Genomic DNA, 61,245 nt, shown 5'->3' on the forward strand with positions numbered 1-61,245 from the left:
TTCTTCTTCTTCTTCTTCTTCTTCTTCTTCTTCTTCTTCTTCTGTGGTTTTTATGCAACCAACTTTAAGGTGCATTACCACTCAATAATATTGAAGGTAAATAGAGCACAAAATATGATGTTATGTTGTAGTTAAACTTCACACACAAAAATACAAAATAATTCCTTTAATAAAACCCTGAAATACTATTCACACACAACTGATAGAAATCATTGCTTTTCCTGCTAAGTAACAGTAGCTGGAGACATATCCTCAACAGTTCTAATTGCCCATACAAAATGTATAATATGCTGTGATTTGGAATGCATTTAGGCATAATGTTTGGGCATTTAGGCATAATGTTTGGGCATTTAGGCGTAATGTTTGGGCATTTAGGAATAGTGTTTAGGCATGAGAAACATTTGATGAAATCACAAATGGGCCTTAGAATTATTTAAAAACATTTGATAAAATCATATATGTATATTTTTTTAATGTTGTCAGATTGTTATTGAAACACTGACACGTACACATTGTATTTCCAATGACATATTCTATGACATCATACAGGAGCAAAAGGTGCCATGCTCAGCCCCTAGCCTGTCATCAGAGGTAATGTATCAGCTATGTCTACAGCCAGGTCCTTCAGCACCATGCTGTCGTCTGCTGTCCTCAGCATAGCTTTCAGACTGCTCCAGAACACCTGTCTCTTCCTCTCCTCTCCTCTCCAGACCCGGGCCCCGGGGCCACTCCAGGTAGGTCTGCTGCCTCAGCATTCTCCGCAGGTTCTGGAACTTCCTAGGCAGAGAGTCTGGAGGGATGGGCTCCAGGAGGAGGAAGACCAGGGAGTCCTGCTGTACGCTGATGCAAGAGAGAGAGAGAGAGAGAGAGAGAGAGAGAGGGAGAGAGAGAGAGAGAGAGAGACAGAGAGAGAGAGAGAGAGAGAGAGAGAGAGAGAGAGAGAGAGAGAGAGGGAGAGAGAGAGAGAGAGAGAGAGAGAGGGAGAGACAGAGAGAGAGAGAGAGAGAGAGAGAGAGAGAGGGAGAGACAGAGAGAGAGAGAGAGAGAGAGAGAGAGAGAGAGAGAGAGAGAGAGAGAGAGAGAGGGAGAGAGAGAGAGAGAGAGAGAGAGAGACAGAGAGAGAGAGAGAGAGAGAGAGAGAGAGAGAGAGAGAGAGAGGGAGAGAGAGAGAGAGAGAGAGAGAGAGAGAGAGAGAGAGAGAGAGAGAGAGACAGAGAGACAGAGAGAAAGAGAGAGAGAGAAAGAGAGAGAGAGAGAGAGAGAGAGAGAGAGAGAGAGAGAGAATGAGAGAGAGAGAGAGAGAGAGAGAGAGAGAGAGAGAGAGGAGAGAGAGAGAGAGAGAGAATGAGAGAGAGCGAATGAGAGAGAAAGAAGAGAGAGAGATACAGGAAGACAGACAAATACTTTATTAATCCGAGAGGAACATTTTGTTCGAGACAAAAACAGAATTCAGAAGCAGAGTTAGTAGCCATAAAAATGTCCCATAAAACAGTCCATACCTGATGGCCCCGTGCTGGACGAAGAAGAGCTCGTAGTTGCACCAGTTGCTGTGGACAAAGTTCTTGGAAAGCACGAAGATAGTCTCGTAGCTAGCCTCCACGCAGTTGATGATATTGTCCACGATCCACTCGCCGGGGACAAAGTCCCGCTCATGGATGCAGAGGGACAGACCGGTGCCCTCTAGTGACGGGACCAGCTGGCTGTCCACCCAGCTAGAGTCATGCTGGCTGTAGGAGATGAAGGCAGTGGTAGCGGGAAAGACGCGTCCCCGTAACATATCTGTCCTCGTCCTCCCTCTCCTCTTCACCCGTATCCACACCCACAGCATCTTGGTGTACCAGACACCGTCAGAGACATAGAAGGTGAGGCCCAAGGCAGCAGCGATGACCAAGGTTACTGCTAATGCTGTAGCTGCCTGAAGCCATGGTTCACAGGACAGTTTACCGGGCTTATACTGAGCCAATGACAAGCCAGCAAGGGATGGCGGCTCACTGCAGGCGTAGTCCAAGGGCCAATCAGGAATGCAGGGATTTATTCAGAGCCGTCACGAACCTATAAGAGTCACAGGAGCAGGTGAAAGGGTTGTTTCCTGCCTTGAGGGTCCGCAGACTAGGAAGACCCTCCAAGGTCGCCAGGGAGATGGAGGTGATGGCGTTCTGATCGAAAATAGAGAGAGAGAGCAGCATTGGAAGCGTGGAGATCCACAGGAATGACCTGTATACTGTTGGAGCTCAGGATGAGGTGTGTTAACCTAGGAAACTCTAATAGGACCTCCTGGGTTATGGCAGTAATCCCTGTCTTGGACAGGTCGATCCGTTCAAAGTGCGGAGAGAGGAAGTGGAAGACAGTGTTGCCCAGGTTGTTGTTACTGAGGCTGAGGTCAGTCAGGTTGTTCAGGCCAGGAGCACGGCTCACCGATACTGATGGAGTTAAAGCTCAGGTCCAGAGATCTGAGGGATTTCATCTGGTGGGTCTTGTCTGAGATGAAGGCCAGACTCAGGAAGCGATTGTGGCTCAGAAAGAGCTTGTCTCAGTGCGGGGAACACCGACGTGTAGGAGCAAGACGGCCACCAGAACCCAATGTCACTAAGGAGGTTGTCAGACAGATCCAGGGGTCTCCAGTGAAGGAAGAGCAGATATGAGGTCGCATGGTGAGATGTTCATGCCAGTCCCTGAGAACTTTAGATATGTCATCTGAGATAGAGAGTCAACGCTGATGTTTATCTTGGGGTGAAAAAACATGGGCTCCTTCAGCTACTTTGTCCACGATGACCGATCGGACGTTGACCGAGTGGTTCTGACTTAGGGAACTGAAAACCGTCCGGAGTGTCTTCGTTATAAAGTGATGTTGACAAACGCGAGTTCCTGAAGTGGTGATGACCATACATTCTTTATGAGCTTCACCAACACAGAACTGTTAATGTGAGCGTTTACGAGGGAGGGATTTTTTAACCTGACGCATTACTTTCAATGTCTCAAAAGGATCACCGGACACATTGCAGTTATTTTGGGAATAACCTGACCAACCTTAGTATTGCTGTCTGTGTTTCATTCAAGTCCAAGAGGAAGTCCTTGAAAATGTCAAAATTCTCACCGAAAGGTACGTCAAGGGGTCATTTCCTGAAGGGCCTTGAACACGGTGAGAGAACCAGATTCATATCTCTGCCACTCACTTCCTACACCCAAACCAAGGCGTTTTAAAGATATGTTTCTCAGGGGGGGGGGGGTCAAAGTCATTGTTGTTCACTGAAATAGCATTTGTGCTACAAGCACAAGGAATTCAAGATGAGTCGGGTTTTCAAAGGTACTTGGCAGTCAATAGCTGTCTATAAGGTTGCTTGATAAGTCCAGGATCTGGAGTTGAGGCAGCGAGAGATCCCAGGGATTGGTTGACAAGCAGTTGTGAGATACATTTAAGACCCTGATCCTCGTGGTGTGAACAAATGCATTATGAGATATGAATCTCAGACCGCAGTGAGTTGCCTTCAGGAGACAAAGGTGGGTTAGCCCAGTAAGGTCCTCATCATCCAGTCTATCGATGCTGTTGTGGGAAATGTCTAGGTGTTGGGTGTCGTCGGGCAGATTTGGTGGCACGCTGCTGAGGTTCTGATAGGATGAATTCTTTATTCTCTGTCTTGAAGTGACACACGGGTCCAATCCTCTCTCTCCTCCCTCTGGAACCATGCATTGGACTGTCAGGAGGGATGGGACGGCAACGGTCCAAAAGAGTAAAGACATACTGGAGAAATAAATGAGTCAAATGTAACAAACTTGTCAAATGAAAAGATTTGAATGTAGCTTTAACACATTAATATATACAGCTATCTGAAATTCACAAGTGGCTTGATTGAAAATGTCATGAAAATGTTTTAAAAAAACACCAAATAAATGTAATATTAAAACTCTAAATAAAGAGTATATCCATCAGAAATCAATGTGAAAATTGAAACATTTACCTTTGCCTGGCCACGGCTTCTTCTGCAAAGAGGTAACTAGACTGTTTCACGTAGTCCTTCGTCAGCTTGAAGTTTGCTGTTCGAACAGTTCTACCAGTTGAGTTTTGAGTCTGCAGCTATTTACCCGTCTGTAAAATTGGATATCCTCACCGTCAATCAGCTTTACTCCAGAGTTATATGTTTTGACTTTGTGTCTGTACTCTGATTGTACATTGTCTAATTCCAGCTAGGCTGGCCTATGTGCAAATGTACTTGTCAAATAAAGTGCTTCTGATACCAGTATTTATGTGTTCACTGATGGGGAAGAAGACTGGAGGTCATTGTTAGGTTCCTCTTTTTCCACATGGATTCTTAGATTTTACTTTGGTTGCCATTTCCTTCAAATTCCTTTTTTCATGTTACACTTCTTCATTCTTGGAAAGATACATTGTCTTACGTGACGTCAGATAGTGTGACGGCAATCTGCGCTGATCTGTCTATTCTGTCGAAATACGAACTAGAAATGTTGAGATATGCAAATCTGAAATTCTGAGTTACATAATTAAAATGTTGAGTTACATACAGTGGGGGAAAAAAGTATTTAGTCAGCCACCAATTGTGCAAGTTCTCCCACTTAAAAAGATGAGAGAGGCCTGTAATTTTCATCATAGGTACACGTCAACTATGACAGACAAAATGAGGAAAAAAAATCCAGAAAATCACATTGTAGGATTTTTAATGAATTTATTTGCAAATTATGGTGGAAAATAAGTATTTGGTCAATAACAAAAGTTTCTCAATACTTTGTTATATACCCTTTGTTGGCAATGACACAGGTCAAACATTTTCTGTAAGTCTTCACAAGGTTTTCACACACTGTTGCTGGTATTTTGGCCCATTCCTCCATGCAGATCTCCTCTAGAGCAGTGATGTTTTGGGGCTGTCGCTGGGCAACACGGACTTTCAACTCCCTCCAAAGATTTTCTATGGGGTTGAGATCTGGAGACTGGCTAGGCCACTCCAGGACCTTGAAATGCTTCTTACGAAGCCACTCCTTCGTTGCCCGGGCGGTGTGTTTGGGATCATTGTCATGCTGAAAGACCCAGCCACGTTTCATCTTCAATGCCCTTGCTGATGGAAGGAGGTTTTCACTCAAAATCTCACGATACATGGCCCCATTAATTATTTCCTTTACACGGATCAGTCGTCCTGGTCCCTTTGCAGAAAAACAGCCCCAAAGCATGATGTTTCCACCCCCATGCTTCACAGTAGGTATGGTGTTCTTTGGATGCAACTCAGCATTCTTTGTCCTCCAAACACGACGAGTTGAGTTTTTACCAAAAAGTTATATTTTGGTTTCATCTGACCATATGACATTCTCCCAATCCTCTTCTGGATCATCCAAATGCACTCTAGCAAACTTCAGACGGGCCTGGACATGTACTGGCTTAAGGGGGGGGACACGTCTGGCACTGCAGGATTTGAGTCCCTGGCGGCGTAGTGTGTTACTGATGGTAGGCTTTGTTACTTTGGTCCCAGCTCTCTGCAGGTCATTCACTAGGTCCCCCCGTGTGGTTCTGGGATTTTTGCTCACCGTTCTTGTGATCATTTTGACCCCACGGGGTGAGATCTTGCGTGGAGCCCCAGATCGAGGGAGATTATCAGTGGTCTTGTATGTCTTCCATTTCCTAATAATTGCTCCCACAGTTGATTTCTTCAAACCAAGCTGCTTACCTATTGCAGATTCAGTCTTCCCAGCCTGGTGCAGGTCTACAATTTTGTTTCTGGTGTCCTTTGACAGCTCTTTGGTCTTGGCCATAGTGGAGTTTGGAGTGTGACTGTTTGAGGTTGTGGACAGGTGTCTTTTATACTGATAACAAGTTCAAACAGGTGCCATTAATACAGGTAACGAGTGGAGAACAGAGGAGCCTCTTAAAGAAGAAGTTACAGGTCTGTGAGAGCCAGAAATCTTGCTTGTTTGTAGGTGACCAAATACTTATTTTCCACCATAATTTGCAAATAAATTCATTAAAAATCCTCCAATGTGATTTTCTGGATTTCTTTCCCTCAATTTGTCTGTCATAGTTGACGTGTACCTATGATGAAAATTACAGGCCTCTCTCATCTTTTTAAGTGGGAGAACTTGCACAATTGGTGGCTGACTAAATATTTTTTTCCCCCACTGTAAGTCTGAAATTTGACTTACATTTAGAGGCCCAGCACTTTTCAATTAGGTGGGGCACCACTTTAGATAAAAAACAACAACAATATTGATAAGTAAAAATTTGGATAACTTTTTAGATAGTAAATTGTATATGATATGTCTCTTGTAGCATTGAGGTGATTTCCATCCACAATGATCAGCACAGCAAGGCCACCAGGATACCTGTGGAGAGCTGCCATTTGCCCCAGCACTTTTCAATTAGGTGGAGCACCACTTTAGATTAAAAAATATATATATATTGACCGAAAAGCATTAAAAAGACGGGCAACCCACTGGGCAAAAACTGGTTGAATCAACGTATTGGTTTTACAGAAAGTCATCAAAGTAAGGGAATTTCATCTTTTTAAAAATTCAACTTTTAACCTAAATCCAATGACATGGTGACATTTTGATTGATTTCACGTTAAATTCAAGTTAGTTGACAACTCAACCAAATGTAAATCAAAACTAGACGTTGAGAAAGTACAGTGCCTTCAGAAAGTATTAATACCCCTTGACTTATTCCACATTGTGTCGTGATACAGCCTGAATTCACACAATACCCAATAATGGCAAAGTGAAAACATGTTTTTAGAATTTTTTTGCACATTTATTGAAAATGAAATACAGAAATATCTAATTTACATAAGCATTCAAACCCCTGAGTCAATACATGGTAGAATCACCTTTGGCAGCGATTACAGCTGTGAGTCTTTCTGGGTAAGTCTCTAAGAGCTTTGCCCACCTGGATTGTACAATATTTGCACATTATTCTTTAAAAAAATTCTTCAAGCTCTGTGAAGTTGGTTGTTGATCATTGCTAGACAGACATTTTCAAGTCTTACCATAGATTTTCAAGCCGATTTAAGTCAAAACTGTAACTAGGCCACTCAGGAACATTCAATGTCGTCTTGGTAAGCAACTCCAGTGTATATTTGGCCTTGTGTTTTAGGTTATTGTCCTGCTGAAAGGTGAATGTGTCTCCCAGTGTCTGTTGGAAAGCAGACTGAAGCAGGTTTTCCTCTAGGATTTTGCCTGGCTTAACTCTATTCCGTTTCTTTTAATCCTTTAAAAAAAAAACACAGCTGAAGGTAGCCTACAGTAGCCTACTGATAAGCATCTGCCTCTAACCCTAGGAAGCTCTTTGCCACATTCTCCTCCCTGCTGAATCCTCCTCCCCCCCCCCCCGCCCCCCTCCCTCTCTGTGGATGACTTCGTCAACCATTTTGAAAAGAAGGTTGATGACATCCGATCCTCGTTTGTTAAGCCAAATGACACTGCTGGTCCTGCTCACACTGCCCTACCCTATGCTTTGACTTCTTTCTCCCCTCTCTCTCCAGATAAAATCTTGCGACTTGTGACGGCAGGCCGCCCAACAACCTGCCCGCTTGACCCTATCCCCTCCTCTCTTCTCCAGACCATCTCCGGTGACCTTCTCCCTTACCTCACCTCGCTGATCAACTCATCCTTGACCGCTGGCTATGTCCCTTCCGTCTTCAAGAGAGCGAGAGTTGCACCCCTTCTCAAAAAACCAACACTCGATCCCTCTGATGTCAACAACTACAGACCAGTATCCCTTCTTTCTTTTCTCTCCAAAACTATTGAGCGTGCCGTCTTTAGCCAACTCTCTTGCTATCTCTCTCAGAATGACCTTCTTGATCCAAACCAGTCAGGTTTCAAGACTGGTCATTCAACAGAGACTGCTCTTCTCTGTGTCACGGAGGCTCTCCGCACTGCTAAAGCTAACTCTCTCTCCTCTGCTCTTGTCCTTCTAGACCTGTCTGCTGCCTTTGATAGTGTGAACCGTCAGATCCTCCTCTCCACCCTCTCCGAGCTGGGCATCTCCGGCGCGGCTCACTCTTGGATTGCGTCCTACCTGACCGGTCGCTCCTACCAAGTGGCGTGGCGAGAAGCTGTCTCCGCACCATGTGCTCTCACCACTGGTGTCCCCCAGGGCTCAGTTCTAGGACCTCTCCTATTCTCGCTATACACCAAGTCACTTGGCTCTGTCATATCCTCACATGGCCTCTCCTATCATTGCTACGCTGACGACACACAACTAATCTTCTCCTTTCCCCCTTCTGATAACCAGGTGGTGAATCGCATCTCTGCATGTCTGGCAGACATATCAGTATGGATGACGGATCACCACCTCAAGCTGAACCTTGGCAAGACGGAGCTGCTCTTCCTCCCGGGGAAGGACTGCCTGTTCCATGATCTCGCCATCACGGTTGACAACTCCGTTGTGTCCTCCTCCCAGAGTGCGAAGAGCCTTGGCGTGACCCTGGACAACACCCTGTCGTTCTCTGCTAACATCAAGGCGGTGACCCGATCCTGTAGGTTCATGCTCTACAACATTCGGAGAGTACGACCCTGCCTTACACAGGAAGCGGCACAGGTCCTAATCCAGGCACTTGTCATCTCCCGTCTGGATTACTGCAACTCGCTGTTGGCTGGGCTCCCTGCCTGTGCCATTAAACCCCTACAACTCATCCAGAATGCCGCAGCCCGTCTGGTGTTCAACCTTCCCAAGTTCTCTCACGTCACCCCGCTCCTCCGCACACTCCACAGGCTTCCAGTTGAAGCTCGCATCTGCTACAAGACCATGGTGCTTGCCTACGGAGCTGTGAGGGGAACGGCACCTCCGTACCTTCAGGCTCTGATCAGTCCCTACACCCAAACGAGGGCATTGCGTTCATCCACCTCTGGCCTGCTGGCTCCCCTACCTCTGCGGAAGCACAGTTCCCGCTCAGCCCAGTCAAAACTGTTCGCTGCTCTGGCACCCCAATGGTGGAACAAGCTCCCTCACGACGCCAGGACAGCGGAGTCACTCACCACCTTCCGGAGACATTTGAAACCCCACCTCTTTAAGGAATACCTGGGATAGGATAAAGTAATCCTTCTACCCCCCCCTTACCCCAACCCACCCCCCCCCCAAAAAAACATTTTTTGTAAGTCGAAATAAAAATAAAAAAAACATTGTAAAGTGGTTATCCCACTGGCTATAAGGTGAATGCACCTATTTGTAAGTCGCTCTGGATAAGAGCGTCTGCTAAATGACGTAAATGTAAATGTAATAACAACCACAGCTGAAGGTAGCCTACAGTAGCCTACTGATAACAACCACAGCTGAAGGTAGCCTACAGTAGCCTACTGATAACAACCACAGCTGAAGGTAGCCTACAGTAGCCTACTGATAACAACCACAGCTGAAGGTAGCCTACAGTAGCCTACTGATAACAACCACAGCTGAAGGTAGCCTACAGTAGCCTACTGATAACAACCACAGCTGAAGGTAGCCTACAGTAGCCTACTGATAACAACCACAGCTGAAGGTAGCCTACAGTAGCCTACTGATAACAACCACAGCTGAAGGTAGCCTACAGTAGCCTACTGATAACAACCACAGCTGCAGGTAGCCTACAGTAGCCTACTGATAACAACCACAGCTGAAGGTAGCCTACAGTAGCCTACTGATAACAACCACAGCTGAAGGTAGCCTACAGTAGCCTACTGATAACAACCACAGCTGCAGGTAGCCTACAGTAGCCTACTGATAACAACCACAGCTGAAGGTAGCCTACAGTAGCCTACTGATAACAACCACAGCTGAAGGTAGCCTACAGTAGCCTACTGATAACAACCACAGCTGAAGGTAGCCTACAGTAGCCTACTGATAACAACCACAGCTGCAGGTAGCCTACAGTAGCCTACTGATAACAACCACAGCTGAAGGTAGCCTACAGTAGCCTACTGATAACAACCACAGCTGCAGGTAGCCTACAGTAGCCTACTGATAACAACCACAGCTGAAGGTAGCCTACAGTAGCCAACTGATAACAACCACAGCTGCAGGTAACCTACAGTAGCCTACTGATAACAACCACAGCTGAAGGTAGCCTACAGTAGCCTACTGATAACAACCACAACCACAGCTGAAGGTAGCCTACAGTAGCCTACTGATAACAACCACAGCTGCAGGTAGCCTACAGTAGCCTACTGATAACAACCACAGCTGAAGGTAGCCTACAGTAGCCTACTGATAACAACCACAGCTGAAGGTAGTCTACAGTAGCCTACTGATAACAACCACAGCTGAAGGTAACCTACAGTAGCCTACTGATAACAACCACAGCTGAAGGTAGCCTACAGTAGCCTACTGATAACAACCACAGCTGAAAGTAGCCCACAGTAGCCTACTGATAACAACCACAGCTGAAGGTAGCCTACAGTAGCCTACTGATAACAACCACAGCTGAAAGTAGCCCACAGTAGCCTACTGATAACAACCACAGCTGAAGGTAGCCTACAGTAGCCTACTGATAACAACCACAGCTGAAGGTAGCCTACAGTAGCCTACTGATAACAACCACAGCTGCAGGTAGCCTACAGTAGCCTACTGATAACAACCACAGCTGAAGGTAGCCTACAGTAGCCTACTGATAACAACCACAGCTGAAGGTAGCCTACAGTAGCCTACTGATAACAACCACAGCTGAAGGTAGCCTACGGTAGCCTACTGATAACAACCACAGCTGCAGGTAGCCTACAGTAGCCTACTGATAACAACCACAGCTGAAGGTAGCCTACAGTAGCCTACTGATAACAACCACAGCTGAAGGTAGCCTACAGTAGCCTACTGATAACAACCACAGCTGAAGGTAGCCTACAGTAGCCCACTGATAACAACCACAGCTGAAGGTAGCCTACAGTAGCCTACTGATAACAACCACAGCTGAAGGTAGCCTACAGTAGCCTACTGATAACAACCACAGCTGCAGGTAACCTACAGTAGCCTACTGATAACAACCACAGCTGAAGGTAGCCTACAGTAGCCAACTGATAACAACCACAGCTGAAGGTAGCCTACGGTAGCCTACTGATAACAACCACAGCTGAAGGTAGCCTACGGTAGCCTACTGATAACAACCACAGCTGAAGGTAGCCTACAGTAGCCTACTGATAACAACCACAGCTGAAGGTAGCCTACGGTAGCCTACTGATAACAACCACAGCTGAAGGTAGCCTACAGTAGCCTACTGATAACAACCACAGCTGCAGGTAGCCTACAGTAGCCTACTGATAACAACCACAGCTGAAGGTAGCCTACAGTAGCCTACTGATAACAACCACAGCTGAAGGTAGCCTACAGTAGCCTACTGATAACAACCACAGCTGAAGGTAGCCTACAGTAGCCTACTGATAACAACCACAGCTGCAGGTAGCCTACAGTAGCCTACTGATAACAACCACAGCTGCAGGTAGCCTACAGTAGCCTACTGATAACAACCACAGCTGAAGGTAGCCTACAGTAGCCTACTGATAACAACCACAGCTGAAGGTAGCCTACAGTAGCCTACTGATAACAACCACAGCTGAAGGTAGCCTACAGTAGCCTACTGATAACAACCACAGCTGAAGGTAGCCTACAGTAGCCTACTGATAACAACCACAGCTGCAGGTAGCCTACAGTAGCCTACTGATAACAACCACAGCTGAAGGTAGCCTACAGTAGCCTACTGATAACAACCACAGCTGCAGGTAGCCTACAGTAGCCTACTGATAACAACCACAGCTGAAGGTAGCCTACAGTAGCCTACTGATAACAACCACAGCTGAAGGTAGCCTACAGTAGCCTACTGATAACAACCACAGCTGAAGGTAGCCTACAGTAGCCTACTGATAACAACCACAGCTGAAGGTAGCCTACAGTAGCCTACTGATAACAACCACAGCTGAAGGTAGCCTACAGTAGCCTACTGATAACAACCACAGCTGAAGGTAGCCTACAGTAGCCTACTGATAACAACCACAGCTGCAGGTAGCCTACAGTAGCCTACTGATAACAACCACAGCTGCAGGTAACCTACAGTAGCCTACTGATAACAACCACAGCTGAAGGTAGCCTACAGTAGCCTACTGATAACAACCACAGCTGAAGGTAGCCTACAGTAGCCTACTGATAACAACCACAGCTGCAGGTAGCCTACAGTAGCCTACTGATAACAACCACAGCTGCAGGTAACCTACAGTAGCCTACTGATAACAACCACAGCTGCAGGTAGCCTACAGTAGCCTACTGATAACAACCACAGCTGAAGGTAGCCTACAGTAGCCTACTGATAACAACCACAGCTGCAGGTAGCCTACAGTAGCCTACTGATAACAACCACAGCTGCAGGTAGCCTACAGTAGCCTACTGATAACAACCACAGCTGCAGGTAGCCTACAGTAGCCTACTGATAACAACCACAGCTGAAGGTAGCCTACAGTAGCCTACTGATAACAACCACAGCTGAAGGTAGCCTACAGTAGCCTACTGATAACAACCACAGCTGAAGGTAGCCTACAGTAGCCTACTGATAACAACCACAGCTGAAGGTAACCTACAGTAGCCTACTGATAACAACCACAGCTGCAGGTAGCCTACAGTAGCCTACTGATAACAACCACAGCTGAAGGTAGCCTACAGTAGCCTACTGATAACAACCACAGCTGAAGGTAGCCTACAGTAGCCTACTGATAACAACCACAGCTGAAGGTAGCCTACAGTAGCCTACTGATAACAACCACAGCTGCAGGTAGCCTACAGTAGCCTACTGATAACAACCACAGCTGAAGGTAGCCTACAGTAGCCTATGCACTCTGTTTTCCTCTGACCAGAGGAAACAAAGCAGTAACCAACTATGGAGAGGTTACAGCTGAACACCAAATGGAGCCGCTGGAGCGATGGAAAAGGCAGGGAGGTTTGTCAGAGGGTCTCCTGCTGGAACAGGACACCGTCCGTTGAGTTTGGTGTCCCTGATATATTTCTGAGTTTGGTGTCCCTGATATATTTCTGAGTTTGGTGTCCCTGATATATTTCTGATATATTTCTGAGTTTGGTGTCCCTGATATATTTCTGATATATTTCTGAGTTTGGTGTCCCTGATATATTTCTGATATATTTCTGAGTTTGGTGTCCCTGATATATTTCTGAGTTTGGTGTCCCTGATATATTTCTGAGTTTGGTGTCCCTGATATATTTCTGATATATTTCTGAGTTTGGTGTCCCTGATATATTTCTGATATATTTCTGAGTTTGGTGTCCCTGATATATTTCTGATATATTTCTGAGTTTGGTGTCCCTGATATATTTCTGAGTTTGGTGTCCCTGATATATTTCTGAGTTTGGTGTCCCTGATATATTTCTGAGTTTGGTGTCCCTGATATATTTCTGAGTTTGGTGTCCCTGATATATTTCTGATATATTTCTGCATGCTTTTAAGTGAATTATCTTTGCCATGTTGAGTTGACAGATAGGTTCTAAATGTTGTAATGTATTTAAACAATATACTAGAATAACAAAGTTGCGACAGTAAAACATCAATCAAGTATTGAAAGTAGAATCAAATTAATATTTGTATTTATAATTTTATTACGAAAGTATGAAAATGCAGATCTGCTGAGGAGACTCCTCTATGTTTTTCCCAAAGCAAGGAATATCTGAGTTATTTAGTAAAGAGATATTTAGCAGAGTTTCCGACCACTGAGCCCATAAGAAAGTGACAACCTAAGAGGACCTGACCCCTAAGGAGATGTATAACCAAATCACACATTATACAGTTTATACAATTATATAATTGTTATTTTCTACACATTTTCAAATCAGTAATATTTCATTCAAATAGCGCACAACATATGATGTTATGTTGTAGGTAAACTTTACACACAAAAATACAAAATAATTCCTTTAATGAAACCATGAAATACTATATGTAAAGGACGTCACGCTGCTTGCTCTTTGAGTACCACTTCGTTCCTCCTGATTCTGCTCACACCGGGGATCGAACCTATGCCTTGCTAGCACACGGGACCGCCCTCCTGAAACGTTTCACCAGTCCGCACCACTTGAACAACTAGCTAGCTATTCACTGGCGCAAGTGGAAACGCTTCAGGCTACCGCTGTGAAGCATGCAAGAATGACTAAGTACTTCCAGGTCAATGATTTTTGGAATCCCTCAAAATAAGAGTCCTGTCCTGTATACTTTGTAAATTAATAATTAGGGTGAAAATTATGGAAAATGTGCCCTATTCTCGATATATTTTATACTAGTTATCATACAAGTATCATACAAGAATGATTACAAGTATTTCTATGAGATAACGCCATATTTTTCAATCCTAAATGGTCAACAATGTTTTTTTGTGTGTGTGTAATGTTACTATAATTTATTGCACCGTACACAATTTTCTGTACGTCGTGTCGCAGTAAAATGCGGGTCCATTCTACCACAGAGTTTCCACCCAGAGGCAGTGGTGTAAAGTACTTAAGAAAAATACTTTAAAGTACTACTTAAGTAGTAAGACAATAATGTACTTTTTACTCCATACATTTTCCCTGACACCCAAAAGTACTCTTTACATTTTGAATGCTTAAGCACGACAGGAAAATGGTCCAATTCACGCACTTATCAAGAGAACATCCCTTGTCATCCCTACTGCCTCTGATCTGGAGGACTCACTAAACACAATTGCTTCATTTGTAAATGATGTCTGAGTGTTGGAGTGTGCCACTGGCTATCCGTAAATTTAAGAAACAAGAAAATCGTGCCGTCTGGTTTGCTTAATATAAGGAATTTTTAATGATTCATACATTTACTTGTACTTTTGATACTTAAGTTTATTTGAGCAATTACATTTACTTTTGATACTTAAGTATATTTAAAACCAAATACTTTTTTGACTTTTACTCAAGTGGTATTTTACTGGGTGACTTTCACTTTTACATGAGTCATTTTCTATTAAGGTATCTTTACTTTTACTCAAGTATGATCATTGGGTACTTTTTCCACCACTGAAACTAGGTAGTTTTTCCACCACTACCCAGTGGAGAATCGCAACGTATTTCGTGGACCATAGTACCCCTTTCCTGCAGTCAAATGACCTAGTGGCCTCATGGGTGGAATGTTCTTAATCTTTTGTATAATTTCATAATGAACAAACATTATTTAAAAAACCCACCAAAAATCAGGTGTTTCTATGTTAAACAGTTTTGTTATATTTCAGTATTCTGTGATGTACATAAAGTGTAATATTTGAATGCAAACTCAAAATGTCATACATTTCAACTCTATATCTGACATGGTACAGGTGTCTTCTTTTTTCTAAGCCCATAACCATGTGTGTGAGGTGTATACTTTTGTTTCAAAGTAGATTTGTTTAAGACTACCAAGAATCACTCTGTGTGACCCCTGATTTAGCCCACGGCAGTAAAAGGTTAAAGAGTGGCCAATCAGCATAAATCCAATGGTCACACAATCAATTGTTTTTCCTGTGCAGTGCTATATGTACAGTGGCCTGCGAAAGTATTCACCCCCCTTTGGCATTTTTCCTATTTTGTTGCCTTACAACCTGGAATTAAAATGATATTTTGGGGGGTTTGTATCATTTCATTTACACAACATGCCTACCACTTTGAAGATGCAAAATAATTGTTATTGTGAAACAAACAAGAAATAAGAATTTGAGCATGCAGCAGGGACTTTCCCAGTCCCTGCTGGGTGGATGAGAGGTGTTGGGTTTGCGCCAGACATATCATTTTCCTTGATGGCCAAAAAGCTCAATTTTAGTCTCATCTGACCAGAGTACCTTCTTCCATACGTTTGGGGGAGTCTCCCACATGGCTTTTGGCGAACCCCAAACGTGTTTGCTTATTTTTTTCTTTAAGCAATGGCTTTTTTCTGGCCACTCTTCCGTAAAGCCCAGCTCTGTGGAGTGTACAGCTTAAAGTTGTCCTATGGACAGATACTACAACCTCCGCTGTGGAGCTTTGCAGCTCCTTCAGGGTTATCTTTGGTCTCTTTGTTGCCTCTCTGATTAATGCCCTCCTTGCCTGGTCTGTGAGTTTTGGTGGGCGGCCCTCTCTTGGCAGGTTTGTTGTGGTGCCATATTCTTTCAATTTTTTTATAATGGATTTAATGGTGCTCCGTGGGATGTTCAAAGTTTCAGATATTTTCTATAACCCAACCCTGATATGTACTTCTCCACAACTTTGTCCCTGACCTGTTTGGAAAGCTCCTTAGTCTTCATGGTGCCGCTTGCTTGTTGGTGCCCCTTGCTTAGTGGTGTTGCAGACTCTGGGGCCATTCAGAACAGGTGTATATATACACATGTGACAGATCATGTGACACTTAGATTGCACACAAGTGGACTTTATTTAACTAATTATGTGACTTCTGAAGGTAATTGGTTGCACCAGATCTTATTTAGGGGCTTCATAGCAAAGGCGGTGAATACATATGCACGCACCACTTTTCCGTTATTTATTGTTTTGAATGTTTTGAAAGAAGTTCTTTTTTTCATTTCACTCCACACACTCCACTGGTTTCCAGTCAAAGTTTGCATCCACTGTTGTGGCAAATTCGTCCATATACTGATCAAAGAACCAAAGCATTTCCAGAGTTTTTGTAGAATTAAGATAGACTTTATTACAGTGGATAAAGACGAGTGGTCTGCAGAGCATCTGATTTTCCACCTCCCAGCTCTCAGTTTATATAGTCATTTTACATACATATTAGCTTAACCCCTCCCTCTTTGGTTCCACCACCACTGTCTCCGCCCACTTCCTTATAGTGGTGAAATCTGACTTCCCCTCCTTCTATGTGGCCCTGTCGTGTAAAAAAATAATCATGTTCCGTTTGAACTCTGTTCAACCCTGGCTCACCCTGGCTCGACCTGGAGGCTGCTTGTGGACATGGCAGGTCCACAATCAATCTCTCAAACATACCCAAGCCCAACCGCTCTCTCCCACCCACGTCATGCTGTAATTAATCAAGAAGACGCCCAAGGACAGACAAAGGGTTAAGCCTGAACTCTGCTCAACCCTGGCTCGTTCCAGGGATATGCCTAGCAACAGAGATGTACCAATCAACAAATTCCATATCAATGTAAAAATCCACATCACCACTACAAGACTTATGGTGCTTGCCTACGGAGCAGAGGAACTGCCCCTCCCTACCTTCGGGCTACGCTCAGACCCTACACCCTGACCCGAGCACCCCGCTCTGCCACCTCTGGTCTCTTGGCCCTCCCACCCCCAACGGGAGGGCAGTTCCCGCTCAGCCCAGTCCAAGCTCTTCTCTGTCCTGGCACCCCAATGGTGGAACCAACTTCCCCCTGAAGCTAGGACAGCAGAGTCCCTGCCCATCTTCCAAAAACATCTGAAATCAAATAGTATAATGAATAATTATTATCCCCATTCCAAAAAAAAATGAAAAAATGAAAAATGTGCCTTTCATGAACTAACACTCGCAGATTTGGTGGCACGCTGCTGAGGTTCTGATAGGAACAATGATTTGTTTTGAAGTGACACGGGTCCGATTCTCTCTCTCCTCCCTCTGGAACCAATAGACTGTCAGGAGGGATGGGACGGCAACGGTCCAAAAGAGTGAAGACCTACTGTAAAGGATCTAGGGTTGAATAAGACACTTGGGTACAGTAAAAATGAAAGGATTTAACATATAGACGTGTGTCACGCCTTGATCGAGAGAACTCTTGTTGGTTGGGTCAGGGTGTGAGTGTCGTTTGGGCTCTATGTTATTAGATTCTATGTTTATGATCTAGTATTTTGTATTTCTATGTTTTGGCCGGGTGTGATTCCCAATCAGAGGCAGCTGTCGCTCGTTGTCTCTGATTGGGGATCATACTTAGGTAGCCTGGTTGCCTACCTTAGTTGTTTGTGTTCCTGTTTGGCTTGTTGTGTGTATAGCCCATAGGACTTCACGTTTTTCATTGTTTTATTATTTTATCAAGTGTTTATTTGTCTTAATAAACATGTACGCACACCACGCTGCACCTTGGTCTGACCCGTCTCTCAACGATCGTGACAACATGAAATAGATGCAGTTATCAATTTATATTTATTTATCAAACTATGGTTGACATGAATTCCAAAGTGGAATGAAAACTCTAGCTAATAATCATATTAGAGATGTGAAATCAAAGCGTTCACCTTTACTTGGCCATAGCTTCTTTTGGTTCTAACTAGACTGTTTCACATTGTGAGTCCTCAGCCCCAATAGCCTGTGAGTGGGAAGTTTCTAAACTACAAGTGTGTATGTGTTAACTAAAAGAAGAGAATAGCCTAGAGGTTCAGTTCCCTTATCATATAACACTTCTTCAATCTAGAGGTTCAGTGCCCTTATCATATAACACTTCTCCAATCTAGAGGTTCAGTTCCCTTATCATATAACACTTCTCCAATCTAGAGGTTCAGTTCCCTTATCATATAACACTTCTTCAATCTAGAGGTTCAGTTCCCTTATCATATAACACTTCTCCAATCTAGAGGTTCAGTTCCCTTATCATATAACACTTCTCCAATATAGAGGTTCACTGCCCTTATCATATAACACTTCTCCAATCTAGGGTACTTTCTCTTGCCAGCTACAACACAACCCATTGAGTTTGGTGGTCCTGATATATTTCTGCTTTCATCAAAGATTTAGTGAATTATCTTTGAAAACTTTGGCAGTGTTGAGTTGACAGAAACTTGCTACATTTGATAATGCATGTATTTACAGAACATAATATAGAACAAAGTTGCTTTGCAGTAAAACCTCAATCGATTATTCAAAGTAGAATCAAGTTCATTTTTAAATTTCATTTTATTGATAAAATGTAAACATTTTGATCTTGAAATTCCACTGATATTTTGCCCAAAACCGAAAAAAATCTTAAGATATCCAGAGATGTTTAACAAACTTTCCGACCACTGAGCCCATAACAAAGTCATAACCTAAGAGGAACTGACCCCTAAGGAGATTTATAACCAAAATAGCATGTGGAAAGATAAATGCATCACACATTATATTAACAATTCATATTAAACATCAACATACTGTACATTTGAGTTCACTCTAGTACAGTAAACCATTGACCACAAAATCATTTTCATTTTATTAGAAAATTGAAATTAGAAGTAAAATGTGCAACAACAACAACAGAATCAGTAGAAAAGGTCAAGGTTCATCATTCGTTGTGTTGGTTTAAGTGTCATCTCCGTCTGGTATCTCTCAGGGTCTGGAAGAACTTGCTTTCTGCAACGACAAGATAAAAACATCTTTTTTTTTTTTTAAACAACACATTTGTCCCGTCCCCACTAATGACGCGTCCGAGTCCAACAACGTTTCTGGAGGTGGAGTAACCCAGGTCACCTGTCCTCTGTGAGATCCCCTTGAGGTGACACTTTCCGAGGCCCACGTCACAGGTGTAGAGTCCCAGGCATCCTGCACAATGGTCATGAGCGCTGCAGCTCCTCGCCTGAATACCACTGCAGCCGTGCTACAGGGGGATTATGGGTAAATTAGTGACTCATCATTTATAAAGTAAGTCATTATTTAAACGTGTCTGCTGAATGTGACGTCCCCCTGGTATGACAGACGTCACATTACGCAGTGAGTCGATGATGAGTTGTTGTTGTTGCGTTAACAATATGAAGCAAAAAAACAGTCGCTTAAAGATCATTGATGACATCAAAAAAAAAAAAAAAGGGTTATTGAATCAACAACACTCACCGTGTCAGAGTTGAATTGACCAGAGTTGAATTTGCCGAAGCGCGTCTGGTCTCTGTCCCTGTGGTCTCTGTTCAACTGTCCCTGTGGTCTCTGTTCAAATCCCCCAAAACCTCGGTTCAGGCGGTCCTTATCGAGTCGATCGATTACCCCGTCGTGGAGAGTAGAATGTTCGTCGTGGAGTCTCTCTTCGGGGAGAAAGGAGGCTTGTTGTCCTCTTGGTGAAATCAAGCCAGCACTCTCCCGGTTGCCGATATTACCTGGCCAACTCACCTGGCCACCTCTCCTTCCCCGTCTTGGGTTCGACACTCCTGACTCCGCTAAACTCAACGCTTGTGCTAAAATGAACAGGAGAACACTCACATTCGTACCAAGAGAAAACATGCTGTCCATTAGAACACTGGAAACAATCTAGAAGCTTAGAACCGGGTAGAATTCTGTATCTGTCTCAGGCTTCGGTTCCATTTATAAAAAGCCATCCTAACCCTAAAACCCCTCCTCTTCACACACCTAATGACGTCTTTACATCTCTTTCACATATCCACTCAAAATTTGAAAAGAAAAGTAGTGGAGCCCCGGGCTACAAATGTTTAACTAACCGTTTAGTAAGCTTGATGCGCAATTGTAGTGATGTGATGATGAGTCTACTATTATGAGCTGTCTGTCTGGCAATCGCCTACTGCTTTGTCTGAAATACAAAATGTGAACTTTTTTAATGAGTACTAACATTGTACCCTGTGTCCCGAAGAGCCATGCTTCTGTGACAATATTAGAGAGCAATTGTATCTCTCTCTCTGTAGTAATTCAACGATGGTGCTTTTGATTCTGTTCTGTGGTTTTTGTTTGAGTCCCAAACGGCACCCTGTTCCTCCTATAGCGCACTACGCTCTTAGAAAAAAAGGTGCTGAGTAGAACCATATAGGGTTCTTCGGTTTGTCCCCATAGGGGAACCCTATTTGGTGCTAGGTATAACCCTCTGCAGAGGGGTTCTGCCAAAAAAAAACTTAATGTAGGGTTCTTCATAGAACTCTCTGTATTTGGTTCAACCTAGAACCCTTTATGAAGGGTTCTACCAATAACCATTTCATAATCTAAAGGTTCTTCCTAGAACCTTCTATGAAAGGTTCCACCAGCCTTATTAGCCTTTAAAATTACATTATTTGTGACAATCATAAGGCCTTTCTTTGAGGGCCTAGTCATACCCTAACAGCTTGGCAGCAGGTATCCTGGCGTGTAGGAGCGTTGGGCCAGTCACCGAAAGGTTGCTGGATCAAATCCCTGAGCTGACAAGGTTAAAACATGTTGTTCTGCCCCTTAGCAAGGCAGTTAGCCACACTGTTCCCCGGGTGCCGATGACGTGGATGTCGATTAAGGCAGGCCCCCCGCACCTCTCTGATTCAGAAGGGTTGGGTTAAATGCGGAAGACACATTTCAGTTGAATGCATTCAGTTGTACAACTGACTGGGTATCGCCCTTTCCTAAAACAGTGGTGTTAGGAAACTCCTGGTTATCAGGCCTGAAAGTCACATTATGCTGGCTTGCAAAGTGATGTTTAATTCATATTGGAATCCAGCCAGAGTTATGATATCCAAAAAGTGGATTTTTTTTTTATCACCCGCAACCTGCATTCAGCATAACTTCCAGGGTAGGAAAGATTGAACACTGAGACTACCTCAACCATCTAACCTGGAACAACCGTCTCAGTAACGGGTGCAATAAGTCCAAATACTAACAGATTGGTTTAGTTTAGAAAAATGTATGATATTTATCTTTGTGTAGAATAAAATGAATCAATGAATCAATGTACATGCAAAAAAACAGATATTAAAACAATAAAATCACCCTTTTTTTTATTTAACTGGGCAAGTCAGTTAAGAACAAATTCTTATTTACAATGACGGCCTACACCGGCCAAACCCGGACGACGCTGGGCCAATTGTGCGCCGCCCTATGAGACTCCCAATCACGGCCCGGTTGTGATACAGCCTGGAATCGGACCAGGGGGGGTCTGTAGTGACGCCTCAAGCACTGAGATGCAGTGCCTTAGACCGCTGCTCCACTCGGTCTGTAGTGACGCCTCAAGCCCTGAGATGCAGTGCCTTAGACCGCTGCACCACCCTGCAACACAACATGCTGGAAAATATGATATATGGTTCTGTTTTAGAACCCTTCTTGCATTCCAAAGAATCATCAAAGAACCCTTGTCTTCCAAAAGGGGTTCTTTCAGATCAAAACGGTTCTTGGTAGAACCCTATCCCTCTGCAAAGAACCCTTTTGGAACCCTTTTTTTCTAAGAGTGTACTTTTAACCTGAGTCCTCTGGGCCCTGGTCAAAGATAGTGCACTATAAAGGCAATAGGATGCCATTTAGGACTCAGGTTCTTTCTGGGCCTCCAGGCAACTCCCAGCCAAACACGTCTGCAAACAGACTCAGTGACGACTGTTGCTGACGACCAAGCTGACGACCAAATTAGTGAGCCGTCACTCAGAGAGTAATGAAGCTTTGCAGCCCTTTTTGGAGGGAACCCAGAATTATTCTGCCACACGGTAAGATGGTATTCGATCGCCGTGTCAAAGCAATTCCTCCATGGATTCTCATTTGACCTTATTGTGCAACCATATAATGGTATTCTGTCTCAAAGAAGTTCCTCCATAGATTTTGGGTCAGACGCCATTGAACGCCCATTCCAGGTCTAATATTGGCACTGACACCTGTGATTATCCAGTCTCCAGGGGTGGCAGTGTGTGTTTGGTCTCCAAGCAATGCACTGAGGAGTGTAATCTCTCCTCTTAACGGGCCAGTTCAGGTGAGGGTGATGACAGGTGATGGACAGGGAGTGCCACAGGGATCAATATTGCGGTCAATTCAGTTTTCAGTCAGGAACTTATTTTGACTAAAATGTAAAACTGAATTGACTCAGCCTCACTGATAGCAAGTAGTTTGCTTCTCCAATATGTTGGTCTTTAAAAGGGGTCTTGTTTACAGACTTCTTTCTGAAACACTACAGGCGAGAGAGGCTGTTCCTTCCTGCACCGAGACCTCATAATGAAGACAAATCAGCCCTCCATTTGAACCTAATGAACCACTCCTGTCCCTGGCAGAATAAAGGTGTGAAAGCTAATGAACCACTCCTGTCTCTGGCAGAATAAAGGTGTTTTTAAAACATATTTGGGTTGCTGTCTGCTGCACTGCACAGGCTTACTCCACCAGCACTCCTCTTCTTCTGTCCTTGTTTGCTGCTCTGAAGTCTCCGTTTGAGTCCCAAATGGCACCCTATTCCCTATATAGTGCACCACTTTAGACCAGAGAATGGTACCCTATTCCCTATATAGTGCACTACTTTAAACCAGAGAATGGCACCCTATTCCCTATATAGTGCCCTACTTTAGACCAGAGAATGGCACCCTATTCCCTATATAGTGCACTACTTTAAACCAGAGAATGACACCCTATTCCCTATATAGTGCACTACTTTAAACCAGAGAATGACACCCTATTCCCTATATAGTGCCCTACTTTAGACCAGAGAATGGCACCCTATTCCCTATATAGTGCACTACTTTAAACCAGAGAATGGCACCCTATTCCCTATATAGTGCACTACTTTAGACCAGAGAATGGCACCCTATTCCCTATATAGTGCACTACTTTAGACCAGAGAATGGCACCCTATTCCCTATATAGTGCACTACTTTAGACCAGAGAATGGCACCCTATTCCCTATATAGTGCACTACTTTAGACCAGAGAATGGCACCCTATTCCCTATATAGTGCACTACTTTAGACCAGAGAATGGCACCCTATTCCCTATATGGTGCACTACTTTAGACCAGAGAATGACACCCTATTCCCTATATAGTGCACTACTTTAGACCAGAGAATGGCACCCTATTCCCTATGTAGTTCACTACTTTAGACCAGAGAATGGCACCCTATTCCCTATATAGTGCACTACTTTAGACCAGAGAATGGCACCCTATTCCCTATATAGTGCACTCCTTTAGACCAGAGAATGGCACCCTATTCCCTATATAGTGCACTACTTTAGACCAGAGAATGGCACCCTATTCCCTATACAGTGCACTACTTTTGACCAGCGTCCTATGGGCCTGTCCCTATATAATGCACTAGTGGGCTGTGAGCAAAAGTAGTGCAACGTATAGGGAATAGGGTGCAGTTTGGGACGTAACTTCTGACCGTTTGATTCTCATTCCCTTTACGATGCACATATTCAGAAGCAGGACAAATGCCAGTTCTAGCCCAAGCTGGGTTTATGTAGACCAACAGACCAAGCACTGCACTGTGGGATGAATCCCACACGAAACTGAGATGAGTGGCAGGTAGCTTAGTGGTTAAGAGCGTTGTGCCAGTAACCGAAAGGTCGCTGGTTCTAATCCCCCGAGCCAACTAGGTGAAAGATCTGTCGATGTGCCCTTGAGCAAGGCACTTAACCCTAAATTGCTCCTGTAAGTCGCTCTGGATAAGAGCGTCTGCTAAATGACAAACACACAACTAAACACGCACCTAAAGCTCTGTTTCTGTTTCCCCTCCTGCTACCAGTAGGGGTGCGTGGGTAAAATCCCTGGGGAAGCCAAGCCAGTCAAAAAGCCATATTACAACCTATGTTTGGGCTCCCGAGTGGCGCAGCGGTCTAAGGCACTGCATCTCAGTGCTCGCAGGCGTCACTACAGACCCCCCCCTGGTTCGATTCCAGGCTGTATCACAACCGGCCGTGATTGGGAGTCCCATAGGGCGGCGCACAATTGGCCCAGCATCGTCCGGGTTTGGCCGGTAGGTTAAAGGTTAAATAAAAAATAAAAAATATGTTGTGATAATTGCGTTGTTTGCTCTATAACCCATTAGTTCATACGCCACCGTGATATATACAGTAATACGTTGGAGACAACTAAAAGACAACAGTCACACAGTGGCGGAAATAAATTCAACTACACATACGAGAGCAACGTCTGTCCGGTGAAGTCCACAAAGCAAATATTCTATGTAAGAAACAGTTACATGACCTGCAGCAAGGTCAAGCAAGTTGATGTTTTCAACAGTTTACTAAACAACTACTGATTTAGATCCACGGAGTTACCGCAAGTCAGCCCAAAGACAACAGGAGCCCCGCCTCCGCTATTCCTGAACCATTTCAACTTGAACATCGTCAAATCAACAAGGCTATATATGCTTAGTTTAATACACTGAAAACTTCGATCATCTCAGGCCAGTGGCACAATATATGAATTTATGGTTAGATCAGAATCGCCGTCATAATCATTGGCCTGTACAGAGAATTAAGTCAAAACCACAAGTCCAAATCCACATCTCCATCCATGTCTTAGGAAAGGGCTGATTTAGCAAGCTAACTACTGCAGGACATCGACACAAGCAGACCAGAAACAGACACGTTTTTCTGACAATGATGACGTTTTGCTTAGGATATGATTTGATTGGTGTGAAGCCAAATCCAAACTGGCCTCCCTTGGGGAGCGTTTTGCCATGCCAGGATAACCCACAGTTGAGCTTAGTTCAACGCTGATTGGCTAATATTTTCTTATTTTTTTTTATATCAAGGGAGGCCAAATGCTTGCTAGCATCAATCAATCAAATGCTACGTCGAAAATATGTTATACTCTTTTGTTCCAGACAGCATCAGATACATGGGCTACACATACTGAGACAGAGGGGGCGCTGTTTCCCTCGCTCAGATGATTTCTCCGGTGAGATTCAGCCACTTGCGAATTGACGGAACATTATGAAAACCCAGAGAGACGAAAGACAAAATGTGTTGGTCAAATATTTGGTGAAGTCTGGCTTCTTTTTTATTAAATTGTTTTACCATGAATAAACTCCTCTCCTTGCTATTCCCCCCCGTTTTCCATCAATAACACGGTCGTAAGTCTACATAGTTACTTCTGATTGGTGATGTACGTTGCTTAGATCCCCTGGAGTCCATAAATCCAGAAAGGATTAAAGGGTTAGCGGAGTGAAGAGGAACAGACACGCTGTATCTCCTCCAGTGATATCATATCAAACGGTTTGTTTTGAACGTTTCAATACGTTAATTTATTTTTTAAAGCCTGTGTTTTGGTGGGTGACATCAAAACATTGTGTGTAGCATTGTACAGGCTTTCATCGCTCACCTCTGCTCAAACACTAGCTGCTCCGTGTTCCGGCCTGGTATCCATGGTGACCGCACATCCTGTTTACCATGTGTTTCTCACAGAGGAGTTTGCATAAATGTGCTCATGTCGCAAAGACATCTGCTACACACACACACACACAACCACACAACCACACAACCACACACTGAACATGGAAACACTTGGTTTACAGGGTAGGATGTCTCTCCAAGGTGACTGAGCCTTCAGGATCAGTTGTCTTCTATGAGGGTGACTAGAGTGCTGACAGACGTGTCAATGTACAGAGGTCTGTACAGAATCATGTGCCATTACCTTTATCAAAGGACGGTTAAGGGTGCAGCTGATTGGGGCTTTATGAAGACTTTGCTTTAGCTAATGATCTGTTCATCTCCGGAGGTCTGCTTACGTCTCCATTCAACACATTCAATCAACACTCTGCATAAGACTTAGTAAGTGTAGATCCTGGAAAATGTCAAGACAATTCCTAGCCCTACGAGCGGCAGAAAGCATCACCATGATCTCATGCGTCGTGTACCTACCTACCTACCTAACCTCTCACCTGTCCCTAAGGACAGCGTTGTCCTAGTAACCAAAACGCTAAACACAGCAAAAGTGGGAAAACAGAAGATCACTGCTGTAACAAAGGACTTGAGTAATTCTCCCTAACTTATTTTTTTTCTGTCTGTCTCATACTGTTTCTACTTGTATCTGGGGCATGTTTTTATTCAAACCAAACGTATCCGTGGAGGCTGCTGAGGTCATTATAATGTCTGGAACGGAGCAAATGGAATGTCATCACCATGGAAACCACGTGTTTGATACATTTACATTTACATTTTAGTCATTTAGCAGACGCTCTTATCCAGAGCGACTTACAGTTAGTGAATACATATCTTTTTATACTGCCCCCCCGTGGGAATCGAACCCACAACCCTGGCGTTGCAAACGCCATGCTCTATCAACTGAGCTACATCCCTGCCGGCCATTCCCTCCCCTACCCTGGACGACGCTGGGCCAATTGTGCGCCGCCCATGAGTCTCCCGGTCGCGGCCAGCTGCGACAGAGCCTGGATTCGAACCAGGATCTCTAGTGGCACAGTTAGCACTGCGCTCCAGCCGTTACCGCGAGCCCGTCCTCCCCACCTGAGATACCCGTGTCAGGTACTTCAACGATTAAACAGAATGGCGAAGCAGTTACTGTTTCCCTTGTGTCATCCTCCAACAACTGCATGGACCAGCCAATCATGAGCTAAGCTCGTCCTCTGTTCCCCTGTCTATCTCCATTGCAACCCAACTGGTGTTCTCTGCCTGCCTGAACACAGGATACAGTTCTGCCACACTCATGACCTCCCAGAATATAAGATAGACCTGACTGGGGAGAACTTTACCCCAGTGTTGCCAAAGGAGAAGACATATTCTTTGCCACTGCTGTTTGAGGACAAAATTAGGTCCAAAATAAATGTTGATCTCAAAGCAGACAGTCACTATGCCTGGGGAATCTCAGAAACCTCAAACATGAAATGGAAGAATTGCCCACCAGCATTGAGACTGTACTAAACTATTCCATGAGGCTGGCTGTATGAGTAGCAGAGACAGTAGCAGAGACAGTAGAAGAGACAGTAGAAGAGACAGTAGCAGAGACAGTAGGAGAGACAGTAGCAGAGACGGTAGGAGAGACAGTAGCAGAGACGGTAGGAGAGACAGTAGGAGAGACAGTAGGAGAGACAGTAGGAGAGACAGTAGCAGAGACAGTAGCAGAGACAGTAGCAGAGACAGTAGCAGAGACAGTAGAAGAGACAGTAGCAGAGACAGTAGGAGAGACAGTAGCAGAGACGGTAGGAGAGACAGTAGGAGAGACAGTAGGAGAGACAGTAGGAGAGACAGTAGCAGAGACAGTAGGAGAGACAGTAGGAGAGACAGTGGGAGAGACAGTAGCAGAGACAGTAGCAGAGACAGTAGCAGAGACAGTAGAAGAGACAGTAGCAGAGACGGTAGGAGAGACAGTAGCAGAGACGGTAGGAGAGACAGTAGGAGAGACAGTAGGAGAGACAGTAGGAGAGACAGTAGGAGAGACAGTAGCAGAGACAGTAGCAGAGACAGTAGCAGAGACAGTAGAAGAGACAGTAGCAGAGACAGTAGGAGAGACAGTAGCAGAGACGGTAGGAGAGACAGTAGGAGAGACAGTAGGAGAGACAGTAGGAGAGACAGTAGCAGAGACAGTAGGAGAGACAGTAGGAGAGACAGTGGGAGAGACAGTAGCAGAGACAGTAGCAGAGACAGTAGAAGAGACAGTAGCAGAGACAGTAGCAGAGACAGTAGCAGAGACAGTAGAAGAGACAGTAGCAGAGACAGTAGGAGAGACAGTAGCAGAGACGGTAGGAGAGACAGTAGGAGAGACAGTAGGAGAGACAGTAGGAGAGACAGTAGGAGAGACAGTAGCAGAGACAGTAGGAGAGACAGTAGGAGAGACAGTGGGAGAGACAGTAGCAGAGACAGTAGCAGAGACAGTAGAAGAGACAGTAGCAGAGACAGTAGGAGAGACAGTAGCAGAGACGGTAGGAGAGACAGTAGGAGAGACAGTAGGAGAGACAGTAGGAGAGACAGTAGGAGAGACAGTAGGAGAGACAGTAGGAGAGACAGTAGGAGAGACAGTGGGAGAGACAGTAGCAGAGACAGTAGGAGAGACAGTAGGAGAGACAGTAGGAGAGACAGTAGGAGAGACAGTAGCAGAGAGAGTAGGAGAGACAGTAGGAGAGACAGTAGGAGAGACAGTAGGAGAGACAGTAGCAGAGACAGTAGCAGAGACAGTAGCAGAGACAGTAGGAGAGACAGTAGGAGAGACAGTTGGAGAGACAGTAGGAGAGACAGTAGCAGAGACAGTAGGAGAGACAGTAGCAGAGACAGTAGGAGAGACAGTAGCAGAGACAGTAGGAGAGACAGTAGGAGAGACAGTAGCAGAGACAGAAGCAGAGACAGTAGGAGAGACAGAAGCAGAGACAGTAGGAGAGACAGTGGGAGAGACAGTAGAAGAGACAGTAGGAGAGACAGTAAAAGAGACAGTAGAAGAGACAGTAGGAGAGACAGTAGGAGAGACAGTAGCAGAGACAGTAGGAGAGACAGTAGGAGAGACAGTAGCAGAGACAGTAGCAGAGACAGTAGGAGAGACAGTAGCAGAGACAGTAGGAGAGACAGTGGGAGAGACAGTAGCAGAGACAGTAGGAGAGACAGTAGAAGAGACAGTAGCAGAGACAGTAGCAGAGACAGTAGGAGAGACAGTAGAAGAGACAGTAGCAGAGACAGTAGCAGAGACAGTAGCAGAGACAGTAGGAGAGACAGTAGGAGAGACAGTAGCAGAGACAGTAGCAGAGACAGTAGGAGAGACAGTAGGAGAGACAGTAGCAGAGCCAGTAGGAGAGCCAGTAGGAGACACAGTAGCAAAGACAGTAGGAGAGACAGTAGGAGAGACAGTAGGAGAGACAGTAGCAGAGACAGTAGGAGAGACAGTAGGAGAGACAGTAGGAGAGACAGTAAAAGAGACAGTAGCAGAGACAGTAGGAGAGACAGTAGGAGAGACAGTAGGAGAGACAGTAGTAGAGACAGTAGCAGAGACAGTAGGAGAGACAGTAGGAGAGACAGTAGGAGAGACAGTAGGAGAGACAGTAGGAGAGACAGTAGCAGAGACAGTAGGAGAGACAGTAAAAGAGACAGTAAAAGAGACAGTAGAGATACAGTAAAAGAGACAGTAGAAGAGACAGGCAGCTGTCAGTCAGTCTTAACTGCTAAGTGCTGCCTGCCTTGGGTTTGGGCTCAGTGTGTGTGTTTGTGTGTGTGTGTGTGTGTGTGTGTGTGTGTGTGTGTGTGTGTGTGTGTGTGTGTGTGAGTGCGTGTGCGTGCGTGTGCGTGCATGTGCGTGCGTGTGCGTGCGTGCGTGTGTGTGAGGGTTGTTGGTTCAGGCTCAGCTTGTAATCATGCTAATCATAGCCAATAAAGAAGCAGTGATAGCCTCTAGCGGGGAGGGCAGCGGTGGTTCTAATTAGCTGTGGTACACTAACGAGGTGTCTGTGTCATAATGAAGCTTCTGTGGTTCTTAACGAGGTGTCTGTGGTTCGTAACGAGGTGTCTGTGGTTCTTAACGAGGTGTCTGTGGTTCTTAACGAGGTGTCTGTGGTTCGTAACGAGGTGTCTGTGGTTCTTAACGAGGTGTCTGTGGTTCTTAACGAGGTGTCTGTGCTTCGTAACGAGGTGTCTGTGGTTCGTAACGAGGTGTCTGTGGTTCTTAACGAGGTGTCTGTGGTTCTTAACGAGGTGTCTGTGGTTCTTAACGAGGTGTCTGTGGTTCGTAACGAGGTGTCTGTGGTTCTTAACGAGGTGTCTGTGGTTCTTAACGAGGTGTCTGTGAGTGGCACAGAGAGAGAGTCACAGAGGTACAAGTAGGCATGAGTGGCAAATTGATGTGGGCACTATAAAGACAAAATGAAAACACAGGGTTTTATTGCCCACTAGTGGTGAGATATAAGTATTACTCCCACCCACACAGCAGGTACAGATTCTCTCTCACTCCCTATCTGTTTCTCTGTCTCTTTCTAACTCTCTTTCCCTCACTCTCTCTCTCTCATTCTATCTCTCACTGTTTCCCTTCTCTGTCTCTATCTCTCTGTCTCTCTGTTTCCTCACTTCCCCCACCCCTCTTCCCCCCAGAGTACACCTCCTCTACAACTCCCTGTAACTTCCCCACAGAGTACCTTAGATCATTTTACATTTTGATACATTTTGATACATTTTGATGGCCTCATTTTGACAGCCTTTTGTCATTGTCTGTTCACCCCGCTACCATCTAGGAGGCGGAGACAGTGTAAGTGCATTAAAGCTGGGACAGAGAGACTGAAAAGAGTTCATATCTCCAGGCCATGAGACTGTTAAATAAACTTGTGGATGATATGTGTATTGTTGTTGTGTTGTTACATATCACTGCTCTGCTGTATTTCACCTGCGATAACATCTGCAAATCTGTGTACGTGACCAATAAACTGTGATTTGATTTGATTTACTACATACTATGAAGGTTAACAAGGGTAGATAGATTGACGTAACAATGACCCAAAACCCTATTAAGGGATTGGAAAGTGATGGAAATGGAATGATCTGCCCCCTCAGCAGCGCCACACGCAGACCCGTGGAACTCCTTTGGGAGAAGGTCAATAGGATTTACAGTTTAGGATGTTTAGACCGACCCAAGGGGAAATACGAGATACAGATTGCAACACCAGGTAAAACGTGAGTTAACAAGAAATACTTTGGTAAACTTTCGATACAGGTGTCTGTCATCATGACATGCGACACTTTGGGGTGGACACCCGCCTGTCTCAATCAGTGAGAGAAGACTTGAACTAGACAAGCTGGCGTTCACATTGTTGGATTGCTTCATTTAGCCCCCCAAAAAAAGAATTCTGAATTCAAATGGACCCCCTGCAACTGGACATGGACATTTTATGAGACTGTTGTTTCCACAAATCAAGGCCGAAAACAGTATCACTAAGGTTTGTTCTCTGTGCTACACCAAACAGTACCTAACCTCTAACTCCCAGTATAATCAACACCAAACAGTACCTAACCTGTAACTCCCAGTATAATCAACACCAAACAGTACCTAACCTCTAACTCCCAGTATAATCAACACCAAACAGTACCTAACCTGTAACTCCCAGTATAATTGACACCAAAAAAATCTGGTTAAATCACATTATCTGGTGTTAAAATCTGTAGCTAGGGGAATACATGCATTTCTGCCTGCTCATTCATTCAGAGTAGTTGAGTTACATTTACATTTTAGTCATTTAGCAGACGCTCTCATCCAGAGCGACTTACAGTTAGTGAGTGCATACATTTTCATACTGGCCCCCCACGTGGGAATCGAACCCACAACCCTGGCGTTGCAAGCGCCATGCTCTACCAACTGAGCTACATGGGGCCTACAAAATGTACTGTATGCCAAACAAAAACCATTGATTTCAAAGTTTAGCAAACCATACAACGCATCATTTCCTGTGTAAATTGTTCAAAGTAGTCCTTGTCCATTTTGATTGATATACATTTTAGAGTATCAGCATAATTCCGTTACCATGGAATTGCCCCACAGTAACGACCCGCTAGCACATTACATTTTAGTCATTTAGCAGATGCTCTTATCCAGAGCGACATACAGGAGCAATTAGGGTTAAGTGCCTTGCTCAATGGCACAGACAGATTTTCACCTAGTCGGCTCGGGGATTAGAACCAGCGACCTTTCGGTTACTGGCACAACACTCTTGACCACTAAGCTACCTGCCGCCCACATTCACACTGAAAAACACCCACTGGATCAGAGTTGAGCTCCATTGAGTTCTCTGAACACATAGATATTGTTACTGCTACATCATAATGAATTGTCTACTTCATAAATTACATAGCATAAATTCTGATATGAAAGGGTGATTACACAATCGATGTGATGTCACAATTGCAAAACAGCATCTCTTTTCTGTCAACAAATTCAGTTTTCATTTCAAAATTATTTCGTTTATTATGACCTCATAATGTGAATCAAATATGTGTACAACTAACCCAATGGGAACAAATGAGTCATAGTGGGTGGAACAAGCAAGGAGGGGGCAGGGCCAAGCACGAGCTAGCTAGATCCTCTGTAGCTCAGCTGGTAGAGCACGGCGCTTGTAACGCCAAGGTAGTGGGTTCGATCCCCGGGACCACCCATACACTAAAAAATGTATGCACGCATGACTGTAAGTCGCTTTGGATAAAAGCGTCTGCTAAATGGCATATTATTATTATTATTATAGATTGGTGCGTTCTAACGTTATTTGCATATTTCTGTTGGGGAACGCCTACTCTGTGAAGTGCGCATGTGCAATAACTCAACGCACCTTAGCGCTCCTAAACAACGACATTTTTTACAACTTTGGCAAAGGGTAAAATCTACAAAAATGTGTCCACTCCGTTCGTAACAGATTCTAGTTTTGGGAACAGAAAACTGTATTGAGATCAAATGTTTCATCGATGAGAAAATGTGCATAATCTCGGCCAAAATCCATCTCGCTCGATCTTCTCCACTGCCAGCCTCTCGTCACCATATCTGACCCAACCGGATGCTTCACACTTATACATCTGGTTAAAACATCTGGCTCACTGTTCTATCTGTGGTAAGGTTATTTGATCGATTTGCCTGAAATACCCTGCTGCTCCGGTGTGCCCTCTGGCGGTAGGTCGGTGCTTTACAGGGGTCACCAAGCAGAGAAACAGCAGTGGCGTCGAATTATTCCGAAGATTCCCGATGCAGATCGCGACTTTCCGGAAGATCCGGGTACTGGGCTTCAACCTCAACATAACAGCAGCGGCGTCGAATTTTTCCGAAGATTCCCGATTTGGATCGCGACTTTCCGGAAGATCCGGGTACTGGGTTTCAACCTCAACATAACAGCAATGGCGGAGGCGGCAGCAGCAACAGCGGCTCCAGCAATAACAGGAGGCTGGACCAAACACGTTACCTGCAGGTAGGACAAGACCCGGGAATCAATTTAGCACAGCTATTTCGATGTTGTCCACGGTTTGTTAGCAAAACACCCGGGCGGTTTTGGCCGTTTGTAAGCGATATACAGCGCCGTCTTTTGTGCTCCAGTAGTGAGCCCAGCTGTGTTTTGTTGTGATCCAGCCAGACGATGGTAAAACTGGTTCGTCTTGCAGTTCAACCATTAGCTAGAGCTATTTCCCCAGACGCTTCTAAGTAAAGACGGCAGTAACATCCGCAATGGCAACACGAAAGGCAAAACGCGTGGAAAACCAGCGGCAAACAGACCCTGAATTCATATCATTAAAATCATAAAATGGTTGGGTGTTTGTCTTCATCGACCAAACACTGAAATGATTCCGGGTGTTGTATGATGGTTGGACATTTCCGCAGAGCTTTCATTCCACGACCAAAGCTGAAATGCGGTAGAGACAACCAGCTAAATGTTAACTAACTAGAGTTATAGAAACCAGTGAGTATTTACCTTGTTAGAAAATGTTAGCTAGTTAAACTACCCTCTGAAATTGTTCATTAACGTCAATGGCAGTTTTGAATATCTTGCTACTTTTTGACGAGCTGGTCTTTGAATTCCGATGGATATTAGTTGGAACCAACGGAAAATTGAGTCAAAGTTCGTGCGATATTTCTCATCAATGTCCTTATTTTCAGCAGGTGATAAATTACATTTTGATAACAGGAGGAATTGTTGATAGCCTCTGTCATATTGCCACAGTAACGTTTTACAACGAGCATCGATGTTTGGTTCAAAAGCTAAATTCAGTTTGAACACCTCTGTAATCGATGTGAAATCATTTTTATGAGACATTTCATTTTGTCTTTCCGTCCGCAGGTATTTCAACAGAGCAGATTTCAATCATCTGTGTGACTTTTGTCTTTTGGTTATTCGCAGGTATTTCATGCATGGGCTTTGCAAAGAAGGCACCAACTGTCGATATTCCCATGATCTTAACAGCAGCACACCAGCAGCAGCTATGATTTGCAAGTTCTTTCAGAAAGGAAACTGTGTGTTCGGAGACCGGTGCAGGTAAAGCATATTTAAAGTGTAATAATATGTGGTGGGCCATAGCACGCTATCTGCTTTAGTTTTCGAGGTGATACATCTCTGCCAAGTAGTGCTGAGCGATTAGTGCTTTTTGAGATCAGATCACCTATAAAACAAATAATCACTGTTTTCGGTTTTGATGTATTTTTGACATGAAATTCATTATGAAATAATGGCGTTACAATGATTATAGATCTTTTTAATGGAAATTCCAAAGCTAAAAATAGTGAACATTCAATTGCCAAAACATTTAAAATCTTCCATTGTCTCTAAGTTCCACATTGGGTAGACATCAATAGGAAATTACTATGAATTTTTTAAAATATTTCAGTTGTGTATATTACTTAGTTTTATTTGATGACTTATTATTGTTAATTCCTTAAAGTAGCCTAATCATAATATAATAATAATATAATAATAATATGCCATTTAGCAGACACTTTTATCCAAAGCGACTTACAGTCATGCGTGCATACATTTAAAAATGTTTTGTGTATGGGTGGTCCCGGGGATCGAACCCACTACCCTGGCGTTACAAGCGCCGTGCTCTACCAGCTGAGCTACATCTCGTCTCTGCTCAGGCTGTAGCAGTCAGCCAGCCAGGCCATCTAACTTTATGTCCTATCTGTACTGTCTTAAGTCATCCTATTTAGCTAGCCTGCCTAAGTATGCTGCAGAGCTGTGACAATCATTTTACTAGTTCTTCATGTACAGGGCGTTACAGTGCCTTGCAAAAGTATTCATCCCCCTTGGCGTTTTTTCCTATTTTGTTGCATTACAACCTGTCATTTAAATGGATTTTTATTTGGATTTCATGTAATGGACATACACAAAATAGTCCAAATTGCTGAAGTGAAATGAAAAAAATTACTTGTTAAAAAAAATTATACAAAAAAAATTATGGAAAAGTGGTGCGTGCGTATGTATTCACCCCCTTTGCTATGAAGCCCCTAAATAAGATCTGGTGCAACCAATTACCTTCAGAAGTCACATAATTAGTTAGATAAAGTCCACCTGTGTGCAATCTAAGTATCACATGATCTCAGTGTATATATACACCTGTTCTGAAAGGCCGCAGAGTCTGCAACACCACTAAGCAAGGGGCACCACCAAGCGAGGGGCACCATGAAGACCAAGGAGCTCTCCAAACAGGTCAGGGACAAAGTTGTGGAGAAGTACAGATCAGGGTTGGGTTATAAAAAAAATATCTGAAACTTTGAACATCCCACGGAGCACCATTAAATCCATTATTAAAAAATTGAATGAATATGGCACCACAACAAACCTGCCAAGAGAGGGCCGCCCACCAAAACTCACAGACCAGGCAAGGAGGGGATTAATCAAAGATAACCCTGGAGGAGCTGCAAAGCTCCACAGCGGAGATTAGAGTATCTGTCCATAGGACTACTTTAAGCCGTACACTCCACAGAGCTGGACTTTACGGAAGTGGCCAGAAAAAAAGCCATTGCTTAAAGAAAAATATAAGCAAACACGTTTGGTGTTCGCCAAAAGGCATGTGGGAGACTCCCCAAACATATGGAAGAAGGTATTCTGGTCAGATGAGACTAAAATTGAGCTTTTTGGCCATCAAGGAAAACGCTATGTCTGGCGCAAACCCAACACCTCTCATTACCCCGAGAACACCATCCCCACAGTGTAGCGTGATGGCAGCATCATGCTGTGGGGATGTTTTTCATCGCCAGGGACTGGGAAACTGGTCAGAATTGAAGGAATGATGGATGGCGCTAAATAAAGGGAAATTCTTAAGGGAAACCTGTTTCAGTCTTCCAGAGATTTGAGACTGGGACGGAGGTTCACCTTCCAGCAGGACAATGACCCTAAGCATACTGCTAAAGCAACACTCGAGTGGTTTAAGGGGAAACATTTAAATGTCTTGGAATGGCCTAGTCAAAGCCCAGACCTCAATCCAATTGAGAATCTGTGGTATGACTTAAAGATTGATGTACACCAGCGGAACCCATCCAACTTGAAGGAGCTGGAGCAGTTTTGCCTTGAAGAATTGGTAAAAATCCCAGTGGCTAGATGTGCCAAGCTTATAGAGACATACCCCAAGAGACTTGCAGCTGTAATTGCTGCAAAAGGTGGCTCTAAAAGTATTGACTTTGGGAGGGGGTGAATAGTTATGCATGCTCAAGTTTTTCAGTTTTTTTTGTCTTATTTCTTGTTTGTTTCACCCCAAAAACTTTTTTTGCATCTTCAAAGTGGTAGGCATGTTGCGTAAATCAAATGATACAAACCCCCCAAAAAATCAATTTTAATTCCAGGTTGTAAAGCAACAAAATAGGAAAAATGCCATTTACTTTCGCAAGCCACTGTAGATGAGGTATACTTTCACAACCGGTCTCTGTCCCTCTCGTCATTGTGTACACTCCTCTATCATGTGGTCTGTGTGTATCTAACCCAACGTAGCATGCGTTAAAGTGTATCAGTCCAGAGATCTGTATATAATGAGATGCTCATGTCTCCGCCCTAACAATGGCAGTCATTGTCCCAAAGGCAGGTGACAAGCTTAGGTCCAAAATAAGCCCATAGAAAGTCATTGTGCTTATTTTGGCGAGAGTAAAACCTCTATCTTCGCCTCTTCCTCTCTGATCAGTCTCTGAGGTGGAATACAACTGGCGCAATGAATTATGGTCATTGTTGTTAATTACCACGTTTCTTCGCTGAACTCGGTTGAATATTGGCTTAATTAAAACTACAATTCCCATCAGCCCCAGCATCCCACATTGTTCCCAACTTAATTTCTCAGATTTCTCTCGTGAAAGATTTGATTTCTCTCTAGAGAAATGGCATGTTGGGCTCACAAAACCCCCAACTAAATGGAATTCAAGTAACTGAACCAACGTCGGTCAATTCGTTTTTTTAATAACAGATTTTTTAAAAAGGAACAAAAAAAAAAAAAACGTAATGTCGGTTAACCGCTCAACACTAATGTGGAGGGAGGAGCTGGTTTTTACATGTTGTGTATATTTCTTTATTCTGAACACATTTCTGTTTTTGTTGGCAATGTCAATTCTTGCTAATTATTTCAAAATACTGAAGTTCGCTAGCTGGACAGGCAATCGCCGCAGAGGACTATACTGATATCCAATCAAAACTCGTGTAGTATCCATGGTACTATCTCTGCTGATTTATGTCTGCCAATCACGTTATCCGTAACCTAATGTAGTAGACCGATGGTGACCGCTCGAGAGATCTCCGTCTGACAAACTACCCTGCCTCAGACTGTCATGATGTCCGTTTTCTAGCTCACAAACTAAATTCCTTTTGCGGTGGCGATATTTGATTTTATTCATGAATGTCTCTCTCACTTTTTTGTCTCATGTGATCTATTCAGCTCTCCTGTGTCCTGCTCCCAGAGATCAACCAAGTGCTATTCACCAAGCATGGGCTGATTTCACTCACTGTGAGGAGAATCCATCCTACTGCAGTTTTGAGCTAGCCCTGCCGTCCCTATTCAGACATTGGGGGGGGTCACGTGTGCATTGGACTGTTGTCTTCTCTTCGTGGGTTTTTGTCTTACGCGGTCTAGTGCATTTTAGAGTTGAAGAGCACCAACTACAGATACACGTGCTTGTTTGAGCATGTCGAAGATTTAAATTAAATGTAGAATCAGTTTAACAGGTGACAGATCTTTTTTCCTATTGTAACATGTAGTGGGGAGAATTCTATTGTCCCCTGTCCAGAGCCCTTTTTTTCCCCGTAGACGGTAGAGTTCTGGTCTCAGCGCCACACAAGCTTTAGATTTCATTCTGCTGAGGCACTTGTGTCTCTCTCTACATCAGTCAGTTACGTTGGTGACCAGGGCGGGATCCTTTCGATACACCATTAGGGCCTGGGCACGTGAATGCTCCTACAGAGAGGGTGGGGGGGGGTAATACTGAAGCATGTGTTGACAGTGCTACTGTTTCAATCAGAGGCCCGGGCTTTCGGCATAGATAGTAAAAGCTCTCATTTCTGGGACTGCAACATTGTGAGACTGTGCCCCAACACGCCACTTCTCTCTCTAGACGTTGACCGTTAGGTTCCACTATATTTAGATACTTTAAATACTGCCTGACACACCTTTTGCTGTTTGTCTCCCTACTCAATAAATGGGAACGCTATTTGTGGTGGTGTTCTTTGTTTTGAATGTATATTCATGAAACGTACATTATCTAAAACCTTCCCAACGATGCAGAGAGAAAGAAAAATAGAGGACTAAAAATACAACCCGTAAAATTATAAATACGCAATAAGGAACGATAACTTGGCTATATACACAGGGGTAACCGTACCGAGTCGATGTGCAGGGCTACGAGGTAATTGAGGTAGATATGTACATATAGGTAGGGATAAAGTGACTAGGCAACAGGATAGATAATAAACGGTAGCAGCAGCATATTTGAGAAAGGAAAAAATAAATGAAAGTGAGAGCAAAAAGGGTCAATGCAAATCGTCCGAGTAGCTATTTGGTGAACTATTTAAAGCTGCAATATGTAACTTTTTTGGGGCGACCCGACCAACTTCACATAGAAATGTGTTTATAGATCTGTCATTCCCATTGAAAGCAAGTTTTAAAGTAGTAGATCTGTTCTATGTGAGCTATTTCTATGCTTCCCGTTCTTAAATTTCATTTTTGCTTTTTGTTTTACTTTCAGTTTTGTACAATATCATATTTTTGGTTGTGGAAAATATATTTCCCAGCGGTTTAGATGGTACAGTGGTTCTCTCCACTACACTGGCTTGTTCTGTCACATACTGAAAGTAGGTGAAATATTATCATTTTTGTAACCAGGAAATAGCGGAGCGATGTCTGCATAGTGCATCTTCAACTAACTATTTATCAGTCTTATGGCTTGGGGGGGGTAGAAGCTGTTCAGGGTCCTGTTTCCAGACCTGGTGCGTCGGTACCCCTTTGGTGTGGCTGAAGTCTTTGACAATTTATAGCGCTTCCTCTGACACCGCCTGGTATAGAGGTCCTGGATGGCAGGGAGCTCGGCCCCCAGTGATGTACTGGGCCGTACGCACTACCCTCTGTAGCCTTACGGTCGGAGGCCAAGAATGATGAAGACCATTCGTATTACATTCTGCATGCGTAGGATACAGTATGTTTAGTATTGACTCACACGGAGACGGCACCAGGAGTAGGATACAGTATGTTTAGTATTGACTCACACGGAGACGGCACCAGGAGTAGGATGCAGTATGTTTAGTATTGACTCACACGGAGACAGCACCAGGAGTAGGATGCAGTATGTTTAGTATTGACTCACACGGAGACGGCACCAGGAGCAGGATACAGTATGTTTAGTATTGACTCACACGGAGACGGCACCAGGAATAGGATGCAGGATGTTTAGTATTGACTCACACAGACGGCACCAGGAGTAGGATACAGTATGTTTAGTATTGACTCACACGGAGACGGCACCAGGAGTAGGATACAGTATGTTTAGTATTGACTCGCACGGAGACGGCACCAGGAGTAGGATGCAGGATGTTTAGTATTGACTCACACAGACGGCACCAGGAGTAGGATACAGTATGTTTAGTATTGACTCACACGGAGACGGCACCAGGAGTAGGATACAGGATGTTTAGTATTGACTCACACGGAGACGGCACCAGGAGTAGGAGACAGTATGTTTAGTATTGACTCACACGGAGACGGCACCAGGAGTAGGATACAGTATGTTTAGTATTGACTCACACGGAGACGGCACCAGGAGTAGGATACAGTATGTTTAGTATTGACTCACACAGAGACGGCACCAGGAGTAGGATACAGGATGTTTAGTATTGACTCACACGGAGACGGCACCAGGAGTAGGATACAGTATGTTTAGTATTGACTCACACGGAGACGGCACCAGGAGTAGGATACAGTATGTTTAGTATTGACTCACACGGAGACGGCACCAGGAGTAGGATACAGTATGTTTAGTATTGACTCACACGGAGACGGCACCAGGAGTAGGATACAGTATGTTTAGTATTGACTCACACAGAGACGGCACCAGGAGTAGGATACAGGATGTTTAGTATTGACTCACACAGAGACGGCACCAGGAGTAGGATACAGTATGTTTAGTATTGACTCACACGGAGACGGCACCAGGAGTAGGATGCAGTATGTTTAGTATTGACTAATAGAGACAGCACCAGGAGTAGGAGACAGTATGTTTAGTATTGACTAATAGAGACAGCACCAGGAGTAGGATACAGTATGTTTAGTATTGACTAACAGAGACAGCACCAGGAGTAGGATACAGTATGTTTAGTATTGACTAATAGAGACAGCACCAGGAGTAGGAGACAGTATGTTTAGTATTGACTAATAGAGACAGCACCAGGAGTAGGATACAGTATGTTTAGTATTGACTCACACGGAGACGGCACCACGAGTAGGATACAGTATGTTTAGTATTGACTCACACGGAGACGGCACCAGGAGTAGGATACAGTATGTTTAGTATTGACTCACACGGAGACGGCACCAGGAGTAGGATACAGTATGTTTAGTATTGACTCACACGGAGACAGCACCAGGAGTAGGATACAGTATGTTTAGTGCAGTCGGTGACTGATTAGTCAGAGTTGCTTCTGATAAGAGTTAGCAGGCTGTGTAGTGGAATGCTCTTCCAGGGAATCATCTGACACCTGAGAAAGCAATGCCACGAAACGACACAGCGGTTTCCTAATGTCTACATGCTTTTCACGTTGCTTACATGCACGCACACGCCCGTACCAGCCATCGACCAGGCTAACGCCCGTACCAGCCATCGACCAGGCTAACGCCCGTACCAGCCATCGACCAGGCTAACGCCCGTACCAGCCATCGACCAGGCTAACGCCCGTACCAGCCATCGACCAGGCTAACGCCCGTACCAGCCATCGACCAGGCTAACGCCCGTACCAGCCATCGACCAGGCTAACGCCCGTACCAGCCATCGACCAGGCTAACGCCCGTACCAGCCATCGACCAGGCTAACGCCCGTACCAGCCATCGACCAGACTAGTGGTCATTTTAAGGGCCCTAGCAATGATCCATCGTCTGCTGTCATATCAGCCCATATTGCCCTGATGGAGACATGGATTACCCCAGTTCCTCGCTCCTCATCTATGTTCTCTCGTAGTCCTGAGGGCATCGGGTCGTCGCGGTGGTGGCACAGGGCTTCTCATTTCTCCTAAGAGATGATTTCCTGTTCTCCTGTCAATCTTCTCATTTGAATTCCATGCAGTCTCTGTCACTTGTCCACTCAAGCTTAACATGATCTATCGCCCACCTGAGGGGTATCCTATGAAGAAATCTAGATCTACTTAGAAAACCCTGAAGCTAACCAGCTTCAGTTAGCTTCACATTCCAGCTCAGGCTTCATCTACAGGTGCAGCTCAATACATTTAGAATATTGTGGAAAAGTTATGTAATTTCAATAATTCAATTGACAAAGTGAAACTCATATCGTGGATTAATTACACAAAAAGGTGAACTAGTTCAAGGCTGTATTTGTTTTAATCTTGATGATTACGGCTTACAGCTCATGAAAACCCCAAATTCATGCTGTGATGTTGTTACTCCTATCAATGTTTGCCCAAGCAAGGCCGTTCGTGGTGTTGTTCGTATTTTTTTTTGGTAAATGACAGGCTGGGAAAATGGGATTGAAACTGAAATGTGCCACTTTGTTATGAGAAGAGAAAGAGTGGGTCACCCTGACGTGGCGCTGAGGGACGTGGCAATGAGGATCATTTTTTTACTTTTTTAATTTAACCTTTATTTAACTAGGCAAGTCAGTTAAGAACAGATTCTTATTTACAATGACAGCCTACACCGGCCAAACCCGGACGACGCTGGGCCAATTGTGCGCCGCCCTATGGGACTCCCAATCACGGCCGGTTGTGATACAGCCTGGAATCGAACCAGGGGGTCTGTAGTGACGCCTCAAGCACTGAGATGCAGTGCCTTAGACCGCTGCGCCACTCGGTCTGTAGTGACGCCTCTAGCACTGAGATGCAGTGCCTTAGACCGCTGCGCCACTCGGGAGCCCTATATAGGCTACAGGTAGTAGTGAACATTAAATTGACCACTATTTGTGTTTTTTAAACAAATAGGCTAAATCATTGATATCCAGGAGCCACAATGCAGGCTGTCCTGTCAGAGTGGGAGACGGCCTACGTCACATCTTAAGAAATCTCACTGAACTCATTCTGATTCACAGTCGTTTTTGTAGACTTCTCATTTTGAGTCTTGAACCAGACGTGAGTTCAGCCGGTTCATTCAGACAGCGCCTCCCCTATTAGTCTGCTTTTAGCAGCATCCCCATAGTTACCATCCCATAGTTACAGCTGCTAGCTACTCCCAGGTCAACTGTCTGTTAGGGAATGGCTGCGTCCCAAAACGGCACCCTTTTTTCGCCCCCTGTTTTTAGTGAACTGATCAAAAGTAGTGCACTATATCGGGGGGATAGGGGTGCTATTTGGGATGCACTCCGTTGCTTTTGTTAGCCGTCTAGCCTGGATATATGGTAATAACAAAGATTTGCATAGTCCATCCATAGGCTGCTGACTGAGCATCTGACTACTAGCCTACCCAATGAGATGGCTTACATTTACATTTTAGTCATTTAGCAGACGCTCCTATCCAGAGCGACTTACAGTTAGTGAATACATCTATTTATTTATTTTATACTGGCCCCCTGTGGGAATCAAACCCACAACCCTGCCGTTGCAAACGCCATGCTCTATCGACTGAGCTACATCCCTGCCGGCCATTCCCTCCCCTACCCTGGGCCAATTGTGCGCCGCCCATGAGTCTCCCGGTCGCGGCCGGCTGCGACAGAGCCTGGATTCGAACCAGGATCTCTAGTGGCACAGTTAGCACTGCGATGCAGTGCCTTAGACCACTGCGCCACTCAGGAGTACAGCTTAGACCTGAACCTGGGTAGTATTGTGCTGTTGTTGTTGCGTAACTAGCCCTAAAGGGAATGTATGTTGTTAGCTGTCTGGATGGATATGGTAATAACTGTTACTTTTACATACTGAATCCATATTCAGCATTTCCATGACTACTAGCCTACCCACTGAGATAGCTTAAACCTGGTGTAGCATTGTGCTGTTGGTTTGTGAAGGAACATTCCTCAGTCCGTCAGTCCATATGACGGAGATGCATCAGCCCTCATTATACCATAGGGAGCTGGAGGAGTAGTGGAGGAGGGGATGGGGTGGGGGTGAAGAGGAGGAGGAGGAGGGGAAGAGTAGGGGTGGAGGAGGAGTGAGGAGGGGTGGAGGAGGAGGGGAGGAGGAGGAGGAGAGGAGGAGGAGTGGAGGAGGAGTGAGGAGAGGAGGGGCAGCCAGAGAATAGGCACCTCTGTGGGGACTTTATTGTAGATGAACTACTGGGTCGTGGAGCTGTTGTGGAGTTCTCTCTCTGGGTCCCAATTGGCTCCCTATATAGTGCACTACTTTTGACCAGGGCCCATAGGTCTGATCTAAAGTAGTGCTCTATGAAGGGAATGGGGTTCCATTTGGGATGCAGTCTGTCTTTCTGCAGCCCCAGGCCAGATGGAGAGCACTGCAGCGTTCATGGCAATTGCATAACCGTGTCTCTCTCTCTCTCTGCTGTTCTCTTTCTGACTGCCCTCCTCCCCCCTGTTGGTTCGTCCCTCCATTCTGCAGCAGTGTTTCCACGGCTCTTCAGTCATTCATTTATGCATACCTCCATCTCCCTCCCCCTGTCTCTCCCTCCCCTCTTCCTCCTCCTGCCTCTCTCTCCCTCCCCTCATCTCCCTCCCCCTGTCTCTCCCTCCCCTCTTCCTCCCCCTGCCTCTCCCTCCCTCCCCTCTCCTGTCTCTAAGGCCACACAGGTTAGTAGTAGTAGTAGTAGTAGTAGAGGTGGTCTGTCTGGGTCTCTAAGGCCAGGGTGGCTAGTAGAGGTGGTCTCTCTGGGTCTCTAAGGCCAGGGTGGCTAGTAGAGGTGGTCTCTAAGGCCAGGGTGGCTAGTAGAGGTGGTCTCTAAGGCCAGGGTGGCTAGTAGAGGTGGTCTCTAAGGCCAGGGTGGCTAGTAGAGGTGGTCTCTCTGGGTCTCTAAGTAGACTAGTAGAAACCTAGACCCAGTCCAGAGGTATTCAGCTGTAGTCTAAACCTAGACCCAGTCCAGAGGTATTCAGCTGTAGTCTAAACCCAGACCCAGTCCAGAGGTATTCAGCTGTAGTCTAAACCTAGACCCATTCCAGAGGTATTCAGCTGTAGTCTAAACCCAGACCCAGTCCAGAGTTATTCAGCTGTAGTCTAAACCTAGACCCAGTCCAGAGCTTAAATAAATCATTCTATCTACAATTATTATGACGTTTCACATTCTTAAAAATAAAGTGGTGATCCTAACTGACCTAAGACACAGGGAATTTTTACTAGGATTAAATGTCAGGAATTGTGAAAAACTGAGTTTAAATGTATTTGGCTAAGGTCTATGTAAACTTCCGACCTCAACTGTATGTCTGCTATTGTAAGTCTCTCTGGATAAGAGTGTCTGCTAAATGACTCACTACTGTAAGTCTCTCTGGATAAGAGCGTCTGCTAAATGACTCACTACTGTAAGTCTCTCTGGATAAGAGCGTCTGCTAAATGACTCACTACTGTAAGTCTCTCTGGATAAGAGCGTCTGCTAAATGACTCACTACTGTAAGTCTCTCTGGATAAGAGCGTCTGCTAAATGACTCACTACTGTAAGTCTCTCTGGATAAGAGCGTCTGCTAAATGACTCACTACTGTAAGTCTCTCTGGATAAGAGTGTCTGCTAAATGACTCACTACTGTAAGTCTCTCTGGATAAGAGTGTCTGCTAAATGACTCACTACTGTAAGTCTCTCTGGATAAGAGCGTCTGCTAAATGACTCACTACTGTAAGTCTCTCTGGATAAGAGCGTCTGCTAAATGACTCACTACTGTAAGTCTCTCTGGATAAGAGCGTCTGCTAAATGACTCACTACTGTAAGTCTCTCTGGATAAGAGTGTCTGCTAAATGACTCACTACTGTAAGTCTCTCTGGATAAGAGTGTCTGCTAAATGACTCACTACTGTAAGTCTCTCTGGATAAGAGCGTCTGCTAAATGACTCACTACTGTAAGTCTCTCTGGATAAGAGCGTCTGCTAAATGACTCACTACTGTAAGTCTCTCTGGATAAGAGCGTCTGCTAAATGACTCACTACTGTACGTCTCTCTGGATAAGAGCGTCTGCTAAATGACTCACTACTGTAAGTCTCTCTGGATAAGAGCGTCTGCTAAATGACTCACTACTGTAAGTCTCTCTGGATAAGAGCGTCTGCTAAATGACTTAAATGTAAATGTGGTAGTAGTCTACACACAGGTGTATATAGAATAGCAGTAGTCAGAGGTTCTGAGGGAGCTAACCGTGAAGCGTTGTCATAAATAAATAAAAAGTTGGATGTAAGATGAGTTCAGTTCCCTGCAAGAAAAGAACTTGAGGAGTGGATGACATGACTATTTTGATAGCCTACAGTACCAGTCAAAAGTTTGGACACACCTACTCATTCAAGGGTTTTTATTTATTGTCTACATTGTAGAATAATAGTGAAGACATCAAAACTATAAAATAACACACATGGAATCATGTAGTAACCAAAAAAGTTACTACATAAACAAATCAAAATATATTTCAGATTCTTCAAATAGCCACCCTTTGCCTTGATGACAGCTTTTCACACTCTTGTCATTCTCTCAAGCAGCTTCATGAGGAATGATTTTCCAACCGTCTTGAAGGAGTTCCCACATATGCTGAGCACTTGGCTGCTTTTCCTTCACTCTGCGGTCCAACTCATCCCAAACCATCTCAATTGGGTTGAGGTCGGGTGATTGTGGAGGCCAGGTCATCTGATGCAGCACTCCATCACTCTCGTTTATGGTCAAATAGTCCTTACACAGCCTGGAGGTGTGCAAAGCACCATCACACCACCTCCGTGCTTCACGGTGGGAACCACACATGCGGAGATCATCCGTTCACCCACACCGCGTCTCACAAAGACACGGCGGTTGGAACCAAAAATCTCACATTTGGAGACATCAGACCAAAGGTCAGATTTCCACCGGTCTAATGTCCATTGCTCATGTTTCTTGGCCCAAGCAAGTCTCTTCTTATTGGTGTCCTTTAGTAGTGGTTTCTTTGCAGCAATTCAACCATGAAGGCCTGATTCACACAGTCTCCTCTGAGCAGTTGATGTTGAGATGTGTCTGTTACTTGAACTCTGAAGCATTTATTTTGGCTGCAGTCTGATGTGCAGTTAGTGGGCTCCAAAATTACTGGCACACCTGACTGGCAATGCACAAACCAATACTTTATAATTATATTGTTTATTTTTTAGAGAAACTCAACGTGAGAAATACTGTACTATATTAATGTTCCAATGGAACCTACAAAAATCATTTATTGATTTAATTAAAAATCAATGTCCTCCAAATCAAGGTTTCACAATTAATGGCACCTTTTTTAAAGTTTATTGTAAATAACATCTACCAAAATTAAACCAGGAATTAAATTCCACATGAAGAAAACATAAGAACTGGCAGTTCAAAAGAGACAGATGGTTGTAGACCTTAATAAATCTGGTCATGGCTACAAGAAGATCCACAAACGATTGAATATACCAATTATAACTTTCTTCTTTTATTTTTATTTTTTTAAGATATGGAACAGTTAACCTCACGGGTAGAGGACGCAAATGCATTTTGCCGCCCAGGATAGGGTGGAGGATGGTGAGAGAAGCAACAAAATCCCCAAGAATCACTGTGAAAGAATTGCAGGCCCTGGTGGCGTCTTGGGTTCACCAGGTTTCAAAAAGCACCATCGGACGCCGCCACAACCACAGGCTCTTTTGGAAGGGTTGCTAGAAGAAAGCCCTTTCTTGACCCCAAGACACAACGCTTGGAGTTTGCCAAACGTCATTTAAATTATGACTGGAAGAAGGTGCTCTGGTCAGATGAGACCAAAATTGAACGTTTTGGTCAGATACAGCATCGGCATGCAAGGAGAGGCACCTCATACCCACGGTGAAATATGGTGGTGGGTCCAGTGATGTTCTGGGGCTGTTTTTAATTCCAGAGGTCCAGGGGCACTGGTTAAGATTTGATGGCGTAATGAATTCCAACAAGTATCAGGCAATTTTGGCTGACAATCTGGTTGCCTCGGCCAGAAGGCTGGGACTTGGCCATAGCTGGACTTTCCAACAAGACAATGACCCAAAACATACCTCAAGATCCACACAGAAATGGTTTCTGTGACAACAAAATCGATGTTCTGCCATGGCCATCTCAGTCGCCGGACCTCAAATCCAATCCAAAATCTGTGGGCTGAGTTGAAGAGGGCAGTTGATAAGAGCAAACCCAAGAATGTGAAGGATCTTGAAAGGATCTGCATAGAGGGAATGGTCCAAAATCCCTCCCAAATGTGTTCCTTAACCTTGTTAAACATTACAGGAAAAGACTCCATGCTGTTATCCTTGCCAGAGGTGGTTGCACTAAGTACTAAATGAGGAGTGCCAATAATTATGAAACCCTTGATTTTGGTGACTTATTTTGTATTAAATAATTGTATGATTTTGGTTGGTTCCATTGAAACATTTAATAAAGTACAGTATTTCTCACATGTTGGTATTTTGAGTTTCTCTATAATTATATTGTTTTATATTTTTTTAAGTATTGTTTGTGCATTGCCAGTCAGTGGTACCAGTAATTTTGGCGCCCACTGTAACTAATGAACTTATCCTCTCCAGCAGAGGTAACTCTGGGTCTTCCTTTCCTGTGGCGGTCCTCATGAGAGCCAGTTTCATCATAGCACTTGATGGTTTTTGCGACTGCACTTGAAGAAACTTTCAAAGTTCTTGACATTTTCGTGTCTGAAAGTAATGGACTGTCATTTCTCGTTGCTTATTCGAGCTGTTCTTGCCATAATAGGGACTTGGTCTTTCTTCTGTATACCCCCCCTACCTTGTCACAACACAACTGATTGGCTCAAACGCATTAAGGAGGAAAGAAATACCACAAATTAAGTTAAGAAGGCACACCTGTTAAGTAAAATGCATTGCAGGTGACTACCTCATGAAGCTGGTTGAGAGAGTGCCAAAGCTGTCTTCAAGGCAGAGGGTGGCTACTTTGAAGAATCTCAAATATGAAATATATTTTGATTTAACACTTTTTTTGGTTTTAGAAAATAGTAAAAATAAAGAAAAACCCTTGAATGAGTAGGTCTGTCCAAACCTTTGACTGGTATTGTATATAAACCGTCTTTGTCTCTGCCCTCTCTCTCTCTGCCCTCTCTGTCTCGGTCTCTGTCTCTCTCTCTCTCTGTCTCTCTCTCTCTCTCTCTGCCCTCTCTCCTTTCCTCCATCCAGGTTTGAACACTCTAAAGAAGACATGCCTGGGCCCAAGCCGACGCTGCCGCCCTCTGCCTGCGCCCCCCTCACCCCTTCCTCCCTCAGTGCCAGCGCTCCAGCCCCTCTGCCCAGTGGACCAGGGGCTGGTGAGTCAGCAGATGGCCCAGAGAACCCCCATGGATCAGGGGCAGGTGACTGGGTTATGGCAGCAGAGTTTGTGCCAGGCCAGCCCTACTACTGGGGATGGGGTGAGTGTGTGTGTATAGGAAGCTTATGATTGAGCCTACTTGTACATAATTACACAAGTGCCTTAAAAAACGTATAACACGTACTGATAGCAAGGTGCATCCTGTGTCCAAAACATTGCATCTTGTCTGGTTCAGTTATTCAACGCGATGGTCTTTACCACGTCCTGATTATCACACTGGCTGCTCATCATTCAGTCCCCAGGAGACTAAAGCTCCTCCCAACCCCATCACACTGGCTGCTCATCATTCAGTCCCCAGGAGACTAAAGCTCCTCCCAACCCTATCACACTGGCTGCTCATCATTCAGTCCCCAGGAGACTAAAGCTCCTCCCAACCCCATCACACTGGCTGCTCATCATTCAGTCCCCAGGAGACTAAAGCTCCTCCCAACCCTATCACACTGGCTGCTCATCATTCAGTCCCCAGGAGACTAAAGCTCCTCCCAACCCTATCACACTGGCTGCTCATCATTCAGTCCCCAGGAGACTAAAGCTCCTCTCAACCCTATCACACTGGCTGCTCATCATTCAGTCCCCAGGAGACTAAAGCTCCTCCCAACCCTATCACACTGGCTGCTCATCATTCAGTCCCCAGGAGACTAAAGCTCCTCCCAACCCTATCACACTGGCTGCTCATCATTCAGTCCCCAGGAGACTAAAGCTCCTCTCAACCCTATCACACTGGCTGCTCATCATTCAGTCCCCAGGAGACTAAAGCTCCTCTCAACCCTATCACACTGGCTGCTCATCATTCAGTCCCCAGGAGACTAAAGCTCCTCTCAACCCTATCACACTGGCTGCTCATCATTCAGTCCCCAGGAGACTAAAGCTCCTCCCAACCCTATCACACTGGCTGCTCATCATTCAGTCCCCAGGAGACTAAAGCTCCTCCCAACCCTATCACACTGGCTGTCTTTATTCAGTCCCCAGGAGACTAAAGCTCCTCCCAACCCTATCACACTGGCTGCTCATCATTCAGTCCCCAGGAGACTAAAGCTCCTCTCAACCCTATCACACTGGCTGCTCATCATTCAGTCCCCAGGAGACTAAAGCTCCTCCCAACCCTATCACACTGGCTGCTCATCATTCAGTCCCCAGGAGACTAAAGCTCCTCCCAACCCTATCACACTGGCTGCTCATCATTCAGTCCCCAGGAGACTAAAGCTCCTCCCAACCCTATCACACTGGCTGCTCATCATTCAGTCCCCAGGAGACTAAAGCTCCTCTCAACCCCATCACACTGGCTGCTCATCATTCAGTCCCCAGGAGACTAAAGCTCCTCCCAACCCTATCACACTGGCTGCTCATCATTCAGTCCCCAGGAGACTAAAGCTTCTCTCAACCCTATCACACTGGCTGCTCATCATTCAGTCCCCAGGAGACTAAAGCTCCTCCCAACCCCAGAGACATGTTGTCTCCCTGTGATCTCCGGGGAAGTATGAGGTTCGCGAGCACCAACCTTTCAGCTGAAACTCCTCATCAATAAAGTGTACTGTCAAACTAATGTAGGGAACCAACTAGGCACCACGCCAGGGGGTGCGTTCAGTTCACTTGAAGGTTTACTACGTCGTTGGAACGGTTTGTACTGAACGACAGCACCGTTTCCCGTTCAGTTGAATGTTCTTATGTACTGAACGCAGCCTTGACCCTCTGAGCTAATTGATCAGTTCAGTGATTGCCTAAATCCAACACACCTGGTCTTCCAGGTCCGTTTTAAATTAAAAACCAGGAAGTTCCTGCATCATTCCAGGACCAGGGTTGTCTACCCTGTCCTAGACCAAAGGTCTGTTGTGGCAATATTGATCATATTTGAGCTCTGTTTCAACTTTTTTTGTTAATGTTGGGATGGCGACTTGGGAGAAATGGGCTCTGTGCGAGATGGAACGTTGTATCACCTGACCCAGCTTGTTTGTCATCTTCTTGAAGCCGTCTTTGCTGACAGTGTAAATAGGAACCATGTCTTTGGCTATGTGATAGACTGTGATTTTCTGTGTCTGCGGGATGTTTTTTTTTGTAGGGCATTACACTTGAAAGCGCATCGGCAATCAATGCCTGTTTTAACGTAGGTGGCTGGCTGTGGCCGAGGGGCTGTGGCCGAGGGGCTGTGGCCGGGGGGCTGTGGCCGGGGGGCTGTGGCCGGGGGGCTGTGGCCGGGGGGCTGTGGCCGAGGGGCTGTGGCCGAGGGGCTGTGGCCGAGGGGCTGTGGCCGAGGGGCTGTGGCCGAGGGGCTGTGGCTGCGGTCTGTCGCTTGTTTTCACCAGGCAGTCGCCGTAAAGTAAGGGACGGTTCTTCTTCAAATCATTGAATACATTTGTCGTATTGCCTCTTGTTGTTGCCACAACTGAAGCACTTTTTGCGCAACACTTGGTTAACATCGGTTTACCTGTAGCCGAAATACTGCCATACCTCTGAAGATGTGTTGAAATACTGCCATACCACTGAAGATGTGCTGAAATACTGCCATACCACTGAAGATGTGCTGAAATACTGCCATACCTCTGAAGATGAGCTGAAATACTGCCATACCTCTGAAGATGAGCTGAAATACTGCCATACCTCTGAAGATGCGCTGAAATACTGCCATACCACTGAAGATGTGCTGAAATACTGCCATACCTCTGAAGATGTGCTGAAATACTGCCATACCTCTGAAGATGTGCTGAAATACTGCCATACCTCTGAAGATGTGCCGAAATACTGCCATACCTCTGGAGATACGCTGAAATACTGCCATACCACTGAAGATGCGCTGAAATACTGCCATACCTCTGAAGATGCGCTGAAATACTGCCATACCTCTGAAGATGTGTTGAAATACTGCCATACCACTGAAGATGCGCTGAAATACTGCCATACCTCTGAAGATGTGCCGAAATACTGCCATACCACTGAAGATGCGCTGAAATACTGCCATACCTCTGAAGATGCGCTGAAATACTGCCATACCTCTGGAGATGTGTTGAAATACTGCCATACCTCTGAAGATGCGCTGAAACTACTGCCATACCTCTGAAGATGTGCTGAAATACTGCCATACCTCTGAAGATGTGCTGAAATACTGCCATACCTCTGAAGATGTGTTGAAATACTGCCATACCACTGAAGATGTGCTGAAATACTGCCATACCTCTGAAGATGAGCCGAAATACTGCCATACCTCTGAAGATGTGCTGAAATACTGCCATACCTCTGAAGATGTGTTGAAATACTGCCATACCTCTGAAGATGAGCCGAAATACTGCCATACCTCTGAAGATGAGCTGAAATACTGCCATACCTCTGAAGATGTGTTGAAATACTGCCATACCTCTGAAGATGTGCCGAAATACTGCCATACCTCTGAAGATGCGCTGAAATACTGCCATACCTCTAAAGATGCACCCTTCTTTGGCACCAAATAGACGTTCTCATTAACACTATTAGCAGTCCTCACAGACACGGAGGGTCACCTTTCAGTCCTCACAGACACGGAGGGTCACCTTTCAGTCCTCACAGACACGGAGGGTCACCTTTCAGTCGTCACAGACACGGAGGGTCACCTTTTCAGTCCTCACAGAAACGGAGGGTCACCTTTCAGTCCTCACAGACACGGAGGGTCACCTTTCAGTCCTCACAGACACGGAGGGTCACCTTTTCAGTCCTGACCAGCATCTAACTGCGCGCTCTAAGCGGGAACACTTGTGATTGGCCAACATGTGCATGCCATGCAGAGAGTGAGAGCCCGCTTGTGATTGGTCAGCATCCTCTGTGCAGGTAGAGAGTGAATGAACGGAGTCTAACGCATCTCATTGGAGGAGGTCCCATAGTGTAGTGTTTAGTATTAATGGAGTGTCAAAGAATATTGATTGCACATATATTGCAATTTTGATCATGGATAGAGCAGGTGTTCCTAATGTTTTTGTACACTTAGTGTATAGGGAATAGGGTGCCATTTGGGACTCAGATGGTGTCCTTAGGCTAGCCCAACTGCGGACAGGGTGAGTTTGTGCCAGCCTGCCAGGTGGTATCCTTAGCTTGCGGTTAGGGTGAGTGAGTGTCCAGAGCCACTGATATGCCAACAGTGCCAGTCGCTGCCAACTTCTGCCACGTGGCCAGACACAGTGTGAAAGAAAATCTTTTTGGGGGATGATTTTGAATGTAGCGGTCTTTCTGTCTGCCCCTCTGTCTCCCTATAGGGTGGACTTGATGTACTGTAGCGGTCTTCCTGTCTGTCCCTCTGTCTCCCTATGGGGTGGACTTGATGTACTGTAGCGGTCTTCCTGTCTGTCCCTCTGTCTCCCTATAGGGTGGACTTGATGTACTGTAGCGGTCTTCCTGTCTGCCCCTCTGTCTCCCTATGGGGTGGACTATGATGTACTGTAAGTGACCGAAGTCAATAAGACACAGCCACTTCATGTAGCAGCTATAGTTCCTACAAGCTCATTAAATCTGCCAATAATAACTCGTTTTCGATGATATACTCCCAGTGAAGTCCAAAATAAAATAATGTCCAATGTTTAAATGTTTTTTTTCTGGTGTGGCCAGCTACTGAATGGGAGTTAGTGGAATGTTGAAAGACGTTGACTGCCACGTTGACTGCCACGTTGACTGCCGCATTGGCTGTCCATCAACCTGTATTATTCTGTGTCTGAGCCCTAACAGCGTTGTCTATCCCCTGGTCAGAGTCCCCCTGTAGATGCTCTGGTTGTTACAAGTAGACAGCATTTTCATCTAGCATCCTCAGTGACCTCAACCACAGAGTAGCCCAGCACAGAGCTGCTCAACCACAGAGTAGCCCAGTACAGAGCTGCTCAACCACAGAGTAGCCCAGTACAGAGCTGCTCAACCACAGAGTAGCCCAGTACAGAGCTGCTCAACCACAGAGTAGCCCAGTACAGAGATGCTCTACCACAGAGTAGCCCAGGACAGAGCTGCTCAATCACAGAGTAGCCCCGTACAGAGCTGCTCAACCACAGAGTAGCCCCGTACAGAGCTGCTCAACCACAGAGTAGCCCAGTACAGAGCTGCTCAACCACAGAGTAGCCCAGTACAGAGCTGCTCAACCACAGAGCTGCTCAACCACAGAGTAGCCCAGTACAGAGCTGCTCAACCACAGAGTAGCCCCGTACAGAGCTGCTCAACCAGAGTAGCCCCGTACAGAGCTGCTCAACCACAGAGTAGCCCCGTACAGAGCTGTTCAATCACAGAGTAGCCCCGTACAGAGCTGCTCAACCACAGAGTAGGCCAGTACAGAGCTGCTCAACCACAGAGTAGCCCAGTACAGAGCTGCTCAACCACAGAGTAGCCCCGTACAGAGCTGTTCAACCACAGAGTAGCCCCGTACAGAGCTGCTCAACCACAGAGTAGCCCCGTACAGAGCTGCTCAACCACAGAGTAGCCCCGTACAGAGCTGTTCAACCACAGAGTAGCCCCGTACAGAGCTGCTCAACCACAGAGTAGCCCCGTACAGAGCTGTTCAACCACAGAGTAGCCCAGTACAGAGCTGCTCAACCACAGAGTAGCCCAGTACAGAGCTGCTCAACCACAGAGTAGCCCAGTACAGAGCTGCTCCTCTCCCTGGTTGCAGCCCAAATGCCCCCCCCCCCCCCAATATAGTGCAGAACTTTTGGCCCATGTATGGGCACTGGTCAAAAGTAGGGCACTATATAGGAAATGGGGTGCAATTTGGGAATACACAGCATCCCCTTTCTGTTTGGCTGCTCCCCAATCCAGTCTCTCACTGAACAGGTGCCTTTGTCTTGTAGAGTAGGGTAGGGTAGGGTGACAGTGAGGGAGGAGAGAGAGAGAGTGTGAGTGACAGTGAGGGGGAAGAGAGAGTGTGTGAGTGACAGTGAGGGAGAAGAGAGACAGAGAGAGATTTCCTTTTGGGGCATTTTAGCATCTTTATTTACAAGTTGGTTTATAGACCACCAGACCAATGAGGTAAATGAATGACAACATTTGTAGGAGCCAAGTCATTGAATGTTTCCATGTGTCTGTGTGTGTCCGGATCTCACCTCTCTCTCTCTCTCTCTCTCTCTCTCTCCCACCTCACCTCACCTCACCTCACCTCACCTCTCTCTCTCTCTCTCTCTCTCTCTCTCTCTCTCTCTCTCTCTCTCACCTCTCTCTCTCTCCCACCTCTCTCTCTCTCCCACCTCTCTCTCTCTCTCACCTCTCCTCTCTCCCACCTCTTCTCTCTCTCTCTCTCTCTCTCTCTCTCTCTCCCACCTCTTCTCTCTCTCTCTCTCACCTCTCCTCTCTCCCACCTCTCCTCTCTCTTCTCCTGTCTCGCACCTCTCTTTCCCCTCCCCCCATCAGACCCAGTGAAGTCTGAGGGGCCGGGGGTGGGGGTGGGTCCTCTGATGGCGCCAGAGAAAGACCCAGCGGTAGACGATAAGGAGTTGAGGAAGACTCTGTGCCCCTACGCCGCCATGGGGGAGTGTCGCTACGGACTCAACTGTGCCTATCTCCATGGTGACGTGTGTGACATGTGCGGCCTGCAGGTGCTCCATCCCTCCAACGATGCCCAGCGATCAGAACACACCAAGGTAATGGCCCTGTCGACACACACGCCCAGCGATCAGAACACACCAAGGTAATGGCCCTGTCGACACACACGCCCAGCGATCAGAACACACCAAGGTAATGGCCCTGTCGACACACACACCCAGCGATCAGAACACACCAAGGTAATGGCCCTGTCGACACACAGGCCCAGCGATCAGAACACACCAAGGTAATGGCCCTGTCGACACACACGCCCAGCGATCAGAACACACCAAGGTAATGGCCCTGTCGACACACACGCCCAGCGATCAGAACACACCAAGGTAATGGCCCTGTCGACACACACGCCCAGCGATCAGAACACACCAAGGTAATGGCCCTGTCGACACACACACACACAGGCCCAGCGATCAGAACACACCAAGGTAATGGCCCTGTCGACACACACGCCCAGCGATCAGAACACACCAAGGTAATGGCCCTGTCGACACACACACACGCCCAGCGATCAGAACACACCAAGGTAATGGCCCTGTCGACACACACGCCCAGCGATCAGAACACACCAAGGTAATGGCCCTGTCGACACACACGCCCAGCGATCAGAACACACCAAGGTAATGGCCCTGTCGACACACAGGCCCAGCGATCAGAACACACCAAGGTAATGGCCCTGTCGACACACACGCCCAGCGATCAGAACACACCAAGGTAATGGCCCTGTCGACACACACGCCCAGCGATCAGAACACACCAAGGTAATGGCCCTGTCGACACACACACACACGCCCAGCGATCAGAACACGCCAAGGTAATGGCCCTGTCGACACACGCCCAGCGATCAGAACACACCAAGGTAATGGCCCTGTCGACACACACACACGCCCAGCGATCAGAACACACCAAGGTAATGGCCCTGTCGACACACACACACGCCCAGCGATCAGAACACACCAAGGTAATGGCCCTGTCGACACACGCCCAGCGATCAGAACACACCAAGGTAATGGCCCTGTCGACACACAGGCCCAGCGATCAGAACACACCAAGGTAATGGCCCTGTCGACACACACGCCCAGCGATCAGAACACACCAAGGTAATGGCCCTGTCGACACACACACACGCGCCCAGCGATCAGAACACACCAAGGTAATGGCCCTGTCGACACACACACACGCCCAGCGATCAGAACACACCAAGGTAATGGCCCTGTCGACACACACACACGCCCAGCGATCAGAACACACCAAGGTAATGGCCCTGTCGACACACACACACACACCCAGCGATCAGAACACACCAAGGTAATGGCCCTGTCGACACACACGCCCAGCGATCAGAACACACCAAGGTAATGGCCCTGTCGACACACACACACACGCCCAGCGATCAGAACACACCAAGGTAATGGCCCTGTCGACACACACACGCCCAGCGATCAGAACACACCAAGGTAATGGCCCTGTCGACACACAGGCCCAGCGATCAGAACACACCAAGGTAATGGCCCTGTCGACACACACACACACACGCCCAGCGATCAGAACACACCAAGGTAATGGCCCTGTCGACACACACGCCCAGCGATCAGAACACGCCAAGGTAATGGCCCTGTCGACACACACACACACAGGCCCAGCGATCAGAACACACCAAGGTAATGGCCCTGTCGACACACACGCCCAGCGATCAGAACACACCAAGGTAATGGCCCTGTCGACACACAGGCCCAGCGATCAGAACACACCAAGGTAATGGCCCTGTCGACACACAGGCCCAGCGATCAGAACACACCAAGGTAATGGCCCTGTCGACACACACGCCCAGCGATCAGAACACACCAAGGTAATGGCCCTGTCGACACACACGCCCAGCGATCAGAACACACCAAGGTAATGGCCCTGTCGACACACACGCCCAGCGATCAGAACACACCAAGGTAATGGCCCTGTCGACACACACACACACCCAGCGATCAGAACACGCCAAGGTAATGGCCCTGTCGACACACAGGCCCAGCGATCAGAACACACCAAGGTCCAACAAAGATACGGTCATCCTAACACCTCACAGGTGGAGCGGTCTGATTTAACATCAGTAGGGTGTGTGTGGTACTCAGTCTCCTTGTTTTACTGTCATATACTGGATTTATACAATACAAAGTATCAGTGTTCCAGAATTGAGACACTTATTTCATAAAACAATGATCAAGTCATTGGAAATGGTCAACTGCCCTGTGACGGTTTCCTGATGTTGTTCATAAATGTGGAAGTTTCTGGTGGTTAACTTAACTTGTTTTGGTTTCCCCTCAGGCTTCATAATGCATTATAATGGTTAACTACACCTGTATTATTCCCCTCAGGCTTCATAATGCATTATAGTGGTTAGCTACACCTGTATTATTCCCCTCAGGCTTCATAATGCATTATAGTGGTTAGCTACACCTGTATTATTCCCCTCAGGCTTCATAATGCATTATAGTGGTTAGCTACACCTGTATTATTCCCCTCAGGCTTCATAATGCATTATAGCGGTTAGCTACACCTGTATTATTCCCCTCAGGCTTCATAATGCATTATAGCGGTTAGCTACACCTGTATTATTCCCCTCAGGCTTCATAATGCATTATAGCGGTTAGCTACACCTGTATTATTCCCCTCAGGCTTCATAATGCATTATAGCGGTTAGCTACACCTGTATTATTCCCCTCAGGCGTCATAATGCATTATAGCGGTTAGCTACACCTGTATTATTCCCCTCAGGCTTCATAATGCATTATAGCGGTTAGCTACACCTGTATTATTCCCCTCAGGCTTCATAATGCATTATAGCGGTTAGCTACACCTGTATTATTCCCCTCAGGCTTCATAATGCATTATAGCGGTTAGCTACACCTGTATTATTCCCCTCAGGCTTCATAATGCATTATAGCGGTTAGCTACACCTGTATTATTCCCCTCAGGCTTCATAATGCATTATAGCGGTTAGCTACACCTGTATTATTCCCCTCAGGCTTCATAATGCATTATAGCGGTTAGCTACACCTGTATTATTCCCCTCAGGCGTCATAATGCATTATAGCGGTTAGCTACACCTGTATTATTCCCCTCAGGCTTCATAATGCATTATAGCGGTTAGCTACACCTGTATTATTCCCCTCAGGCTTCATAATGCATTATAGCGGTTAGCTACACCTGTATTATTCCCCTCAGGCTTCATAATGCATTATAGCGGTTAGCTACACCTGTATTATTCCCCTCAGGCTTCATAATGCATTATAGCGGTTAGCTACACCTGTATTATTCCCCTCAGGCTTCATAATGCATTATAGCGGTTAGCTACACCTGTATTATTCCCCTCAGGCTTCATAATGCATTATAGCGGTTAGCTACACCTGTATTATTCCCCCTCAGGCTTCATAATGCATTATAGCGGTTAGCTACACCTGTATTATTCCCCTCAGGCTTCATAATGCATTATAGCGGTTAGCTACACCTGTATTATTCCCCTCAGGCTTCATAATGCATTATAGCGGTTAGCTACACCTGTATTATTCCCCCTCAGGCTTCATAATGCATTATAGCGGTTAGCTACACCTGTATTATTCCCCTCAGGCTTGCATGGAGGCCCATGAGAAGGACATGGAGATCTCGTTTGCCATCCAGCGCAGTAAGGACATGCAGTGCGGTGTGTGCATGGAGGTGGTGTTTGAGAAGGCCAACCCCAGCGAGAGACGATTCGGCATCCTGTCCAACTGCTGCCACTGCTACTGCCTCAAGTGCATCCGCAAGTGGAGGAGCGCCAAGACGTTCGAGAGCAAGATCATCAAGTAAGGAACTGGAGTAGGCCTTAGTATCCTGAGGGGCCAATTCATTTAGCAGCATGTAGGAGAAAATACTATGAACACATGACAATAAATATAGACCAGAAAACCAAAGCAGGATATACAGCAATATGTAGACTGGACTACTATATACTACTACAGCTTATTGAGGAAGATGATAGACTATATACTACTACAGCTTATTGAGGAAGATGAGACTATATACTTCTACAGTTTATTGAGGAAGATTATAGCAGCTGACGTGAAGGACAGTTTACACCTGTCAGTTTGACATGTAGGGAGCCGGTATCTGCGCTCTGAGGAAAACGAACAGAAATCATGAAACGAGGGATGCTGGGAGTCCCTCAGAATGGAGGGCGCCTTTTACGTATGACTGGTGTCTGATACACGTGAGAGGTCAGTTAAGGCAGTGGACACAGTTTAGGTCTAACCGGGGTTGTGGTGAGGGGGGGCTTCTTGGTTCTTTGAAACCAGGGACAGATACAGACAAGCAATGTCCCCTCGCGTGTCGGAGACGGACGAGTCCCCTCGCGTGTCGGAGACGGACGTGTCCCCTCGCGTGTCGGAGACGGACGAGTCCCCTCGCGTGTCGGAGACGGACGAGTCCCCTCGCGTGTCGGAGACGGACGAGTCCCCTCGCGTGTCGGAGACGGACGAGTCCCCTCGCGTGTCGGAGACGGACGAGTCCCCTCGCGTGTCGGAGACGGACGAGTCCCCTCGCGTGTCGGAGACGGACGAGTCCCCTCGCGTGTCCGAGCCGGACGAGCCCCCTCGCGTGTCCGAGCCGGACGAGCCCCCTCGCGTGTCCGAGCCGGACGAGTCCCCTCGCGTGTCCGAGCCGGACGAGCCCCCTCGCGTGCCCGAGCCGGACGAGTCCCCTCGCGTGTCCGAGACGGACGAGTCCCCTCGCGTGTCCGAGACGGACGAGTCCCCTCGCGTGTCCGAGACGGACGAGTCCCCTCGCGTGTCCGAGACGGACGAGTCCCCTCGCGTGTCCGAGACGGACGAGTCCCCTCGCGTGTCCGAGACGGACGAGTCCCCTCGCGTGTCCGAGACGGACGAGCTATGGTCCCTACTGTCAGACACAAGCTATGTTTTTTTTCACTTGTTTTGACCTTATCCAACTAAACCTCTCTCTTCCCAGGTCCTGTCCAGAGTGTCGGATCACGTCCAACTTCGTCATCCCCAGTGAGTACTGGGTGGAGGACAAGGAAGACAAGCAGAAACTGATACAGAAATACAAGGATGGCATGGGGTAAGCTATGTACTGGTGGCATGGGGTAAGCTATGTACTGATGGCATGGGGTAAGCTATGTACTGATGGCATGGGGTAAGCTATGTACTGATGGCATGGGGTAAGCTATGTACTGATGGCATGGGGTAAGCTATGTACTGATGGCATGGGGTAAGCTATGTACTGGTGGCATGGGGTAAGCTATGTGCTGGTGGCATGGGGTAAGCTATGTGCTGATGGCATGGGGTAAGCTATGTACTGATGGCATGGGGTAAGCTATGTACTGGTGGCATGGGGTAAGCTATGGACTGGTGGCATGGGGTAAGCTATGTACTGATGGCATGGGGTAAGCTATGTACTGATGGCATGGGGTAAGCTATGTACTGATGATAGGATGGCATGGGGTAAGCTATGTACTGGTGGCATGGGGTAAACTATGTACTGATGATAGGATGGCATGGGGTAAGCTATGTACTGATGGCATGGGGTAAGCTATGTACTGATGGCATGGGGTAAGCTATGTACTGATGGCATGGGGTAAGCTATGTACTGGTGGCATGGGGTAAGCTATGTGCTGATGGCATGGGGTAAGCT

At 45.8% G+C, this 61,245-nt stretch overlaps 1 protein-coding gene and 1 pseudogene across 4 annotated transcripts; one reads left to right on the forward strand and one right to left on the reverse strand.

Moving 5' to 3' along the window:
* Nucleotides 1–574: 574 nt before the first annotated feature.
* On the reverse strand, nt 575–6,338 carry LOC311126149 (toll-like receptor 1; annotated as a pseudogene). Its single transcript has 3 exons — nt 6,322–6,338; nt 1,500–2,953; nt 575–840 (listed from the first exon to the last, which is right to left on the reverse strand). The product of its transcript is annotated as a toll-like receptor 1 (transcript).
* Nucleotides 6,339–33,298: 26,960 nt separating this feature from the next.
* On the forward strand, nt 33,299–60,676 carry LOC311126147 (putative E3 ubiquitin-protein ligase makorin-1; the record flags this gene model as incomplete). 3 transcript variants are annotated; one of them, XM_084200164.1, is made up of 6 exons in its annotated part: nt 33,299–33,864; nt 34,303–34,437; nt 48,855–49,084; nt 55,384–55,613; nt 59,188–59,402; nt 60,562–60,676. In XM_084200164.1, exons 2-6 carry the CDS (start codon nt 34,310–34,312, stop codon nt 60,674–60,676), a joined length of 918 nt encoding a protein of 305 aa, XP_084056290.1. In that variant the 5' UTR covers nt 33,299–33,864; nt 34,303–34,309. The 3 variants fall into 3 exon arrangements, with proteins under 3 accessions (XP_084056290.1, XP_084056289.1, XP_084056291.1); XM_084200163.1 differs by having other exon boundaries at nt 33,305–33,378; XM_084200165.1 differs by lacking the exon at nt 60,562–60,676 and having other exon boundaries at nt 33,305–33,378; nt 59,188–59,406.
* Nucleotides 60,677–61,245: the final 569 nt, after the last annotated feature.

This window comes from Coregonus lavaretus (genome assembly GCF_964263955.1).
Source record: "Coregonus lavaretus genome assembly, contig: HAP1_SCAFFOLD_296, whole genome shotgun sequence".
NCBI classification, from domain to species: domain Eukaryota; kingdom Metazoa; phylum Chordata; class Actinopteri; order Salmoniformes; family Salmonidae; genus Coregonus; species Coregonus lavaretus.